This window comes from Mangifera indica, chromosome 17, assembly GCF_011075055.1.
Source record: "Mangifera indica cultivar Alphonso chromosome 17, CATAS_Mindica_2.1, whole genome shotgun sequence".
Classification (NCBI taxonomy): Eukaryota; Viridiplantae; Streptophyta; class Magnoliopsida; order Sapindales; family Anacardiaceae; genus Mangifera; species Mangifera indica.
Window position 1 is genome coordinate 9,526,878 of NC_058153.1, and position 72,089 is coordinate 9,598,966.

The 72,089-nt window shown below is 32.3% G+C and overlaps 6 protein-coding genes across 7 annotated transcripts; 3 read left to right on the forward strand and 3 right to left on the reverse strand.

Annotated features, from left to right (window-relative positions):
- Nucleotides 1–149: 149 nt before the first annotated feature.
- Nucleotides 150–4,202, reverse strand: LOC123200742 (26S proteasome regulatory subunit 4 homolog B-like). Its single transcript, XM_044616104.1, has 6 exons — nucleotides 3,572–4,202; nucleotides 2,713–2,958; nucleotides 1,913–2,082; nucleotides 1,599–1,815; nucleotides 1,343–1,483; nucleotides 150–487 (listed from the first exon to the last, which is right to left on the reverse strand). The coding sequence occupies exons 1-6, from the start codon at nucleotides 4,046–4,048 to the stop codon at nucleotides 404–406; spliced, it is 1,335 nt and encodes a 444-aa protein (XP_044472039.1). The 5' UTR covers nucleotides 4,049–4,202; the 3' UTR covers nucleotides 150–403.
- A 22,898-nt stretch (nucleotides 4,203–27,100) lies between these two features.
- LOC123200944 (26S proteasome regulatory subunit 4 homolog B) lies at nucleotides 27,101–31,070 on the reverse strand. Its single transcript, XM_044616349.1, has 6 exons — nucleotides 30,460–31,070; nucleotides 29,578–29,823; nucleotides 28,790–28,959; nucleotides 28,476–28,692; nucleotides 28,220–28,360; nucleotides 27,101–27,338 (listed from the first exon to the last, which is right to left on the reverse strand). Exons 1-6 carry the CDS (start codon nucleotides 30,934–30,936, stop codon nucleotides 27,255–27,257), a joined length of 1,335 nt encoding a protein of 444 aa, XP_044472284.1. The 5' UTR covers nucleotides 30,937–31,070; the 3' UTR covers nucleotides 27,101–27,254.
- A 1,368-nt stretch (nucleotides 31,071–32,438) lies between these two features.
- LOC123200658 lies at nucleotides 32,439–41,220 on the forward strand. 2 transcript variants are annotated; one of them, XM_044615973.1, is made up of 9 exons: nucleotides 32,439–35,153; nucleotides 35,233–35,334; nucleotides 35,492–35,644; nucleotides 38,258–38,421; nucleotides 38,571–38,718; nucleotides 39,081–39,203; nucleotides 39,329–39,416; nucleotides 40,495–40,931; nucleotides 41,016–41,220. In XM_044615973.1, the coding sequence occupies exons 1-8, from the start codon at nucleotides 32,811–32,813 to the stop codon at nucleotides 40,659–40,661; spliced, it is 3,288 nt and encodes a 1,095-aa protein (XP_044471908.1). In that variant the 5' UTR covers nucleotides 32,439–32,810; the 3' UTR covers nucleotides 40,662–40,931; nucleotides 41,016–41,220. The 2 variants fall into 2 exon arrangements, with proteins under 2 accessions (XP_044471908.1, XP_044471909.1); XM_044615974.1 differs by having other exon boundaries at nucleotides 40,495–40,926.
- Nucleotides 41,221–46,116: 4,896 nt separating this feature from the next.
- LOC123200659 (transcription factor MYB36-like) lies at nucleotides 46,117–47,613 on the forward strand. Its single transcript, XM_044615975.1, has 3 exons — nucleotides 46,117–46,252; nucleotides 46,538–46,667; nucleotides 46,842–47,613. Exons 1-3 carry the CDS (start codon nucleotides 46,117–46,119, stop codon nucleotides 47,557–47,559), a joined length of 984 nt encoding a protein of 327 aa, XP_044471910.1. The 3' UTR covers nucleotides 47,560–47,613.
- Nucleotides 47,614–52,780: 5,167 nt separating this feature from the next.
- On the reverse strand, nucleotides 52,781–55,157 carry LOC123200085 (anthocyanidin 3-O-glucosyltransferase UFGT-like). Its single transcript, XM_044615195.1, has 2 exons — nucleotides 54,507–55,157; nucleotides 52,781–53,721 (listed from the first exon to the last, which is right to left on the reverse strand). Exons 1-2 carry the CDS (start codon nucleotides 54,997–54,999, stop codon nucleotides 52,862–52,864), a joined length of 1,353 nt encoding a protein of 450 aa, XP_044471130.1. The 5' UTR covers nucleotides 55,000–55,157; the 3' UTR covers nucleotides 52,781–52,861.
- Nucleotides 55,158–67,532: 12,375 nt separating this feature from the next.
- Nucleotides 67,533–68,365, forward strand: LOC123201063 (pathogenesis-related protein PR-1-like). Its single transcript, XM_044616516.1, has one exon. The coding sequence runs from the start codon at nucleotides 67,566–67,568 to the stop codon at nucleotides 68,085–68,087; it is 522 nt and encodes a 173-aa protein (XP_044472451.1). The 5' UTR covers nucleotides 67,533–67,565; the 3' UTR covers nucleotides 68,088–68,365.
- Nucleotides 68,366–72,089: the final 3,724 nt, after the last annotated feature.

The window sequence follows — 72,089 nt, forward strand, 5'->3', positions numbered from 1 at the left end:
TAAATTTTTATATCATATATAATTAAAATTAATATAAATTAGAGGTACAAAAAATATTTCATAAAATTTTAGACACAATGTGTTCTTTAAGTTTCGGTTTTTCTTTTTTGTCTTTTTAATAACTTTATAAAAAATTTAACAAATTCAAATGGATGAAAAAACAGTTTTTTTAAACTTAAAGGATACAAAACTGTCGTTTGAAACGTGGGGTGAGAAAGAGTCATTTGGCCAAGCATAAATGATTCAGAAGATAAAAAACGAAAAATTACACCAAACCCTTTTAATGTCACAGAACTGCAAACATTGCACTGTTCCGGGATGCAAATTTCCCTAAGATAGCTTCTTGGTAATAAAAAACAGTCATGAAAACATAGAGTAGTTGGCAGCCGCAGAAATAGGTTGATTACATATAAAGTCCTTCTGGTACCCCTTCTTTCTTCTTAAACATCACCTTCTCCTTGGCTTTCTTGAAGTCTGCATGTGTCACCTGAAAGCACAATGCAAACATCAAGCTGGTATTCATGTGCAGGCCCACCCACCAAACATGAGAAAAGATTGGCCCGATCTTGGCTCCAAAAATTACATTTTAACCCTTAATTAAAAAAGATACACTAATACCTCATAACTTAAATATTTATTGTCAACCCCCTACATTCAAAGTTTAAGAAATAAGATTTTAAGTGTAAACGTAAGATTTCAAACTCTTAAGGGCTTATTGATATTTTACTCAAGCAAAACTGTGAGCTTGCAAGCTTACTGAGTCAGCCAACATCAAGCTTGAGCTCACATGCAGCCCTATCCATAGGTTCTTATAACATGCCATGCATGTTGCAGGTCTGACCCAAACAAGCATGCAAACTCAGCAATATATGCATCTGTCATAAGGGAAACTTGTGCCTCTCAAAGATTCAAGCTTTTTACGTGCAGACCCACCCACCCAAACAAGAAAAGGTTGTTGTCAATGGATGCTTATGAGCCCAATCACATGCCACAGATGTTACCCACCCAAACAAGAAAAGGTTATTGTCAATGGATGCTCATAAGCCCAATCACATGCCACAGATGCAGTAATTTGGAACCAAACAGGCATGCAAACTGGGCAACAAATAAATCTGCTAAACGAGACACTTATGCCCTTAAATGCAAACACTCAAACATCCAAGGTGGTGTTCATGTGCAGGCCAACAGATCATGGAAGTTAGTGAATGGGGAAAAAATGGATCAGGTCATGCACCTAGTGCCTGTTATTAACAATTGCAGTAACAACGTATTGAAAAGCATCAGGTCAGGGGGAACGAGATAAAGGTACATAGTTCAACTTGTTTTTCAATCACAATCTCACCTTCATGCGGCGCTCTCTTAAAGCAAGCAAACCAGCTTCAGTACAGATTGCTTTGATATCGGCCCCAGAAAACTCATCCTTAGTCATCACAAACTCTTCCAAATTGACATCATCTGCTAATGTCATCCTAGAAGTATGTATCTGCAATTTAATCAGAAATGTGAGAAAACTTTTCTTCACAAAAAAATTTAAATAAAAAACTCCGATATGAAAATTTGATTAATTAAACATCTTTGCAGATAATTTACCAAAGTACCTGAAAAATCCGCCTCCTAGTTTTAATGTCAGGAAGAGGAAATTCAATCTTCCTATCTATTCGTCCGGGACGCAGCAACGCAGGATCCAGACTCTCAATTCTATTTGTTGCAAGAATCACTTTGACATCTCCTTTTGAATCAAAACCATCTAATTGATTCAGCAACTCCAACATTGTCCTCTGAATTTCACGCTCACCACCTGAATGTGCGTCATATCTGGGAAACAAAATTACAACAGAGGAGGTCAAATCATTGCTTGACAGTAACAATTAACAGTACTTTATGTTCCAACCATTCATATTAAAGAAAAAACCTTTTTGTGCCAACTGCATCAATTTCATCAATGAAGACAATTGATGGTGAAAGATCATCTGCAACTCTAAAAAGTTCCCTGACCAATTTTGGGCCATCTCCCAGATATTTCTGAATCAATTCACTTCCAACAACACGCAAGAAAGTTGCTGATGTAGAGTTTGCCACTGCCTGAAGTAAAATATAAGACCATATTTGAGTGCGAAATGTAAGTAGTCACGCAAATATACCAGAAATTAACATTAAACAGTGATATCCAAATCCATGTTTTGGAGACAAAGGTTCTGGTTTCTTCCTTGATTAGACAAACATTACATTCCATTCAATTAAAGCCTCCAAACACAACATTTATGTACCCTGATCCCCATAGCAACTGCAAAACTGACTTGATTTTGCCAGCACTAACAAGAATATTCCTCTACAATAAGATATGCACGGTATCTTAAGGTTTATTCAAATATAGAGAAACCTAGCTTACTGAATATCATAATAGAAACACAAAAAATATGTGATCAAAGGAGTGAACGAGAACTTGAATAAATGAGGATCCCTAGCTTTTGCACCTCACAACCTAGTGCTAGACCCAAAAACAAGATAACTCAAACCAACAATCATGAAAGTTACTGAAATACTATACACTTATAACATGAAGATAGAAATAATATGTAGTACCACTACATTGTGTAGATTTTCATATTTTATTTAGTTCTAACATCCTTGTTAAACAATTGTACGTGATAGATTTTCATGCCTAAACTAATACAATAACATAAGCACATAAACAAAGAAACATATATGCACCTTAGCAAGCAAAGTTTTTCCAGTTCCAGGCTCCCCATAGAGTATGACTCCTTTAGGAGGTTTAATGCCAATATCTTCATACAATTCAGGATGAGTAAGTGGAAGCTCTACAGCTTCTTTAATTTCCTGTATTTGGGCATCCAGTCCACCAATGTCAGCATATGATTCCAGTGGAGCCTTCTCAACCTTCATTACTGACACCATGGGATCAACATCATCTTGAAGAAGCCCAACTACAGAAAGGACCTGAACAGATACAAAAACAAAACACCATGCAGATTTTCCATGAGTCAACACATAAAAAATTTGGCATTCCTTTTAATGGCATCATAGATATCTTCTAAATATCTCTGCCTGCTTCCATCGAATATCTTATCAAAGAAACTTCACTCCTCTCTGTAAATCACTTTGCACATTAATCTGATTAATCAACAGGTAAAAAACACTAAAAAAAACACACAACAAAACCTCAAAACTTGAAAAACACATTAATTCCACTTAAGCAATTAAATCAAATCTTAATCCCGTGCAAACAACACTGTCATCCTAACATACCAATAGGCATTGCCAGTAAACTAATATTGCAAATTTTATCACCTAATTCAAAAATAGCATAACTAAGAGTTTTGCCCGCTTGAAAACTATCACAAATTTTATCACCTGAATTCCATGAAAAAAATTAAAATAGAAATCTACCTTAAACCTTCAAGCCCAACAGGTCAAAGCAAACCTCATTTCACATAGATTTCAAGGTTCATATTCTATTTCAAAGTTCACATAACCAGAGCTCCAACGTACGATTTTCAATTTCCACATCACAAATCAAACCCTAATTCCCAAAATTTCAAAATAAACAAACCTTATTATGCATAAGAATAGCACATCCAGGCTCCAGCTGATCCTTATCCACGAACGACAAAATCCCCACATAATACTCGGGCCCCACCGACGACGACACAATCGCGTGATTCTCATCAATCAACTCCTCCAAATTCCCCACGCTCATAGGCGTCCCACGCAGATCATCAACCTTCGATCGATCCTCCTCATTCTTCTCCTCCTGTGGCTTCAACCGCTCCTGATTAGCCACGAACTCCTCCTCCATCAACAGATAATCTTTGATGCGCTCCAGCTTCAGTAGCCGAAGCTTGCATTTCGTCAGCGGAGTCACAGTGGGGAGGCGCGAGGCGGCTTCTGAGCCCTTCTGTTTCCGCTGTTTGCGGCCTACGCGAGATGGCGGAGCCGCCGGCTCGAATTTCTTGTCCTTCTTGTTGTTTGAGGGGTCCTTACGGTCACCGCCTGGCCGGTTTAGACCTCCTGAGGGGCCTTGTCCCATTGGTTTAAATGGATTTTGGGGCTCGGGAGTTAGATTCGAGTGCCTATAAGGTGTTTAACGAAAGCTTTGTGTAAGTTCAGAGGAAGACGAGAGACGAGAAGATTGTTTGGGCGTCAAGAAAAACCCCTATGACATCGACATTGTGATAATAAAGAATTGCATTCGATCCATCTAAAATAAAGCTTTATTAACAAAAATAAAAATTGAAATTATCCTTTTATTTTTATTATTTCATTTTTTAAAATTATTATATAATTTTAAATTATTAAAAATTTAAAATAAAATTTTTAAATATTTAAATTAATAACAACTAATTTATTTCTCTTTCATTTCACTCGTATCTCTTTTTATTCTTTTCTTAATTTCAAATTATTATCAATTTCATCTATATCCTCCTTTTTTTACTTTTTCTTCCGTATGATCAATTCATTTATTTCAATTCAATCAACAAATCAAGCATTGATTCATTGATTAAATGCTATTATTGACGATAGCTTACAATTGATTGATTTATCATTGAATTGATCAATTGAAGATTGTTGTCGATTATAGTTCTCATCACAACAAAAAGAGATGGTAGCAAGGTTGATTACGGTGAGACTATTGTCATGGTGAAGGAGCAATGCTAACAACCATCGTTTTTTAAATATTTTAAAAATTAATTTATGATTTTTTCAAATATTTTAAAAAGTTAAATTGTTATATTTAAATATTCAAGTTTAATTTTAAAAAAATTGTTTTTTTTTATTTTTTCAAAATTAATTGATGATAAACTCATTATTTTATCTTATATTATTAAATTTTTTTAAAACAAATATTGATTTTGGATGAAAATTTGATATTTATGTGGTATAATAGCATAAAAGTGTTTTTGGGCTAGAGAAAATGTAATTTACTGTTAAAGAAAATTGTGCTTAGGAATTATCAAAGAATGGTCATATCTTTCTGTGAAGGATTTTTAACCCCGGTAAGTGAGCAAAATTTTAATATAGTCATCATTTTCAAAGAGAATAATAGGGGTAAATTCAAGTTAAATCTATAATATTTAGCTTGAATTCATTCAAGTTGATGAAATGTATCACTAAAGGGATGAACAATAATATCGGAAGATGGATCATTGACAAATCCTCACATTTTAGCCACGTTGTTGAACTATAGATTTAGCTCACATTTACTCATTTGAACCAAACATGACTTTAGGTCCGAGAATGAATTCAATCCGAGGCATATATAATATGAGCTAATAATTATTATTCTCCTTGGGTAGAGTAAATTCAATTTCTCACCCAAAAAAAAAGGCCTAAAAACGTTTTTCCACCTTTAGTTGATATAAATAATACTTTCCCATTTAAAATCAAATTCTATTAATAAAAATATTAAAAATAAAATTATTATTTTATCCATACTATTTTATTTTTCAAAATTATTATATATACTCAAAATAACAAAAATAAATAAATATAACCTTTAAATATTTAAATTACATAATAATCCACTTATTTTCCTTTCATTTCACCCTCACCCACTTATTCCTCTCTTCCAGATTTTATATTGGGCATGATAATAAGTGATAATAGTAATTACCCTAGTAGAGGTATAGATTGAAGAAATATTTATAGAAATGTTATTATAGAAGAATTTATTAAAAGTAGATTAGAAAAATGTTAAATGACAAGTATTAGCATTTTGACCTATTGCATATAATTGTATTTACATGTGGTTGTGTTTACTCGGATTTTTCATAATTTTTTAAATTTATTTTATTTTTGGATAGTAAGGATGAGGTTTAGTTATAAAATTATTAATGTGGTTTGAAGGGCTTTGTTATGTAATTTTTTACTCATTTGTAATCGAAACTTCAATCAAAATGTAGTTTATAATTGGGACAAATTAGTTCAACCATATTTTATTGATTATGTCTATATAACACTGGCAATGTTAACTAATTTTAAAGAGGCCAAAGGACTTATTCTCTCTAAGTTTTGATATGTTTTCAAAGTCTCACTTACGAGGTTTGAAAAATCTAAAATCTTACCTATGAGTTAACTTCTGTTAAAATTTTTTGTTATAGGTAAGGTAAAAATCATCATTTTATCAATAATATTAAAAAAAATAAAATTCCTTAATTTTCTTTCAAAGTTTTAAAAACTAACAACTTTATTCATGCATAAAGTTTTCTAACTTTAAAAAGTAATATTTCCCCCTCCAAACTTAGGGTTTATTTTCTTCTTCTCTCCAGCCATTGGTGATGATGTTTTCAACTAACAAAACACCAGCCAATGTGTCTTCATCTTTTTGATGCTTTTTCTCGTTGGCAAAGACACTTCTTCATCAATTTGTCTATAATCAATGAAAACGAACGTCTTCGTCAATGAGAAAATGTGTCAAAGAGGGTGTTTTGTCGAAGACGTGTTAGTTGATGTTTTGTTGGTTGAAAGTATCATTGCCAATGTGCGAATATGGTGGTTAGAGAGGGAAAGAAAATAAACTCTAAGTTTGAAGGAAAAAATATTACTTTTTAAAGTTAGAAAACTTTAAGCAAAAGTGAAGTTGTTAATTTTAAAAATTTTGGAAGGAAAATTTAATAAAATTTATATTTTTTTAATATTGTAGATAAAAAAACAATTTTACTTTTATCTTTAATAGAAAATTATTAATAAAAATATTTTAATATTTTACATTAACAATAATTATTTTCAACTATATTTTTCAAATAGGAACATGTTAATTAATGGAAACTATCATTTGAACTATAATTTCCGTACAAATAATCTAAATTTCACCCTAAGTTTGCACTAAAATTCAAAAACAAAAAATTACAAGTAACGATGGTCAATTTCAAATCAAAATGACTTTGGCAAAATATTTTAAATCAAAGGAATATATATATATTTTTCATCTAAGTTTTGATGCGTTCTCAAAATTCTACTTGTGAGGTTTAAAAAACCCAAAGTCTCACCAATGAGTTGTTACCATTAGGAGAGTCTGTTAGTGAGCAAGGGTATTTTAGTATTTTGTTTCAGTAAATATACATGTAATGTTTAAAAATTGTATAAGTAAATTCAAATTTTCAATTCGTTTAAAAAAATGAAAAATCGCAAATAATAAATAATAAATGCGGGAGAAGAATTTTCGCACATGCAACACATGGCCGGTATTATCCCTCCACGTTGTTTTATTATTGTGTTATGGCGACGATTTGTTTGTGATGGATTGTTTGGTAACAATCGAGTAAGACACATGTGCAGTAGAAGAAAAACGCAGTGATGAAAAAATGATTTGACGACGTATATCACTACTCTCAAGCGCAGCGCTTGCAGGCACAATAAATGTGAAAAATGATTTGAAATGGATGGTTCAAAGTTTTTTGGGCAGAGATCAACAACTAAGGAGAGTTGTGAAAGAAAACATCTAATGTAATAACGACACATGTGAGGGTGTTTTGGTAATTTAACAAGGATTAAAAAAGTCATGGAATAAATAATTATTTATTATATGGAGGACAAATGAAATTGTGACACATAGGATGAATGAAAACATGACATGTAGGTTGATATTTTCAATCGCGTTTTGAAGAAAAGAATGAAAGAAATAGTTCATTCATTTCCCTTCTTTGGCGTTTGGCTTTCCTTAGACATTCTTTCAAAATCTTTGGAAAGATTTGTGAACTTTTGAAATGTTGAACGATGAACGACGATCATAAAAGCGGCAATGACGACAACACAGACAACGATGTCAACAAGAGTGAAATAGTACTGTATCTAGTAAAGAGAAGACCACCCTAAACCAAAAGGGTTTTGTGTGATTTTGCTTTTTACCAATGACATCAATTGTTATTGGAGTTTTCTTTTGTGTCATTTGAAGCACCAACAAGGCCGAAGACTACTTTAATTAAGTGTAGTAGAAGTTATTTCGTGTTGTTAGGGTTTGCTCTATCCTCGTAGTTTACAGGCTATTTGTTCCAAATCTACTGTATTTATGTTTCTGTTGTTGTTGGTTTTTTTTAATGTTTTAGGATTATTTTATGATTCTTATACTGTTATGGTTTAGGGTTAGTGTTGGTTGATGTAGTATATGTTTTTTTAGGGTTGCTACTACTGTATATGATTTTGCATGGGAACATCATACTATTGCTACAATATGATGGTTTATGTTTTTCATCATTATATATTTTGGATTTTCATATGACAAAAAATACAAAGTCCTTCATGGGTTATACTATATGTTTGTGTGTTTGTTGTCTGTATAGATGGTTTTAGTATGGTTAAAATTTTTAAAGTCTATGTCAATTGCAATTTTAACTTATGTTTAGGGTTTGTTTGCAATGAACTTGTGGTTTAGGGTTAAGTTTTCCTAGGGTTTTATTTGTTTGATATTATTATATATTTATATCAATGTGTTAGTTTGTGATAAATGCTATGAACTTGTGATTATTGGTATACATGAACTTGTGTTGCTATTTCTATATGTTTATTATCTAGGTTTGTTTTTGACATCTATTAGTTTGTGATTACTGCTATGAACTTGTTTTCTGCTCATTTATATGTTGTTTTATGCTCATCTTTATGAACTTGTTATCACTTGTTGTTACATATATTGTGTGATAACTTGATTGATGTGTTTACTGTAATGCATAAGATATTATCCTTATAAACCATATCTTCCTGTATACTATCTGCTCACTATTTATTTTCTTAAGTTATTCACTGTAATATGCTTATTGTATTGTGATATGAGTGAATAATATGTATACTTTATGATTCCTATATACTAGTATGTTCTCTGTTTATATTCTTAAATTATTCAACTCCATGCATCTAACTTGTATTATGCAGTATCATATGTGTTTACTGTATGATTTATTCTTTCTATGTGTACTATTGTAAAATTAGGTTTCCATGTAATTGATTTAAGTTGTATGAAAAACATGTGCTTACAAAATAATGATCCTATCTTAATACATAGATGCTATGTATGATATATGTTGGCATGTATACTATTATGCTTACATGTGTTAACATGTATAGTTAGAGATTAAACAATAATCATGCATGTGATTTAAACTACATAAGTATATTATTGTGCTTACATGTGCTTAAATTGTAATGTGTTGACTTTAATGTGCTTATTATGTTGTAATATGTTGTGATATGGGTGAATAATGTGATTTAGGGCTAGATTTGAAGTGAGCTTGTTCGAGCTCGAAATGAGTTTTGCTCGAACAAGCCCGAGCCTGAGCTCGAACTTGCCTTGAACGAGCCTGAATACGAACGCGAGCCTGAATTTTAAGTAAAAAACGAACACTAGCCCGAATTCGAACACTAGTTAAGCGAGCCGAGCTTGGCTCACGAGCCATTCACTCAAATGAAAAAACATTTAACTTGGAATAAACGACACCGTTTGTTCCTTGAAATACGAGCTTGAAACTGAGCTGTCCAGCCTAAAACAAACCCGAGCCCGAACACACGAACCCGAGCTAAGTGTGAGTCGAGCCCGAACACTAAAATTATGAAACGAGCTAAACACGAACATATGTTTAGAGAGCTCGACAAGCCCAAGCCCTAGCTCGAGCCAGAGCTTAGGCTCACTGAAAACGAGTCGAAAACAAGTTGGGTCTTGTTTGGGCTCGGCTCGGTTCATATCCAGCCCTAATGTGATTGAATTAATTTATGAAATTATTCATTTTTTGGTTCTTGTAAATATGTGATTTAACATAACTTAATGCATGATTTTTTTTATAGGATGGTGTCATCTATGTGGTTTAATCTACGATTTCACGCATGCGATTATGATTGCGAAATTAACAATGTGGATTCAGTGGAGTATAACTACATTGTTTTTATAAAAGATATGAAAAAATGCATTACTATTGAGAATGAAAAAGTGCACTTATATCGGGGTGAGAAAATAATAGTTACGACAAGGAAGCTTAATAAAGAGGGAAAATTTGCAATAGACATCGAAAAAGACATGTTCAATGTCTCTGCACAATATGCTAAAGCTAGAGTAAAAAATATTGAAATATAAGTGAAATTTCTTCTAATTGACACAATCAGTAGTAAGTTGGCATTGCCACCTATAGACACTAAATTATAATCGTCCCAGCCATCCCCATAACCTACCTAACTATCCCAACCATCCACACAACCACCTTAGTCACCCCATAACCTACAAATGATTGGAGTGATGAATCTAATAAGAATGAGAGACAACTTCATGATGAGAATGACACTGAATTTCAGCCATCCCGTTCATCAGTATGATCTACATAGTTATCCCAACCATCCCCACAACTACCTCAGTTACCCCCACAGCCTACAAATGATTAGAGTAATGAATCTGATAAGAATGAGGCACCGTTTCATGATGATGTCTATCATTGGAATGATGTTTTTGAAGAAGACAAAGGGGTTAATAAAAATGATAGGGAGAATTTAAATGTGAATATGATAGTGGTAAAGGTTGAAAATATAGTTGAAAATATAGTTGAAAGTGAGAGAAATACAAATAATGATTTGTCTAACTATGAGGATGAAAATTTTGATTCTTCAAGCATAAAGAACGATGTTACAACTAGGTTATCAAAATTTATGAAGGTTAAAGCTTTCATTAATGTGTTTGATTGGAAAATTAATTTTAAGGTGGACCAAGTCTTTGAAAGTGTAGAACACTTTAGAAAGGTCTTAAAGAATTACAACATTCAGAGGGGCTTTAAGGTGAGAAAAATCTATAATGAAAGGAGACGAATAAATGTTGTTTGCAAAGTTAAGAGCTACCGATTCCATTTGTACATTACAATGATGGTGGATCAGTAATCCTATCAAATTAGAATGTATAAACACAACTACATTTGTTTGAGAGTTCAAAATAACCTAGATATGAGTATTGCTTGGGTTGTAGAAAAGTTGGGTGGTTTCATAAGGTCACAAAGAGGTTCAAGTATTAGACCTCTAGCATACCAACTGGAAAAGGAATACTTTCTTAAAGTGAATAACTAGAAGTTGTACCAACCAAGGAATATTACTATTGGGATGATCATGAAGAAGCATTCAAACTCCTTCAATTGGGTGTTCAAGAATTGTGAAATACTTAAGGAAAGTAATCCGGGGTCAATGGTAGTTCTAAAAGTAATAAGGGAAGAGATAACACACACCCTTAGGTTCCACGGGTTTTTTTGTTAATTTTTCAACAAAAAAAAAAGGTTTCTTGGAGGGATGTTATAACATCCCTAGTCCAATAACCCGACCCACTATCAAGATATTGTCCACTTTGGACACACAGTCCATCATGAGTTTGCTTCTGGGCTTTACAACCCAAAACGCGTCTTAACAGTTAAAGAGCTCACAGGCTATTTAACCACTCAAATTCTCCCACCACTAACCAATGTGAGATACATAGACAGACCCAACGTCTCTCCCGTGCTTTGTCAATGTGAGATTCGTCTAAGGGTATCACATACACCCCCCCTTACGGGACTCAGTGTCCTCACTGAGGTTTGCCCCACCATCGTTCAAGAGGACACGTAGAGCTGCTCTGATGCCATTTATAACGTCTTTGGTCCAATAACCCGGCCCACTGTCAAGATATTGTGCACTTTGGACACACAGTCCATCATGAGTTTACTTTTGGGCTTTGCAACCCAAAACGCGTCTTAACAATTAAGGAGCTCACAGACTATTTAACCACTCAAATTCTCCCACCACTAACCAATGTGGGATATATAGACAGACCCAGCATCTCTCCCGTGTTTTGTCAATGTGGGATTCGCCTAAGGGCATCACATAAAATGATCCCCAAAAAGAAAGTGATACCCTTAGGTGAATCCCACATTGACAAAGCACGGGAGAGATGCTGGGTCTGTCTATGTATCCCACATTGGTTAGTGGTGGGAGAGTTTGATTGGTTAAATAGTCTGTGAGCTCTTTAACTGTCAAGATGCATTTTGGGTTGCAAAGCCCAGAAGCAAACCCATGATGGACTGTGTATCCAAAGTGGATAATATCTTGACAGTGGGTCGGGTTATTGGACCAAAGATGTTACAAATGGTATCAGAGCAACTCTACATGTCCTCTTGAACGATGGTGGGGCAAACCTTCGCGAAGACTCTGAGTCCCGTAAGGGGGGTGTATGTGATACCCTTAGGCGAATCCCACATTGACAAAGCACGGGAGAGATGCTGGGTCTGTCTATGTATCCCATATTGGTTAGTGGTGGGAGAGTTTGATTGGTTAAATAGACTGTAAGCTCTTTAAACGGTTAAGATGCGTTTTGGGTTGCAAAGCCCAGAAGTAAACCTATGATGGACTGTGTGTCCAAAGTGGATAATATCTTAACAGTGGACCGGGTTATTAGACCAAGGTTGTTACAGATGTAGACCCTTCATTGGTATTGATGACTACCATTTGAAAGGACATTTTAGAAGGGTGTTGTGGAATTAAGTATTGTTTTGATTTATGCTAATAGTGGAATTTTCCCACTAGCTATTTGTATTTGTGAGGTGGAGAATAGTGACACATGGGGTTATTTCATGAAGCTTCTCCATGACTTTTTGGGAATGCACAGTTTATCACTTTCATGAATGACAGGCAAAAATAGCTAATTAATGCTCTGAAAACACAGTGGCCTAGTGCAAGTAGCAAATTTTGTGTTAGGCATGTGTATGTGAGCTTTATGAAGAATTTTCTAAGTATATGACTAAAAAACCTATTCTGGAATGTTTATAGAGCAATAAATAAGATTGATTTTCAAGAAGCATTATCATAAGTTAGGTTGGTGGATAAGAAGGCTCACAAATAGATGATTGAAAATATACCCAATCAATGGTCTCGATTTAGTTGTGACACCATTTCTAAATCAGGCCACATAATAAATAACATGGCTGAGACTTTTAACAACTAGTTAAAGGAAGATATAGAACTCCCGATCCTAAGCTTATTGGAACGATATAAAAGAAGAATCATGACAAGGCTGCAAAGTAGATCAAAGGTTGCATATCAGTGAGTAACTCCACTACCACTATTAGTGCATACAAGGTTGAATAAAAACATTGAGGCAATTAGAAATGTTCAGATTCTACATACGGGTTTGATGGAATTTGGGGTGATCGACATGACTATTCTATCTAACAGAATCTACACCTTAGATCTAAAGAAAAAAAATATGACTATGGCATCTAGCAGTGTTCTAGACTCCCTTGTTAGTATGTTGTTATATCAATATTGCATATGAATTTCCTTTCATTTGATGAGTTTGTTAATGAAAAGTTAAGGATTCCAGTATAAATGCAAAGTTATACTAGAATGATTCATCTAGTTCTAGATAAAAGGAACTAGCTAAAGAGTGTTGAAGAGAAGTTGCAACCTCCATTTAGACACCCCATTTCTAGCAGACCAAGGAAGGCAGGAAGAAAAGACCTGAATGAAGAATAAAAGAGAAAACATACTTTACAGTGTGTTGTAGCCTCTGCCATGAGATAGGACACAATAAAAGGTGATGCAAAAATAATCATCCTGATGAAAACATAAGGAATCAGAAGGTATATCTAATACATGTTTATTTTTAATTAATTATACATATTCACTTATATCTAATGTTACATATTTATTTGTAAACAGAGAAGAACAATTTCGATCATGATAACATAATCTGCGAGGTCACAATTTAGTGAAGCTTCATCTTCCAGACAACCTACATGAATGGTTCTAAAATATAACAGGTAATAATGTGTTGTCGTTTGTATCTTCCATTTTTATTCCTCTTCATTTTTAGTTTACATTTCTACATCTCCTAATCAAGTTTCTGCATCTTCTAGGCATATGTATAGTTAGCAGAATCCTATTTTGCTATGGAGGAGGTTGCATTGTGGATACAAAATGTTTTATTTTCATGTTCTGTTGATGAGGTTTTTTGGTTATTCATGATGGAGATGTTTTGATGAGGGGGAGATTAGATAAGTGTAGAAATGATGTTTGCACTTAGTATTTTCAAACTATGTTGATGTTTTATTGTAATTAACTATGTTGAAAACTTAGTTTTTGTATGTAAAGTGTGTCTACTGCAATTTGATGTAAAGAAAGTACTACATAATTTATGTTTGAAAGCGACGTTATGTTTGCTTCCCAGGTTTACATGTTGATTTTGAATTGTTGAATCTTCAATTTGAGTTGTGAATTGTTGAATCTTTAGTTTGAGTTGTGAATTGTTTGTTTTCCAGGTTTACATGTTAACTTGTTTACTCATCAGTTTGAGTTGAGTTTGTTATATACATTATTTGATGTTCATTTTGAGTTACTTTCCAAGTTAAAATTTGGATTTCTAGAGTCTGTCCATTTCAGATAATGCATATAACAAAACTGTTGTGATTTTGATACTGTCGTTTTACATTTTTAGATTCAATTGAGTCCTTGCTAAAACAACAAACCTGAAAATTGGTAATCTACATTAATGGCAAAATGGTAAAATTTGCATAAACTTATATATTAATTACTGAATTTATATTTTGCAATTGAGAGTATTTTTGTAATTATAACTTTAAAAGGTATAAAAGTTATTTTGCTCTCAAACTAATAGACTCTCTTAACAATAACAACTCATGGGTAGGACTTTGGGTTTTGTTACCCTAGGGATGAAACTTTGGAAACACATCAAAACTTAGGTGAGAAATAGTCCTTGTACATAAATATATATATATAGTATCCTGTATTAGAAAAACGTAAATACAAAAGAAAAACAAGATTAACTATAAATATTAATATTAATTAATTTTAAATTAAAAAAAAAAGACTTCAAAAAAAGGAAAATTAAATCAATTAGACTAAACAATAAGGGCCTAAGCCAAATTGCCTAAAAAATTACAGATTAAGCAAAAATACCCTATTTCATTGCAATGATGAAAATGCCTTTATATATAAATAAAAAAATTTTCATATCCCTCCCTATTTTCCCCCAAAATTCACTATTAGAATTTAAAGAGAATCCCAAGTCTCCTACAGGTTTAGTGTCCATTCCTCTTCTTTAGATTTTTTTTTGACATTTTTTGTGTTTTTCAGCGACAAAAGTTGCAAAGAAAGTTAATACATCATCCATACTCTTATTTGAATCATTTTATTAATAGGATTATTCCGTTTTGATGAAGATTTTGAGCATTGAATGTTTAGGGATTTGGTTTTGAACAATGCAAAAAATGTGTTGATTCTTGCTTGTTTTGATTGAATCTTTTTAGGACTATTGTGATATAGAATGTGTAGATTTGATATTTGTTGAAATTTAGGGCTGAAATAACGATTTTTTCTCGAAAAATGGCTTAGATTTGTTGGAAATCCACCATAGGGGACCTTGGGGTTCCACAAGGTTAATAAAATCTCCTCCGAATTGGAACAACATCATGTGGGAGGAGGGAGAATGCGATTTTTGAAACAGTAAGGACCTGAGGGAGATCGAGAGACACCACGGGGGAGGGGATATTTCGAACAATTAACTCAGGGGATACTCTAAGGAACTTGGGGCAATTGGGGGGTTGGGGAAAATTAAGTTTTTGAAACTATATAACCTGTGGGAGATAAGAAAATTGATAAGGGGCAAAGAAAAAATATAAAGAGTAAAAAATATATAAGAGGGCAAATTGATATTTTTCAATTCTAAGGTTTGTCGACGTATAGTTTTCAAATTTCACGTTTGTTTTTCCTGTTTTGGGGTTCTTCAATGTGTAATTTTCAAATTTCAAGTATGTTTCTTGATTTTTATGCCTTCTAGTCTCATTTTTTGATGCAATTTTTCGAATTTCAGATCAATTTTTTTGTTTTTGTCATTCTAAGCTATTTCAATATTTAGTTTTCAAAATTTATGTCTGCTTTTTCATTTTTGTTATTTTAGGATATTTCGATTTGTAATTTTTAAATTTTCAATCGATGTTTTTATTTTTATCATTCTAAGATATTACAACGTATAGTTTTCGAATTTTAAGTCTGTTTTTTTTATATTTTTCATTTTAAAGTTTTTAGACGTGTAGTTTGCAAAATAACATATTAGTGAGAACATTATCAAAAAATGGTCTTGAATAATTTTTACCACTCATAGGATTTTTAGGCTGCATACTATTTATATCACAGTTAACAAGTGGCAAATTCTTAAAGTCTACCTTATCAAGAGGAATATCAGTCATCTTGTTTCTCTCAAAGTTATCTCAGTCTGGAAGCCTCTCTTTGTCTCCATGAATCTATTCAGTAGCAATATAGAATGCATTATTATTGAAATTAATCAAGTCTTCCAACAGATTCTTTTTTTACTTCACTATCATTGTTGCCACTAATTTCTTCTTCTTCTTCTTTCTTTTGTCCTTCAATTACAGTACATGTAATAAAAACAAGAATATATTTCTTGAAGTATTGATACATGTCAATAAGATTTTGCACATTTTCATCATTTTTTATCTTTACAAGGTAGTCGAATTCAATTCTTTTGGTTTCATATACAATTAAATATAGTTTCTGATTGGATCAATACTATACTGTTTACTCAAAAGTTGGACAAATCTCTTAAGTGATATTCCAAAGAGAATTTTAACCAATTTTTTACAACCTTCAATATACTTCATTGTATTCTCATTACATTGGATCTATTCTCCTTGGAAATGAACAATAATATAACTAGTTATTTTAATTATCAATCTTACAATGAAAAATTTTAGAAAAATATTAAACATTTATAAAAAAAATCCACAATAACCATTTATTGATATATATGTCACCTCTAATTTTTCAACATTTCATTAAATACCCTCATACATTATTTGAAACAAAAATGTTAATTTCAAAAACTGGTTAATATCCAAATGACCTTTATATTTTTTTAATATTTTATTTTACTCCCTAATATATTATAAAATATCAAAATGCACCTTTTTTTAAACATTTATGAACTTGATATTCTTATAATATCGTAAATGCCCTCTCATTGTCTGTGTATTTTTTAGCACCCTTGTATTTTGTCTAATTTCATAATACCTTTATATTTATTTAAAATTTTATTTAACCCCCTCAAATATTGTATTATATTGATATCCCCCTATATTTTATCAAAATGTCTCTATATATTCATAACATTTCATTTAAAACATTCTTACACTGTTTAATATTAAAATATCCTCATAATTTTCTAATATTTCATTTAACCCCTTATATTTATCTAATATTTCATTTAACACTTTCATATGTTGGCTTATATCGAAAGACCTCTATATATTTCTAACATTTCATTTAAAACCTTCTTACACTGTTTAATATCAAAATGTCCCCTATATTTTTCTAATATTTTTTTAACCCCCTTATATTTATCAAATATTTTTTTAACATCTTCATATGTTATCTTATTAAAATGCCCTTGTATTTTTCTAACATTTCATTTAAAAACTTCATATATTGTTTAATATCAAAATGTCTCCCATATTTTTCTAACATTTTATTTAACCTCTTATATTTATCTAACATTTTATTTAAACCCTCATATGTTGTTTTGTATCGAAATACGTATATATTTTTCTAACATTTCATTTAAAACCTTAATACATTGTTTAATATCAAAATGTCTTCATATTTTTCTAATATTTTTTAACCTCCTAAAATATTATCAAATATCTAAATGTCTCTTTATATAGCATACGAATTTGATTTAATAAATAAAATTAAGTTTTCAGTTAAGATTCATATAAATACATTTTTCTCATAAATTGATTTGTTCTAACTTGAATTCAAAAATACAAATTTTTTTCCTTCCAAATAAACCCACAGTATCAAATATTGAGTAAAAATGAAAATAAGAGTGATTGTTTGAATGATATAAGAAATATATGATAGTAAAAGTTTATATAGAAGTGGTGAAGGATAATTTTGATATTTTCAAAAAATTTTGAGTCATTTTTGCTTCAGACTTTGAAAATGAGGTATTTTTTCTTAAGAGTACAAAAATAAGACATTTTTGCTTAAATGAGGGCAAAATAAACATTTATTTTAATTTTCATAGAAAATAAATTTTAATAGAATTTTCTTAAATGAAGAATCCTAAAAGTTTTTTTTCTTAAAAAAAATAGAACTCATTAATAATTATTAATTAACTTCATCACAAGAAAAAAATAGTTTTAAATAAGACTCTAAGAAACACTAAAAAACTTGAATTAAAACAATGTTATTTATACTTCCTTTTGAATACATACATGACATATAATTTTATTGTTTTTCTATTCATTCACCTTTTTCACTCAATCCATCTCTTCCCCTAGATTTTTTTTTGAAATTTTTTTCTTTCAATATCTTAACCTTATTTTCCCTCTAGGACCATTACACTAATATGATCTAACTAATGTGTCCATTACACCAATGTTGATCTAACTTATGTGGGGGAGTGATTTGTTGAGGTAAAAGAGTAGTGGTGGTTGGGGTCGAACAAAACACCTAAGAAGAAGAGAGTTAAGAGCAAAAAGAAAAAAGAAAAAAAGTATAGATGTACATTTGAAATATAAAAAGATTTTTTTAAAATTTTGTTAATTTATAGTGATATAATAATTTAGAAAAATAAAATAGATAAAAATAATAAAATAATTTAACTTTTGATGGATTTTTTTTTTTGGTTAGTGGGGTTTTGTTTTGTATTAAAAAGATGTCATTATCATTATGTTATCAAGGGTGGAAATGGTTTTTAGGCCAAACTTTGGGGGAAACAAAGTTGAAGTGCTAGTGAAAATAAGCGAGGGACACGGATAAAGGAATATTAAGGCATAATTGGAAACGAAAAGAATAAATTGGAAAAAATTTTGGGTAAAACAGTTACCCAAAAAAAAATTATAATAATAGGAAGATGTTGTGAATGATAGTTAAGGTTGATAGATGCCATCTAAAGGGTCATTTCAAGAGAGTCTTATTGTCTGTTGTGGTGATTGATGCGAATAGTGGGATAGTCCCATTGGCAATCTATGTTTGTTAAATAGAAAACAATGATAGTTGAGGTTATTTCCTAGAGATGTTGAAAGAATTTATAGATGATGTTTTGCCTATCACTTCATGAGTGATAGGCAAAAGGGAATAATAGATGTTTTGTAAACTCAGTAGCCTAATGCGAATAGTCAATTTTGTGCAAGATATGTATACGCAAATTTCAAGAAAATTTTCCCTGGGATACATCTTCAAAATCTGTTTTGGGCTATTTCTCAATCATTAAATAAAGTAGATTTTTATGAGGTACTAAATAAATTCAAGGCCGTTATGAAAAAGCTTTTAACTGAACAATTGACAATGAGTCAAATCAATGGTCTAGATTTGGCTTTGACATTGAAGCTAGATCTGACCATATCACAAATAATGTTTGAAAATTTTAATAGTTGGCTTGGAGAAGTTTAGGGGCTACCTATTTTCAACTTGTTAGAATTGTGTTGACACAGAATAACGAAAAGATTTCAAAGTAAGTTGAAGGCAAGTATTGAATCAATGACCATATTACCCCCACTGGTTGTTAAAAAGCTAAATAGAAGTATTGAGACAACACGAAATGTCTCTATCTTATATGTTGGATGGAAAAAGTTTGAGGTGATTGATATGAATGGTATTCCAAGTAGAATGTACAACTTGATTTGGACAAAAAAAATGTGTGATTATGGGATGTGACAGTTGTTTGAGATTTCTTGCTAACATATGGTCTGCTTAATATTGCATATGAATTTTCCCACTTTTGATGAGTTTATAAATGACAGGTTACAAATTTCAACATATATAATGACATATGCTGAAATTATTCAACCTATTCCAGATAAGAGAAGTTGACCAGAGGATTGTGAAGATAAGCTAAAGCCATCTGTTAGGCATGTCAAACCCGATAGATCCAAAAAGTCTAAGAGGAAAGACCCCACTAAAGAGAGAAAGAGAAAACCTGTGTCGACACTTAAGTGTAGTCAATGCCATGAATTGAGGAACAACAAAAGGTCCTACCACCACAATCTAAACAATGCAAGAAGACAAAAAAAAATGTATTGCTTCTATTTTATAATATTCTTCTTTATGCTATTTTTTATTATGCTTTATTTAACCTAATCATTTTTTTCCTTATATTAGAAAAGAACAATTCTAACCATGGCGAGTCAATTTGCTTCATCTTCTTCCTTCTCATAGCATCCACAGTCACAGATGCAATGAATACCACTTGATGGAGTTTTGTTGAATATATGAGTTTATTGAATATATGAATATGTTGATTTTGAACTATATGACAGTTGGATGATTACATTAGATAAATTTGTTGGAGTATGTTTATAGTGCATACACATTTGTAAATTTTATGGATTATTGCCCTAAGTGAAATATTTTGTGTTCTTCCCTTCAACATTTTTGAATCAAAATTGCTTGTAATTGTATGCATTCAAATACTTGCATTGAATTGCATTTTCAGGACTCCAATACTTGCATTGCATTGCATTTCTAAGTTTCTAATACTTGCATTGCATTTCCAAGTTTCCAAGCAAACCATTTTAACCGAGTTGTTAAACTAAAGTTCTAGCTTGCATTTAATCATTTGAGCTAAACCTAAATTTAAGTTCAAGCATGAATTCAACCCTAGGTATATATAATATGGGCTAATAATAATTATTCTCCTTGGATAGAGTAAATTAGAATTTATCACCCAAGGTTTGCCTCTCTGTTAATAATTTTTTTATCACAGCTCCCACATCTCTATATCCAAGTGTAGTAACTTGAGCCTTGAAGTGTTTTTTGGGAGGAAATCGCATTTCATCCCTGTCTTCGTCCCTTTTCCTCTTTTGTCCAACTCCCTGTATGAAAATTAAATTACAATTATATTAAATTTATATCAAATTTATATTATAAATTATTCAATTCTATATATAGAGGCCTTATTCGAAAAAACAAATATCAAATTCGAATTCTACACGTCAAAAAACCTTAAGATGGATAAAATTTCAATTTGCCCCTCATATGGAAACTATCAAATAAGCCCTAAAATTGTATATAATCGCATTCTACCCCCTAATTCCAACCACACGAAATCGCATGGCAGATAACTTTGAAAAATCGCATTTTGCCTCCATCACCCGAATTTGCATGTCACCCACACGAATTCATGCGTCAACCGCACGAATTCGAGGGGTTGACCATAATTTCGCGTGTCAACCAACTTTTCCAATTTATACTCTGCCCCAACACATGATGAAAAAACGTATTTTCACCCCCAACCACACAATATCATGTAGTCCAGGAAGTTTAAAAAGTGCAAAAACCACCCCGTTTTCAACAATTCTCACCACAGGAATTCGTGTGGTCACTGCGCCATTCGCGTGGTGACTGTCGAATTTGTGTGGCCACATTTCACCTCCCAAACTTTGTTTTTCAAACTCCATTTCAACAACAATCAACTCTACATCTAATCTAACACAAAAGCCCTAAGATAATTTATCAAAATCACCAAAAAATCAAGCATTTTCTTCCAAAATTTCAAATCGGAACCCTAATGCTAAACACTCAAATTTCACATCAAATCGCTCAAATCGTGAACCGAAATGCATAAAGAGATGACAAGGGTTGTTTTATTAACCTTTTTGTCCATCTTCATGGCCGGAAACGTCACAAAAATAGCCAGATGAAATCAGAGTTGCTGAGTGCGTGAAAATGCGAATTCAAAATTTTTGTTTTCGTGTGTTTGGTGGTGATGCGCGTGGTTATGGCCGATTTTGATTGGAGGGGCATTTTCGTCTCTTCACAATTTTGGGACAGTTTCGTTTAACGGTTAAATGCAGGGGTAATTTCATTTTGCCCCCTTATCTTTGGGGCAATTATTTTAATTTCCCTTATTTCAATGAGGTATTTTTAAATGTTTTTATTGATTCATAATTTAACCAATTTGATTGGTTTAATTGAAAAATTAATCGATTTAATTTATTATCAAATTATAATTAATAAATTTTGATTAAAAATTTGTAAAAAATAAAATCAATCATGATATTCATATATATAAAGATTATAATTTTTTTTTTAAGGAATAACAATTATTCATTTGATTTTAATAAAACAATTAAAATAAAAAATTTCAATCTCATGATACAAAAAAATACATAATTCTATAAATTATTGTTTATAAAAGATATTTCAATAGATATGAGATATTTTTTTCTTTTTATTTTATTTTTAAACTTATTTTTCTTTATAAACATTTATAAATTTATCTAATGTAATAAAAAATAATCGAATTACTCAAAAATAATTAAAATTTAAAAAAAATTAAAAATTGAACTCAATCAAACTTAATTTTGATCGGTTCATCCTGTCAAACCCTGTTTTTGATCGAATCAATAGTAAAACTGATTTTTTATATTAATCAGATCAGACTTAGAGCTAATTCCCAATTTAATCGATTGAACTAATTAATCTGATTCGATTTTCAAATCATTAGTATTTTCACATTGTAAAAAAATGAAAATGGAGAAAATTATCAATATAAAATAGATAATTAAGATGGTTTCCAATACAATATAATTTATTTTAGATATTTTCCTTTAGTGCAAGTTAAGCAAATTATTTAATTATTATGAATCACCTTGGAAAATATTATTTGAATTTAGTTGATAAGTATTTATATGGGAAATTATATTAAATATCCATTTTACCCTTTTATTAAGCAAAAATGTCAATTTCTCCTATTTCTAAGAAAAAATTGCCCATTTTCCCTATTTTTAAGCAAAAATGCCTTAATTTTTTTAAAGTACCAAAATTACCCTTCACCACATCTATATAAACCCTCTCATTCTCACTCTCATTATATACACTTCTTATATCATTTAAACACTCACTCTTACTTTTATTTTTATTTAATATCAATTACTACAGATTCATTCGAAATGAAGAAGTTCGTATTCTGAATTTGAATAGAAAAAATCAATTCGTGAAAAAAAAATATTTATATGAATCTTAACTTAAAACTTAATTTTATTTGTTAAATCTAGTTTGTATGTCATGTAAAGAGGGCATTTGGATATTTGATAATAATTTAGGGGTTAAATAAAATGTTAGAAAAAATATGGAGAACATTTTGATAGAAAAAATATGGAGGACATTTTGATATTACACAATATATAAATGATTTAAATAACATGTTAAGAATAAATAGATATATTAAAATACCCGAAAATATCAATAATAAAAAAATCACTTGAAAATCTAAAAAAACAGATCTGAAATTTAAAAATTGCACGTTTGAATAGCTTATAAATGAGAAAACTAAAAAATCGATCACAAACAAGCACAAAACTAAAGAGACAGATGTCAAATTTGAAAACTATATATCAAAAAAGTTCTAGCCCGGTCACAAACAAGCTTAAAATCATAAAAACCGAAAATCCTAAATTTAGTAAAACAAAAAAACTATATAATACACACTGAAACAGTTTTATTTAGGCCTACAAATTGGGCACAACCAGCAAAGTTGTTGTCGTTATAAAGCTCGAAACGAGCTTCACGTAAATATATTACAGGTCTCGTAACTCCTCCCAGATCAAAAGTCATGGTTGTTTAAAGTCTATCTCCTACAGACCATATAGTTTAAAAAAAGTCAATTTCCACCCAACCCACGGTTTTCACGGTTTAGTGTAAAATTTTCCACTGATCCCCGTGGATCTCCTCTTCTTGCCCCTCCTCCTAAAATTTTGAAAACGCTAAATTTCCCCCCTACCTGACGGGTGCCCGTGGGAGATTAACGTAGCGCCGACAGATCTAACCCATTTTCTATCCAAAAATCGTCATTTCAACCTATAATTTCAACACAAATTGAATCTACCCATCCAATAACACAAAACCCCTCAAGAAATTTAAGCAAAACAATCAAGAATCAAAATATTTTATACATTGTTCAAAATCGAAACCCTAAACATTCAAACCTCAAAATCTCCCTAAAATCTTAATAATCCTAACAATAAATTGATTCAAACAAGAAGTGCAATAATGTACTGTTCTTATTTGTCATTTTTGGTTGTAAAAAAACACGAGAAATTGACCAAAAAAATCGAAACCCATTGCATTCGTGGGAGACCCGTGGGAGATCCGAATTTTTCTCTAAATTTAAACAGTAAATCTGTGGAAAATGTGAGGTTTATATATAAGGGCAGTTTAGTCATTTCTCAAATTGAGGGTATTTTTGTTAATCCTTAGAGTTTTGAACAATTTCACTTAACACCCTTTAGTTTTAGGCATTTATTATAATTTCTCTATTTATATTAATTCCATAAATCATAGCATAAACTATAATATTGTTTTTTTATTTTTTAAACTAACGACACTATCTCTCATATGACACTTCAAAAGAAGGAAAATGTCATAAAAACATATTATTAATAAAAATATTTTAATATTTTTTATTAATAATAATTTATTTAACTGTATTTTTCAAATAGGGACATGTTAATTAATGGAAACTATCATCTGAACAAAAATTTTGGTACAAATAATCCAATTTTTAACCTAGGTTTGCACTAAAATTGGAAAACAAAAAATTACAAGTAATGGTGGTCAATTTCAAATTAAAATGACTTTGGTAAAATATTTTAAATCAAAAGAATATTTATATGGGTAGCTATATGCGCGCACACACACACACACATATATATATCACAACTTATTATATTATATTATAAGGCCTGAATTAGGTTGACTTATCTGTTGGATTCTTCAAGCATATAATCATCATTGAGTGAGTTGACTTTAGTCTCTAAACCCTTCACAAGTCCTACTAAGGTCTGTTGCACCTTCTTAGCTTTACTTCTCGCAGTTGGCCCAACAAGAATGTGTAACGAATCTCTTTGATGGCTCGATGCTCCCATGACGCCTCCATCAGTCGAATCACCAAGTCGCCACCATGATGCACCATATTCTCATTCTCTTGGACTAAGACATAGTCTGCACCTGTCTCTAATTCAACCTGGAAGTAACCATAATTACTTATCGCAACCATTTCCATTAGCACTTTCATCTTTGACAGTTGAAACCTATCTTCCATATTTTCCATAATAGTTTCCTCTACATTTAGCTCAATTTTATGTTCAAAAATTTTAGCAACTTTTTCTACCTCTGTTTTTACTAGGTTAAACTTTTGTTCAAAATTTTCAATTTGTGGCAGACTCTAACCTCTAATCAAGTTGTTGATTTCATCAAAAGGCTCCATTAACATCCAATGGGAGGTGTTAAAGGACTCCATCAACAACCTTTGAAAACGTATCTTCGATTCTTGCAATGCCTCCCACAGATACTATAACATTTCCTGCTCAAACTCTTAGTCTGTTTCTTCAACCATGGTGAAGGATCACCATTTTGATACAAAATATTATAAACCTTGGGAGAACCACACCTCAAAAGTTAACTATTGAAATGAGAGAATCCAAGACCATATAAACCTCATATTAGTTGTCAATATTTTTTAATGTGGGATATGAGTCTCATACCTTGCATTTGAGATCCTACAAGGTATGAGACTTGGATCCCACATTAGAAGTATGAATAACTAGTGTGAGGTTTATATGACTGTGAGCTATCTCATTTCAATAGCTAAATTTTAAAGTATGATTCTCTTAAAGTTCATATCAATTGATATCAGAGTTATCATCATGTCTCTCATTTGAAATCTTGTGACGCGGGTGATAACACCGACATTGTAGTGTTTATTTAGGGCTAGTAGGGAGCTAACGCACAATCAACCCACGTGGGCACCAAGGCTGTAAAACGTGATGGTATGTTAGGATCCCAAATGCAAGATATGAGATTTGGATCTCACATTGGAAGTATGGGCAACTAGTATGAGGTTTATATGGTCTTGAGTTCTCCCATCTCAATAGCTAGCTTTTGAGGTATTGTTTTCCCAAGGTTCGTATCATTTGGTATCAGAGCCATTATCATGTCTTCTAGTTACAATTGTGCGACACAGGTGGTGATGTCAGTATTGTAGTGTACGTCCAAGGCTAACAGAGAGCTAACGTATAGCCAGCCTACATAGGTGCATAAACTGCGGAACGTGGTGGTATGATAGGATCTCAAATGCAAAGTATGAAACTTGGATCTCATATTAAAAAATATGGACAACTAGTGTAGAGTTTATATGATATTAGACTCTTCTATCTCAATAACTAGTTTTTGATGTATGATTCTCTTAAAGTTCGTATCGCAATTTTAACATGGTAACCATCTCCAATCTCTTGATTTGTGACTTTGTTCCATCTAAGACTAACAACAACATTTAAAGAGTGAGAGAAGTTTGAGAATGATGAGGCATTTCCCACTCAACATTGATAACATAATAGATTCTCATATTTTAAATTTGAAAAAAATATATTTTTCTAATTATCTATCGAAGTCTTCGTTAAAATATTTATATTATTTTATCTAAATATTATAATAGATGTGTAATTAATTGTTATTTAGCTTTTAAGACTAAAAATATTATAATAATACCCCTATTGAACTAAATTTTGAATAGTATATAAGAGTGTAAATGTCATATTTTGAAAACTTATTAGAAACAAATGGATATTTTTCCACTCTTTTTAAAAAAATTATCGAATTCACCTTCATATATGTTGAAAATATATTACAACCCCAATAATTTTTAATAAAATATTCACATTCTTAATTTATTATTATTTTTAGTTATTTAGGGGTGTAGTTGTCTTTTTAAACTTTCAAAAATATCATTAACACTTTTAACATTTTAGCAAACAATAGTTTGCACCCCCAAACAATCGATCACAAGTTATTGACAATTTTATCTATATTCATATTAGTAAATTTTTATATCAAATTTAATTAGAATTAATATAAATTACAAATACAAAAAAATAATTCGTAAAATTTTGGAGACAAGGTGTTCTTTAACTCACGGGTTTTTTTTGTCTTTTTAATAATTTTATAAAAAATTTAAAAATTTTCAAATGGATTAAAAAATAGTTTTTTTAAAACTTAAAGGATACAAATCGGTCATTTCAATAGACGTATGCTGGGAAAGAGTCATTTGGCCAAGTATAAATGATTGAGAAGACAAAAACCAAACCGTTATAATGTCACAAAACTGCAAACATTGTACTGTTCCGGGGACGCATATTTCCCTAAGATAGCTTCTTGGTAACAAAAAACAGGGTCATGGAAATACAGAGCAGTTGGCAGCCTCAGAAATAGGTTGCTTACATATAAAGTCCTTCTGGTACCCCTTCTTTCTTCTTAAACATCACCTTCTCCTTGGCTTTCTTGAAGTCTGCATGTGTCACCTGAAAGCACAATGCAAACATCAAGCTGGTGTTCATGTGCAGGCCCACCCACCAAACATGAGATATGATTGGGCAGATTTTTGCTCCAAAAATTACATTTTAACCGCTTAATTTAAAACAATACACTTAAACCTCATAACTTAAATATCTATCGTCAACCCTACATTAAAAGTAAAGAAATAAAATTTTAAAAGTGTAAATGTAAGATTTGAAACTTTTAGGGGCTTATTGATATTTTACTTGAGTAGAGCTGTGAGCTTGCAAGCTCACTGAGCTAGCTAACATCAAGCTTGAGCTTGTATGCAGCCCTATCCATGGATTCTTATAAGCCCCATTGTCATGCCATGCATGTTGTAGGTCTGACCCAAACAAGCATGTAAACCGAGCAATATATACGTCTGTCAAAAGGGAAACTTGTGCCTCTCACATACAAATCCTCAAAGATTCAAGCTTTTTACGTGCAGACCCACCCACCCAAACAAGAAAAGGTTGTTGGCCATGGATGCTTATGAGCCCAATCACATGCCACAGATGTTACCCACCCAAACAAGAAAAGGTTATTGTCAATGGATGCTTATAAGCCCAATCACATGCCACAGATGCTGTAATTTGGAAACAAACAGGCATGCAAACTGGGCAACATATAAATCTGCTAAACAAGAAATTTATGCCCTCAAATGCAAACGCTCAAACATCCAAGGTGGTGTTCATGTACAGGCCAACAGATCATGGAAGTTGATGAATGGGGAAAAAAAAAGGGTCAGGTCATGCATCTAGTGCCTGTTATTAACAATTGGAGTAAGAATGTATTGAAAAGCATCAGGTCAGTTGGAACAAGATAAAGGTACATAGTTCAACTTGTTTTTCAATCATAATCTCACCTTCATGCGGCGCTCTCTTAAAGCAAGCAAACCAGCTTCAGTACAGATTGCTTTGATATCAGCCCCAGAAAACTCATCCTTAGTCATCACAAACTCTTCCAAATTGACATCATCTGCTAATGTCATCCTAGAAGTATGTATCTGCAATTTAATCACAAATGTGAGAAAACTTTTCATCGCAAAAAAATTTAAATAAAAAACTCCGATATGAAAATTTGACTAATTAAACATCTTTCCAGATAATTTACCAAAGTACCTGAAAAATCCGCCTCCTAGTTTTAATGTCAGGAAGAGGAAATTCAATCTTCCTATCTATTCGTCCGGGACGCAGCAATGCAGGATCCAGACTCTCAATTCTATTTGTTGCAAGAATCACCTTAACATCTCCTCTTGAATCAAAACCATCTAATTGATTCAGCAACTCCAACATTGTCCTCTGAATTTCACGCTCACCACCTGAATGCGCATCATATCTGGGAAATAAAATTACAACACAGAAGGTCAAATCACTGCTCGACAGTAACAATTAACAGTGCTATATGTTCCAACCATTCATATTAAAGAAAAAACCTTTTTGTGCCAACTGCATCAATTTCATCAATGAAGACAATTGATGGTGAAAGATCATCTGCAACTCTAAAAAGTTCCCTGACCAATTTTGGGCCATCTCCCAGATATTTCTGAATCAATTCACTTCCAACAACACGCAAGAAAGTTGCTGATGTTGAGTTTGCCACTGCCTGAAGTAAAATATAAAACCATATTTGAGTGCAAAATGTAAGTAGCCATGCAAATATACCAGAAATTAACATTAAACAGTGATATCCAAATCCATGTTTTGGAGGCAAAGATTCTGGTTTCTTCCTTGATTAGGCAAACATTACATTCCATTCAACTAAAGCCTTCAAACACAACATTCATGTATCCTGATCCCCATAGCAACTGCAAAACTGACTTGATTTTGCCAGCACTACCAAGAGTATTCTGCTACAATAAGATATGCACGGTATCTTAAGGTTTATTCAAATATAGAGAAACCTAGCTTGCTGAACACAAAAAACAGGTGATGAAAGAGGAGTGTAAGAGAACTTGAATAAATGAGGATCTCTAGTTTTTGCACCTCACAACCTAGTGCTAGACCCAAAAACAAGATAACTCAAACCAACAATCATAAAAGTTACTGAAATACCATACACTTATAACATAAAGATAGAAATAATATGTAGTACCGCTACATTGTGTAGATTTTCATATTTTATTTAGTTTTAACATCCTTGTTAAACAATTGCACATCATAGGCTTTTATGCCTAAACTAATACAATAACATAAGCACATAAGCAAAGAAACATATGTGCACCTTAGCAAGCAAAGTTTTTCCAGTTCCAGGCTCCCCATAGAGTATGACTCCTTTAGGAGGTTTGATGCCAATATCTTCATACAATTCAGGATGAGTAAGCGGAAGCTCTACAGCTTCTTTAATTTCCTGTATTTGGGCATCCAATCCACCAATGTCAGCATATGATTCCAGTGGAGCCTTCTCAACCTTCATTACTGACACCATGGGATCAACATCATCTTGAAGAAGCCCAACAACAGAAAGGACCTGAACAGATACGAAAACAAAACACCAGGCAGATTTTCCATGAGTCAACACATTAAAAATTTGGCATTCCAATTAATGGCATCATAGGTATCTTCTAAATATCTCTGCCTGCTTCCATTGAATATATTATCAAAGAAACTTCACTCTTCTCTGTAAATCACTTTGCACATTAATCAGATTAATTGACGGGTAAAAAACACTAAAAAAAACACACAACAAAACCTTAAAACTTGAAAAACACATTCTTACCACTTGAGCAATTAAATCAAATCTTAATCCCGTGTAAACAACACCGTCATCCTAATATAACAATAAGCATTGCCAGTAAACTAATATTACAAATTTTATCACCTAATTCAAAAATAGTATGACTAAGAGTTTTTCCCGCTCGAAAACTATCACAAATTTTATCACCTAAATTCCATGGAAAAGATTAAAATAGAAAACTTCTACCTTAAACCTTCAAGCCCTACAGGTCAAAGCCAACCTCATTTCACAAAGGGTTTCAAGGTTCATATTCTATTTCAAAGTTCACATAACCACAGCTCCAACTTACGATTTTCAATTTCCACATCACAAATCAAACCTTAATTCCCAAAATTTCCAACAAAACAAAAAATCAAAAAATAAACAAACCTTATTATGCATAAGAATAGCACATCCAGGCTCCAGCTGATCCTTATCCACGAACGACAAAATCCCCACATAATACTCGGGCCCCACTGACGACGACACAATCGCGTGATTCTCATCAATCAACTCCTCCAAATTCCCCACGCTCATGGGCGTCCCACGCAGATCATCAACCTTCGATCGATCCTCCTCATTCTTCTCCTCCTGTGGCTTCAACCGCTCCTGATTAGCCACGAACTCCTCCTCCATCAACAGATAATCTTTGATGCGCTCCAGCTTCAGGAGCCGAAGCTTGCATTTCGTCAGCGGAGTCACAGTGGGGAGGCGCGAGGCGGCTTCTGAGCCCTTCTGTTTCCGCTGTTTGCGGCCCACGCGAGACGGCGGAGCTGCCGGCTCGAATTTCTTGTCCTTCTTGTTGTTTGAGGGGTCCTTCCGGTCACCGCCTGGCCTGTTTAGACCGCCTGAGGGGCCTTGTCCCATTGGTTTAAATGGACTTTGAGGTTCAGGGAGTTAGATTCAAGTGCCTCCAAGGCGTTTAACAAAAGCTCTGTGTTACTTCAGAGGAAGACGAGACCCGAGAAGATTGTTTGAGCGTCAAGGAAAGCCACTTTAACCTGAAGCACTTTCGGTCCTTTATATATGGCATAAAAACATTTTTTAATCTAAAAAAAAAAAAAAGGAAATTGAAATTATTATTCAATTCCTATCATTTTATTTTTTAAAGTTATTGTATTATCTCATATTAATAAAAGTTAAAAATAAATATTTTAAATATTCAAATTAATAATAATTTATTTATTTCTTTCTCATTTTACTCTTATCTTTTCTTTTATTCAAATAGTTATCAATTTCACCTTTATCCTCCCATTTTTTTCCTCTTTTTCTTTTGATCAATTCGTCAACAAATCTATTATCGATTGATTGATTTATTGATTAAAAGCTATTATTGAAGATAGCTTCAATTGAATGATTCATTGTTGGATATTTATGTAATATAATAGCATAAAAGTGTTTTTGGGACTCTTAAATAAAAAAAAAAAATGTGTTTAGGAATTATCAAAGAAAGACCATATCTTTCTGTGAAGGATTTTTAACCCCAATAAGTGAGAAAAATTTTAATATAGTCATCATTTTCGAAGAGAATAATAAGGAAAATTCAAGTTAAGCCAAACAAAAATCAATTCAAACTTAATTCAAATCTATAATATTTATTTTAAATTCAATCAAGTTGATGAAATATATCATTAAAAAGATAAATAATAATATCGGAAGATAAATCATTCACAAATCCTCATATTTTAGTCAAGTTATTAAATTAGAATTTTAACTCGTATTTATCCATTTTGGCCTAAGAGTGAATTCAACCTCACGTATATATAATATGGGCTAATAATAAATTATTCTCCTTGGGTAGAGTAAATCACAATATCCCACCCAAGGTTTGGCCTAAAACATTGGATCTTTTGCCATCAGGAAGTCAAATATTGGTCAAACTTTCTCCTGGCCCACGAAAATGTTCATGAGAAAGAGACTCTCGTGTGAGAGACAAATTTGCGCGTGGGGCTCGTGTTCGACAGCTGTCTCAATATTATTAGGAAATAGTCCAATTGGCTTGGATGATTGATATGTCTCCGCCTCGTGCCATTCAACTTAATACGTATAAAATTAATTTTAATTCAAATTATTTCAATTGGGTATTTTCACATCGAAGCAAAATGAAAAAGGAGAAAATTATGAATATAAAATAGATAATTAAGTAGGTTTCCAATAAATATAATTTATTTTAGATATTTTTCTTTAATATAAGTAAAGTCAATTATTTAATTATTATGAATCACCTTAGAAAATATTATTTGAATTTAGTTGATAAGTAAAACACTTTCCAAAATAATAGGAAGGTGCTATGAAGAACGAGGAAACCAGTTAGCGCCACGTGTGTCACTCACCACCTGGCGGACACGGGACTCCTATAGCTTCTCTTCTCTCTTTCCCTTGCAATCTACTGTTCTCTCCCTCACAAAGCACTATCTCCCTTCTTTTCCTCTTCTTAATTTTATTAACCCTTTTTTCTCCTTACGTAACCAATTTTTTTAAATTTTAACCACACTCTTATTATCACCTCCATAATCTTAATTCCCCAAGAATTTATATAGAAAGAGAGTGTGTGATTTATTGAATTGGGTTTGTCTCATTCAGGTACTCTTTTCTACCGTTTTCTAAAAATCGAATCTTGATTTTAGGGCTAGTTTTGCTTGGATCTAGGGTTTTTTGTTGGTTTTTTTATTAGCTTCCTCGAAGATTTAGATAGTGACCTTTGAGTATGAGCTACATGGTGTGAGTTTTTGTGACTCCCCATGTGTAATCAAGACATTGAATGCTTGAACAATTCTTTAGTTCACTCTGATAATCAAGAAGCGGTATTTTCCATGGATTCACCTTCTGCCATCGGTTCAACTCCGGGTTCAAAAGATGAAACCCCACGTGTAAAATTCTTGTGTAGTTTCTTGGGCAGCATTTTGCCCCGGCCCCACGATGGGAAATTGAGATATGTAGGTGGGGAGACTCGGATTGTGAGCTTGCCTAGGGATGTGAGTTATGAGGAGGTGATGAATAGGATGAGAGAGCTTTATGAGGGAGCTGTGGTGTTGAAGTATCAACAACCGGATGAGGATCTTGATGCTTTAGTATCGGTTGTTAATGATGATGATGTTGCTAACATGATGGAGGAGTATGATAAGTTGGGTTCTGGTGAAGGGTTTACAAGATTGAGGATTTTTCTGTTTTCACATCCGGACCAGGATGGTTCAAGGCATTATCTTGATGGGGATGATAGGGAGACTGAGAGGATGTATGTGGATGCTTTGAATAACATGAATGATGGTAATGATTTTAGGAAGATGCAACCGGATTCTCCTGTGCTTGCTCCGGTTGATGATATTCATTTGGCGGATAGGTTTTTTAACACCATGAGTCTTGAGGGTGGTTTACATAACCAGCCACAGTTTAATATGCATCACCTTACAATTCCTCATATGGGATCAGGGCAACTCCAGCAGCCTGTTACTCAGAGGTATAATGAAGTGGAAGGTCCATGGAGTCCTGCATATTATTCTCCTAGACACAATGGGCATCATGATCCAAGACCATTACCTGAGTTCCCATCTTCGCCTTCTTCTGCATGGCACCAAATGCCATTTGGCGAGGATAGACTGCCTGATGAATATGCTTGGCAACATGTAAATCATCATCCCACGTATGAACCCCAGCTGCAAATTTCTGAGAATCTAGGAAGGATGCAGCCAGGAGGTATATCTGGAGATAAGAGTGGTTTCCCTGGTAATACACTTCATGGCCATAATGTTTGTGATGCAAATGGAGTCTTTGACCACTGCCGGCCTATTGTTCACAGAAATCATCTGCACTTGGAGCAGCCCAGCATGGGTAATGGATTTCCTCAGGGATTAAACCCATTAGCTGAATATCATTCAAACAGGGAGAATTTTCTTTTGAATGCTGAAGCAAAGTTGCCACGTGGGATGTATCCTAAAGATCAGAATGATACTCAACCCTTTTACAATGAGAGTCAGAGTCATGAGAGAGGATGGATTCTGCAGCATCAGTTGAATACTTGGGTTGACAATGCAAGAACGCATGTCCCTGGAGCTGGAAGGTTGAGTGATCCCTACATGGTGGATAGTCCGGGCATGAATTTTCCTCTTGTGCATGGGAATCTGGCAGAGGGTCATCGTACGTCTGCAAAGCACGTTCACCATCGAGCAGGACCTGAAAGAGGGAGTGAAATGTTTCATGATCAAGCTGTGGCAGCACCCCACATGCATGTTCATCCGCCTGAAGAACGTGTGCGGTATGGGAATTTTCCTTATGGTGGTGATAATCTTCAACCAGCATCTCATGGACATGTGCATACACATAGTCTCTGGCAAAATGTTCAGAACCCAATGCACGGTGCTCCCTCTTATGAAGCATCTACTCCAATCGTTAATGGTTCCATTAATCCTGCATTTATAAGGGGTACAGTGGATGGCAATCCAAGGCTTGGTGTTGGGTTGGATAATCAAAACTCTTGGGTTGAGTCCTCAACAAAAGTACAGGGTTTTGATGGGACAGGTACCCCTACAGAATATTATTATGGCCCCGCTTTAAAGTTTAATCCACAAAATAATAATCATGGAAACCAATCTTCAGACCCTGTGCAGTCATCAGATTCTTCTTCTGTTTTGATTCATGATAGATTGGGGTCTTCCATATCTTCGGTTTCCAATACGGGATTGGGAGAAAAAAATGTGGTTGAAGCAGTTCAAATGGAGGACAAAATTAACCTTGGACCAGAAAATGAAGCAAATCACATAAAAGAGGCTGAAAACATCAACGTGCTAAGGATATTTTCTCCTGAACAGGATACAGTTGCTGATAAATCTAGTGGCCCAAATAGCTTGGAGAATGGGGAAGTGAGCGGTAATGTTGTGAAGCAAGGTGAAAATGGTCCTCCAGCTCCTCCAAAAGATTCACAGCTGTCAGCTAACTGTATGAGTTTCTTACCGGATTTGATTGCTTCTGTAAAAAGAGCAGCACTAGAAGGTGCAGAGGAGGTGAAAGCTAAAGTTGATGAAGATGCTGATTCCAACAAGCCCGATTCAGTGCCAAAAGAAGTGCGCACAAATGAATCTGAATTAATGGTGAGTGTTTGGTGAATTCTTTGCCAGAAAATATACTATTTAATTGTTTCTCCTTCTAATATCTTGGTTTGCTGAGCAGAACATTCATGGGGAATTGGAGATGGACCCTGATACTGACAATGTAAATTCAAAAATTGAGCCAACTAAGGCAGAGGCTGAAGCTATTGCCAGGGGGTTACAGGTTCCCATTTGCTCTTATTCTTGTCAGTAGTATAGTTCCAGCTTATCTTTGTGAATTCTTTTGTTTGCATTGTCTTGTCTAAATCTTAATTTGTTTCGCTGAGGCTTGGGTATGTTATGCTCTTTGGTAATGACATTACGCTTATTCTTTTTTTTAGACAATAAGAAATGCTGATCTTGAGGAGGTACGCGAATTAGGTTCAGGAACCTATGGAGCTGTTTATCATGGCAAGTGGAAGGGTTCTGATGTAGCAATAAAAAGAATCAAGGCCAGCTGCTTTGCGGGGAGACCGTCTGAAAGACAACGCTTGGTAGTATCTATATCCTTATTTACATCATCTATCGTTATCATTGTCTTTATTGTACCATAAAGACTGCTTTTTTTAATGCATGTGATAGATTTTTTGTAGTATGATACAAATTTGTTAAATGTAATGGTATTGTCATCATGTTTGTACATTGTAACTTGTTATGCTTGAGTACTGCTATCATGATCTATTGTTAAAAGGGGAAAACATGGGAATTTTCATCCACCAGGTGACATTATATCTGTATTTGTTTTCAACTCAGTTCAGACAACACAGTCAAACTGTTTTATGGTAAAATAAGTACTCACTCTTTGCATGGTATTTCTATGTTATTTCAAGTGTTGTGCACTAATTGAGGACGAAATAAGTAACATTTTTCAAGACTATTTTACGTGTTGAAATATCATTATTAATTAATAGATTGAGAACAAGATAAGTCTGAATACAGAACAATTCCTAGCCCTGCCTCAGGTAAGATACCACTTTAAAGTGCTACATTTCACAGAATATCTCCATATGATTACAACCAAATGAAGAATAGGGTGAAATAAACATTCTATTAAGATAGCTACATGAGAGCCCTTTGTGTATGAAGAATTTATGACTTCCTCCTATATATCATAGACAGCGAATTCATTGTGATGGAGCATGTAAAACTAGTTGATAAAGAATGGATAAATGAAAAGGGAACTAGTTGTTAATGAATAAAATGCTTCTGTAATGAAAATATAATTTGAAAGATGGTCGCAAGATATTTAATAGATAGATCATAGTAAGGAAGGTATATGTAGCAGATTGTGCATTGATGGAAGAAATGAATATATATAATTATTTGTAACTGTTTAACCATTTTAAAGAAGAGATTGAGGTAGGATAGTAGGGGACTAGAAATCCACACAGATAAAAAAAATCTGAAATGTGGAGCAATTCTTTTCTAGATAGTGAAAAAGAATTTGTTAGGCATAATCTTCCCTTCTCTGTCCCTAAATAAGCAAACTATACAAAGTTAGTCAAAACCCTTCCCCAATTAAGAGAAATTTTGTCATCTACAATCCTTGCTTGTTTTCTTGTAAAAAGAAAAAAAGGGGGATATGGGGTTAAAGATAAATTAAAGCAGTTTGATCTTATATGCGCTCATATTTTGAACTTTTAGAATTGTATGCAATGAACCCTTCCTGTCATCTTTTCTTTATAATTTTTGTGTATCAGGAAGTGTGTACTTAACTTTTTTTGGTTAGCACGAAGCGTGTATTAGACTTTTCTTTAGTGAATGCTCGGAATGCTAGTTTAGTTCAAACATGATTTAACTGTAGTGTTTAACATCTTTGAGTCCCTGTATGTCTAAGCTTTAATTTGCTTAGTTTTACGGTTTGGTAGATGCTACGGGTATCTTGAGTTATGTTTTTATTTGACTTTTTTCTTTTGTTTCACTCTTTATTTGATCTTGGAAGATTTGTAATATTCGTTCACATACCATTTACAATTTTAAAACAAAAAATAAGTATAACAAAGAATTGAATTTGTAAGTAAAATATTGAAAACACTTGAAAAGCAAAAAATAGTTTTCTATGTTTCATTTTTGTTGTGCATAAATGATAACAGATGTGTTTTTCCTGTTTCCACTGTCAGATACTATTTTTAGAAAATGATAGGGAATGCATTTTCAATTTTTGAGATCAAGAAAACAAACTTCTTATTTTGTATGTTCAAATTTATTTTAAAGACAAAAGCATTGAATACAATATTGAATTCTGCCTTTGTCAGTTATCTTTGTCTTTGTTTGCTCTGTAATTTGCTTAGAACGAAATGTTGTATATGAATCATTGGATTTCATTTTTATGTAATTCTACATTATTTGTTTTGTCATGATTATCCTTGTTCCCAATTTCTTATATATTATCATCAACATTAATAGTGTTGGAAAAATGTGTTGACCTCCTGTGATAACATACCTGATCACTGCCAATCTCCCTTGGTTTTAGAAAAAGGGAAATTGAAGTATATTAATAGTCGTAAAGAGAGAGACAAGAGTGAATAAGAAACCCAACAGTAATTTTTACCTCAAGTGTCTATACGTGAACTCCCTTGAAAACTATGTCAATCTGTAAATCAGAACCACAAAAATTGACAAAAATAAAACAGTTTAGGCAGAAACACCTTCCAATTAAAGAATTTCCCTGTGAGGTTTAAACCTGTCATAAATGTCCATTGAATTTCATCTAATACCTCATCCGAGTTCAAAATATATGTTTTGCCTATATTCTAAACCATGAGGCAGGCTTATAATTTGGTCAAACCTTAAAAACTAGTGAATGAAAATATAATTATAACTATCTGGCCAAATTCTTAGATTGTAAGTATACAGGTTGCTTTGTTTTGCTTACATCAGGACTTTGTTTCATATTCTTGGGGAATAATAACCCGATCTAAAGCTGAAAACATGGATGATGTTTTTTTTTTAAATTAATTGAAGAATTTGTGAAGCAACAATCTACATAAGCTTGTGCTAAAATTATCATTACCATACATTATATTCATATTTTTTCATTTGTATCTGTTTCTTTTTATTCTTGGAATTTTATGCATGATTATGATCAGTTATATGTTTCTTTTCAGATTGCAGATTTCTGGAAGGAGGCTTTGTTATTAAGTTCTTTGCACCATCCAAATGTTGTGGCTTTTTATGGTATAGTACGTGATGGTCCTGATGGATCTCTAGCAACTGTGACGGAATTCATGGTTAATGGATCGTTGAAACAGTTTTTGCAGAAGAAGGACAGGTGAGTTTCCATTTATAATGTTACCGTTCTCTGTTCTAACATTGATTTCTGATTCATGAATGGAATTTCTTTATGGCTAAACATTAAATAAACAAGAAGATTATGGAGCTTTTAATTTAGAATATCTGATGTTATAATTTGTTGAGCAGAACTATTGACCGGCGTAAGAGACTCATCATAGCTATGGACGCAGCTTTTGGCATGGAGTATTTGCATGGAAAGAACATTGTACATTTTGATTTAAAATGTGAAAACCTGTTGGTGAATATGAGAGATCCTCAGCGACCAGTATGCAAGGTATTCTAATGTCAGTACAAATGACACATTTGAACTCGGTTCCAGTTTTTTCTTAATGGTATCTGATAATTCTCCATCTACGTTATTTTTGGTCCTTGGTGTTGGAGTTCTTTGAACATTGTGAATTTCATGGTCAGCTTTCTGTTATTGTTGTGTATTATTCTGTGGTTTGAGAAGGATTTATGCTCTTGTTTCTTCTCTAGATTTACCAAAAAATTAAAAAAAAAAGATTTTGTGGTGTTCAACCTTTTTGTTCTTGTTCTTCCTCCTTTTTGATTTAGATTACGTCTTAAACTCGGTAGTACTGTTCTATTACATGAGGTACAGATTTTTTAACTGAAAAATTGTGCCTTCTTTTTCAGATTGGTGATTTAGGCTTGTCAAAGGTAAAGCAACAGACTTTAGTGTCAGGAGGTGTTCGTGGAACTTTACCATGGATGGCACCTGAGCTTCTGAGTGGTAAAAGTCACATGGTAACGGAAAAGGTAAAATTATTTTGTGTAAAAACTGCTTTCCTCAACTTAAAAAAGTTACATTTCTTCTACTTTTTTGGATATCCACTGTCCTTTTTACTATTGTGTTTCATATTCTGTTGGTTTTCAAACTGTAGATTGATGTATACTCGTTTGGGATTGTTATGTGGGAACTTCTTACAGGGGATGAACCCTATACAGATATGCATGTTGCTTCTATTATTGGTAAGCATAAAAATAACAGTAGACTGTAATTTCTATCCAACTCATGGTATGATATGTTTTCCCGCATTTTAACATAATAACAATATTAGCTATATGTGTGAGGATGGAGATTCTTGTTGCTTGTGCTTCCCAGTGTGATTGACAATATGATCTATTTTGTGCTTTTTGGTTTATATTTGATATCTCTTGCAATTATCATCCAGTATGATAGCCTATCTGTATTTGGCCTTAGAACATTTCTCTTTATCTGTGACAACAGAAATTGAACTAAATATATATTATTTTTGGATTTATGATATATTTGATGTTTTATCGCATAAAAATAATTTAAATGGGCCAGTTTGATTAATGTTTTGAATGACCTGAGGTCCTCTTCTGCCTTTTCTTTCATCTCTTTTCCCTCATCAGAGGCACTGGAGAGCTCATGAGTCACTGGCTTGTTATGTATTGTGTTAGTCTGTTGGAACTTTGATTCTGATTTTATAGGGATTTTTTTAAATTAAAACATCAAAGCATTGAAGACAGCATAGATTTTTCTTGCCTATATTTGAAATCTAGGATTGTTGCAGTTATATGTTCGATTTGTAATTTTTTTTGAAAACGATCACAGAAGAATTATACAATCGTAACCTACTTATACTGTGCTGATAGTTTTGTTTGAAAGTTTTATACCCCTGACCTCAGCTTAGGGTCATTCTGTTAGATTTTGTCACCTCCAAGTCTAAATACGTCTTTCAAGTTCTTGTTTACTCCATTCATAGGATAATTTTCTTTATGCTTGGAAGAATAACCAGGAAGTGAGCTACAATGTCAATGTGTTGGTTGATTGTGGATTTCTACTTCACTGTATACGAGTTAATGAGGCTATTTATTTCTTTTGAAAATATCAAAATTCTTTACCATATGAGTAGAATATTACAGCATGCTTAGGCTTTATATTTCCAACAAGGATTTGAGAAGTACATGCACTTTCTTTTTCCTCATCCTGTTAGTGTTTACATGTTTTGGCTTTAGTGATAAAATGTTCAATATGTCAGCTATCAGTTGATTAATATGGTGATCAAATTGATGATTTCAGGAGGAATTGTGAACAACACATTACGCCCAAAACTTCCAACGTGGTGTGATCCTGAATGGAAGTCTCTGATGGAAAGTTGTTGGGCATCTGATCCTGCAGAGAGACCATCGTTTTCAGAAATCTCTCAGAAGCTACGGAGTATGGCAGCTGCAATCAATGTGAAATAACTCTAAAATATAAAAGCTAGTATATTTCATTTTGCTGAGTTTATTGAGGAGATGGAAAAATAAAATTATTAATGTCAGTTTAAGATCACATCTCAGTTTTGAAGTATTGCAGACTAATAGTGTAATACTCTACCTTGGCGGTCTACATAAATGAACCTTTCGTTGAACTGCCATGAAAACATTCCCTTTGTATGGCTCTGGAGACTTGGTTCTGCCCTGAAGACTTCATAAAACACCGAGGAGGGGAAGGGGGCACAATCCAAATGTGAGGTATTTGCCTCTCATCATCGTAAAATTTCATATCATCTCTTTCACCCTTCATATTTACCAAGTGATCTGAACTTCTCTTAACAGGATTTTGTTACATTGGATATATATGAACGTGGTGGCAGTGTGGAAGGTGAATCTCTACTATTATTCGATGACACTGGACCAAGTTCTTAATATATTTTTGGAGGATTTGTACATAGGTTAAATATGAATATTGTGTTCTTAAGTTTTTATCATGAAAGAACACATTCATATTATGCATCAAAATATAAGATGAACTTGGAACCCAGTTATGAATCTTTTTGCTGTGCTTTATTTTTATTAAAGAATTTGCATCATAGTCTCTCTCATACAATGGTAAGTTTCCTCATTAATATGATTTTTCTTGGAGGACCTGAAATACTATCAAGTTTCTGGAATAAAATTTTGCTGCTTTGAAGCTCTTGCAGAAGTGGTTTAAATATTTGATTTCCTTTGTTGAAGTGTTATTATCCAATTGATTTGAGCATGTATAAAATAAAATAAAAATTTAAAATTAGTAGTCATTATGCAAGGTATTTCCAGGCAGAATAAGAAAGGAAAGAATAAATAATTGTCAACAATAATAGCTCAGTCCAAAAAGACAGTGGCGAGGTTATGCCATTAACAGACTCCTTAATTTCACCTTCTTCACTTGCTCTCTTGACCCTACTACCTAATTTTTATGTATGTATGAAGCCTATAAGAGGGTTCCATATTAACCAACTCTAAGTTGATTAATATTAAAGCTAATTAATTAAAATTTAATCACACTGATAATACTGAGGGAGGGAGTAGCTGGGAAATAACTAACAAAGAGTAGCACTGATAATATTCATACATCTGTTTGACGTTACATTGTTCTTCAATGAAACATGCCATTGAGATGGGGCTTGAGGTGTGTTTAATTAATTGGTCTTCCAATGATGGGAGAATGTGAAGCAAGAGGCTTGGCATCATCACCAACTCTATTAAGGCAACCAAAATCCACAAGGTCAAATTTTATGACACAATTATCATCATCCACTCTCTTTTAATATCTTTGCTCTTGAAATAATTATAATAATTAAACTATACATTGCCTTTGAATAATCAATCACATTATAATTTTTTTTTTCTTTTTTTGTAATGTTTACATTTTTTTCTCTCTAGATTCTTATATGTTACCGTGGAAGGCAAGAGATGTATTAATTTTTATATTCTTAGATAATTAATTATATGTTAATACATTCTATATCATCAATTACTTATTATTTGCAAGTCATTATCTCATGAGACTTCAAACTAGGAAATCAGAGATATTTCTTGGGATATATAACATTATTTGTTTAATATATTTTGTATCTATAATTTAACAATACAATGATGATCTAAACGTTGAAATGATATATTAACAAGAACAATAAATCTATGTGTATTTATTTTAACTATATAAATGAGTATACATTTATGTGTGTCATCACGTGATTGAGTAATTTTGAATTATAGATAAAATAACACTTAATTATATAATGACTAATATAAGTATGTACATATTTACATACCTATAGTAAGTACGCATAATATTACTCTAACAAAAAATATTAAAATATGAATTAAATTATATATAAAAATAAATTTATTAATTTGTTTATATAAACTAATATAATAATAATATACAAAAGTTTGACAGACGACGAAGGGTAGACAACTGAGAACAAAGTGGAGAGGGTTGAAGGGAGGATCAACGATGAAGCATTCACCTCCCCTCTTCGCTCCATCCTCAGTTGTCTGCTCTTCATCATTTGTTGGCCCTTTATCATCCATGGCAGAGAAAGAATAGTGGCTACTGACTAGAAAAGACATTAGAGAAAAGAAAGAAAAATATAAACCCTAAGAAAAAAAATGAATTTCCAAACTTTAGATTAGAGAACATTGTTAGTTTTTAAAATAAAAAAGAAAAAAATGATAAAATTTTAATTTTTTCTTATATTTTTATAAATAACAATTTTATCTTTAATCATAATAGAGAATTTTAATAGAAAGATAGGTATTTGAGTTTTCGAAATCTAATGAGTATTGGGGGATTTAGACCAAAACTTGGGTGGGAATAAATCTCTTTAGCCCTGAAAAAGAAGGATTTGGGTTGACACCTGTAGAAAACTTGAGATGGGACAGGAGAGAGTAGAGACCCAGTTGAGCTCAGCAACAGCTTATTAAATTTGTAGCATTTTTACACTATATTTTACTTAAAAAAGTGCAGGGTGATAATAACGACAATTGATTTATTAATTTCATCAGTTGAGCAAGTTTTAGTCATCACCGTCTTAATTATTCTGGAACCAGAAATTTATTAATTAATATAAATTTATAGATGTAAGCCAACTATTAATTGCTTAATAGTTATCAAACTTTATTTAGTTGTTGATAATTAGTCGCTTATAGATCAAACGTTAAGTGTTATCAGTGGTCATGGTCCATTTGTTAGATTTATTTTTAAGTCTTTGATGCGAAAATAAGTAACTTGAAAATAACAAGGTATTAATTAGTATTGTATAAATAATTATTGTGTTTGATTAACAATAATAAAATAATATTGAGAAATTATTGTATCAAAATGCCTTAAATATATTAAACTAAATCTAAGGTGTGAAGACATAAGGAAATTGCAGTTAATCTAAGGTGAGGGACTAGCTAGAGGGGAAATGATAGGAGAAAAATTATAGTAAATCAAAAGGTGGGGGCTAAATTGAGGCCTTCTCGCTCACCTTTATTGGTTCCATGAGCGCAACACCATGGTATTATTAGGTGAAGGAGGGTGAGATCAGGGCAATGATAGTGATTTGGTTAAAAAAATAGGGCAACAACGATGAAAAAGGGACAGTTGCAAGAAGCTAAGGTGCGAAGTTCTAATGATATGGTGTGAGGGCAAGGTGACCCAGGAACCAAAATCTTTGCGATATCATTGTGGAGGAGGAAAGACTGTGCGTCAGAGGTGGTGATGGAGATGAGTGGGAGGAGTTCTCGAGTTGTGTCTTAGTAGAGTTTTTGATTATTTTTTTTCAGCAGTAATAATGGTTGTTTTGAGTTCTTTTTTTTCTGTTGTTGACTATCGTGGCTATTGGTGGGTGGTGGCAGGCAACGGCGATAGTGTGGGTGGTGCAATTTTTTGGTGGTGGCATCAGCCGGTCATGGTGTGGGTGATATATTATCAAATCAATAATAAAAGATTACTAAACTTTTTTATTATTTAACCAATTAAACAAGTTAATATCAATGATAAAAAAATATATTGCCCCAACCATACATATTCAAATGTATATAAACTCTCTTTCAACAAAAATTCTTATGTGTTATATTTAAATCAAATAGATTTGATGAAATAATACATTATACACGAGTGCAGAGTTTTTATAAGTAATTAAGCTATAAGACTCTAAAATATATAAAATTACTATAAGAAAATTACAGTTTCTTGATGCGATCAGTCAGTTAATTTAATAAAAAAAGAAAGGGAAAAAAAAGAAAAAGAAAAGAAGAGAAGATAAATTCCTGCTATTGGATAAAGCATGAGATAGAGGTTCTTCAGTATAATACGCCTAAAATTTGGTTTTTAGGTGTAACAAAATGCAACTTGTCCTGTTGATTGTTGGTTGCAGTGGCATTCCAAACATGACTTTAAGGAAGCATTTGGTTTGGAAATGTTTTATTATTAAAATTAAAAAATTACTTTAAAGGGCCGTTTGATTCCAGAGATTTAAAAATTATTTTGATAATATATCTTTTATTACTTATATTATTTTATTTGGTTCATCAATAATAAAAGATTACAGTAATATTCTATTACCAATGTTGACATAATAGATAATATAAGTGATAATTTGATTACCACATTCACCTTAGATATTAAAAGATTACCAAGGTAATTTTGATTTTATTATAATTATATTATTATTTATTAATTTTTTGAGGCAAAAATAAAATTATTTTTAATTAATATAATAAATAATATAAAAATATTTAAAAATAATTATATTCAAAGACATTTAAGTAAAATAATTTAGTAGTATTCTTTTATTATCTTTAACCAAACACAATAATTATTTATACCTTAGTTAGGGGTAATAAAAAAATACCAGTATATTATTTTACTTAAATATTCTTAGGTATAATTATTTTAAAATATTTTAATGTTATTTATTATATTAATTGAAAATGAGATTATTTTACCTTAAAAAATTAATAAATAAAAATATAATTATAATAAAATGAAGATTACCTTGATAATTTTTTAATATCTAAGGTAAAAGTGGTAATCATATTATCCTTTATATTACCTGTTACATCACCATTGGTAATAAAATATTACCAGAATTTTTTATTACTTATAAATCAAACAAAGTAACGTAAGTAATAAAAAATAGATTACCAGAGTAATTTTTATTGCCCCTAACCAAATGCTCCCTAATGGACATAATGTCATAGACTATTTTATGATTTCTGAATAATAATAATTTTTGTATTTTATCACTAATACTTCTTTTCTCTTGTTCCTATATATTGCCTTTGGGTTTTAAAAACACTTTAATTTTTTACAAGGCTAATATAATATTACCCAATTAATAATGATATTATTTGGATATCCAATTAAATTTAAATATACATAATTTGATTGATAATATATTGAAAACTTCAAAAATAGTTTTGAAGATAGTTTTATAATTTATAGTTTTACAACCCTACTCGATTGATAATGGAGGATTTCAACCATGTTGGCGGCAAATGAAAAGAATGGAGGCTTCTTTATATCGAATATACATACCTGCAGCGATTGTTTCAAATCATAAAAAAATGAACCCTAAAAAAGCAGTGGAATTTAATATTCTAAAGTTGAGGAAATTTGCGTTACAGTTTGTCGTTGCATGTATAATATAATATGAATGAGCAAACTAATCCAAAAAAGAAAGAAAGAAAAATAAAGACTTTGTAAAATGAATAGAGAAGAGAATGATATTGAATTGTTGAAGGTATTAGACTTTTTGTCCTCCAAAGCATCACATCACCCACTCTTCTTACCTATAAAATTTGGTCTTCCCTTCTCCATTTTTTCTCAACAATCTCAGACAGATCACTTCAGTTATCTTGCTTTTGCTGGCCTCCAAAGCAAGCTGAAAGAAATTAGAGATCAATGGGTCGAGCTCCTTGCTGCGACAAGGCTAATGTCAAGAAGGGACCTTGGTCACCTGAAGAGGACGCTAAACTCAAGGCTTATATTGAAGAATATGGAACTGGTGGAAACTGGATTGCTCTTCCTCAGAAAATTGGTATTAAGTTGTTGAATTTTATGAATCTTTTTGTGTATTTATGTACATATTATGTGTATGGCTCCCTCATGATTTAGGGTTTGAGCCCTCTCATGGGCACCTGCAAGAGCAAAAACTATTTTTCGCTTTCTGTGTATTGTTGTGATAGACGGAAATTCCAGTTTCGAAGGAGGGATCTTTGGATTCTATAGGAAAAGAAAATATGTGTGTGAACTTGTACATGGAGTTCTTTTTTTCTCGGAAGAATTAACTTCACCTCTTGGGTTTGTGTAATTTTATCAACAGGGCTCAAGAGATGTGGAAAAAGTTGCAGACTCAGATGGTTAAATTACCTGAGGCCTGACATAAAACATGGTGGATTCTCTGAAGAAGAAGACAATATCATTTGCAACCTTTACATCAGTATTGGCAGCAGGTTTATCTCTAATCTCTTTCTTTTCCAACATCAACTGCTTGTCCTTTTGTTCTTTGTCCTCCAGTAGTTAATGGCAAAAATTCAGATCTCTTATTTTCTTGAAAACTTGAGTTCTTTTGCTTAATTTTTCAAGAATTGGGGCTACAAATCTGAAACTTTTCTTCACAATTTTAGGTGGTCCATAATTGCCGCCCAATTGCCTGGAAGAACCGATAATGACATCAAGAACTACTGGAACACCAGACTAAAGAAGAAACTCCTTGGACGGCGCAAACAATCCGCCGCCAACTGGGTAGCTTCCTCTGGTCAGGACCCGAATGAAAACGGTGGTGACGACAGTCATGCTCAGGGATTAAGCAGCTCCGCCCTGGAGAGGTTGCAGCTCCATATGCAACTCCAGAGCGTCCAAAATCCTTCATCTTTCTACAATAATCCCGCTCTGTGGCCTAAACTTCATCCTTTCCAGGAAAAAATGATCCAAAGACTTCAATCTTTGAACTCAACGCATAATATTAACATTCCTGTTCCGCAAAATGTTCTTCCTGGTCAATCAACTGCTCCTCCTTTAACAATTCCTCAAGATTATAATCCTCGGATCACCGACTCGATTCCAGTTGACACAAACAACAATTTCATCGATCAATCGGATGCAACGAAACAGCCGGTTTCAACATTCCAAGCTGAGCTGGAAAGTTTTTTATATAAAGAGGAAGTTGAAGACGAGCTTCCACAATTTGAGTATGTGAAAGCTAACAATGGTTCTAAGGACAATTTGTTACGGTGGGCTAATGAGTTCGAAACAAATTCAGCTTCCTCAAACTCGTGGGATTCGACGCCTGTTCTTCCATCTGAGGGGATGTTTCAAGATTTTGAATTAGGTTACAATCTGTAGCGTGTTTGAAAAAAAATTAACCAGTTTGTGTAGCTTATTTTGCCATGGTCATAAGAGAGGTAGAAATGATATCACATGTTTTGTAAATTATGTGAATAATAATGTTAATGTGATCATTTATGTAAAGAGAAAAAAATTATTTAATCATGATTAAAATCTAAAACCCACCAACTTTGATGAAACATCAAATTTGTAACACTCAATAGTACTACTGTATAAGATTGGGAAGCTTTAGAGTTTGCAACAAGAAGTATCATATTACAATACAAATAAAACCACAGTGCCAATAAAACATTACTATTACATTTAACATATTTTAAAATAAGTCAATTATATAAGAAATTCTACAATTTTCACATATAAAAAATATTGTCTAAAACTATTAAAAAAAAAAGTTTACGATTTGATTCTGTTTGCAAACCGTTCAAATTATAAAGCATTTTTAATAAAAATTTTCAGCTCAAGACAAAATAGTTTGCAAACTAAACCAAATTAAATAATAAATTTTGAACATTTTGATTTAATTTTATGATTTGAGCTATTTTTTAGCACACTGCTTAATTGATTTTTTGAGGTGGCTTCTTTATTCCATTTGAAAATTCTACAAAGCTAAGAGGAAGCTGTGAACAAGAGATTCTCAAAACCTAGAAATGTAAGCTAGCTTATACACGCATTTTAAATTAATTATAACTGGAAAATGAAACACATATATACAATTGTAAGTTTAATTTCTCATCATTTATTACGTTCTTAATTTATGGATTTTACTGTTTTAGTTTAATTTATTTTTTCATTGATTGTTTGTGGCCAAATTGGCTTATGTAGTACGTTTTAGTTTCCTGTAGGCATTGATTGATTCCCTTTTTACATTTATTGTTAATTTTCACAGGATTTTAACAATCATTATCGTCTAACTTTTGATTTATAAAGGATTCGCCAAAACACTATTTCTCACCTTAGGATTAGTGTGATGAGAATTCTCATATACTAGCTTTTAAAAATCTAAATATCCCCTATCATTCAATTTTGTTACTATATTATGTTAGTTTAAAAGTAAATTACTTGTTTACTCTTTTTATGACAAAGAGTCATTTCGCAAGATAAAAACACAAACACATAAATAATTTTAATAAACATATTCTGGTCACAGAGATATACAACTCTAACAATATAACCTCTCGTCAACAAACAACTCCCAAACACAAATGAATCTTAAAAAACAGCTTCAAACTTTTGCAAAACAACCACAAAATTAGCATTGTAAAAATTTCCTAACATTGACCCCTTTATTTCATCTTCCTTTGTCTTCTATCACGACAAATACAATTTGTATGCCTTTGCATAATTGCAATGTTTATTGTTTATTTGGTTCTTGCTAGAAAAACCCTATTGTACCAATCTAAGTGGAGAATCATATGAAATATATCATACTTTGAAGGCCTAGGTAGCAAGAGAAATTATTGTTCTACCTTCTTCACCCTCAGTTGCATCTCTCAATATCTCTTCACTGGGATTGAAATGTGACACCTCCTTTGAAAGTATTATCCTTTAAAGGAAGATGTTACTATTTTAACTAACTGAGCATGCATTCATTAAAAACTTTATCATCTAAACACACAATTTTATCAAAACCTCAAAATTACCAAAAGGCCCAGACATCATCAACAAGTGGAAACATGTCAAAGGATGCCTAAAACATAAGAAACATTAATTATAATATCAGAGTGTATAGCCAAATATATCAAAATAAACTCTGAATACATAAACTAAATAAAAAATATAACGCTAAAAATGCACTTAGTTGCTTTATGTTCGCTGATTATCACTTGCTTTACAACTATCACGATTATTTGTACTAGCACACATAGAAGTAGGGGAGTGAGTGATAATACATTTAGTAAGTATGAGACTCAACTATTAACTTTTACATAATCTCTATAATGCCCTTGCCTTAACCTATACTAACTCTTTCATCTGAAGTTTATCACTAAACTCCCATTAGGATGATAATAGGTCTTGTATCTCATATCTATAACTGATATTATGCTCAAGAATAGCTAGATTATTTGTCATAACTTTGAGTCAAATTATGTCTCGCTCGGTCACTAAGGACCATTCCCCAAATCCCTTATTGGTGTGACTATATCATTTCTAGGTGAAAACACTATTGTTTGGAAGATATGTCCCATAGTTGGATATTAGACTAATCAGACTAGATCAAATATAAAGATTTGATACATTAGCCATGTGAGTACTTTTTATGCAGTTTATTCACCTATACCACTATTAGACTATCGAACATTATCATAACTAGGTTCTATTGTGAACTAGTACTATATTATGAGTATGGTATCCTATTAGAGCATACTCTATTGATAGCAATGGAAGGAGTATGTACTTACGATGTCCCCTTATAATGACCTATGACATCTATCATGCATGCATCTTTAGTCTTAGATCACTTCGGGCTCACTTTAGCTTTGACCTTAATCATAACTCATGCCCTTACATAATCTCATTTCTTAGGCACACCATATATTATTGTGTACTCAGAATCTCTATACTGTCTCTTGGGATGATTCATAAACCTCTAGCTTGGTTTCCCTTTTCTTTCCTTAATCTAACCCTTATACATGGGCGCCTATGCTAGGTTACACATGCATGCATCTTTTCCTTGTCTAAGAGACACGACTATCCCCTCAAGGGGATGCCATTTCTGTGTCATACACACTAGTGTGTCACTTCTTCATATAGCACACAAACTCCATTCATTGTGAGCTACTCTCAGTTTTGTCAACTATATGGTTACACATAATTCAATCCCTTTGTTAATCGATATCTCTTGAGGCCGAGACACGAATGTGTACCTATTTCAGAGACTCCCCGATATAAATTGATACAAATCTATAACTAAACAACTTGGATCACACTATGACCCAATCTTACCGCAACATCAAATTCGAATGGTTATTATGTCTTTCAATATTCTTATGCAAGATATCACCTCTTGTGCTTAATAAGTGATGAATTTTGTATTGATTCACCATAGCCTCCATACAAATTTCGATATAGATGGTCACTATCTTTATGACACAATTTTTACGATGACACGTTGGATAGTATCGAACCATGCCGATTCTTGTACGAGCTGGTCTAATAACCTCAAGTGTAAAGATTATGTGTACCTGTGAGTTAAAAGATTTATTCCCATAGACACATAAGCAACCATTCGTTTGGAAATCTTCTTGTTGAGTCTGTTTGATGAATATATCTATAATGTGCATTCATATGTTGCACCAAGATATCAACTAATAATTTAACATGTGAAAATTGTCGTAACTTATTGATAGAGTCATTCAACACTATGAGAATCCTATCACTATTATTAGTGTCTTTGGTTATAGTAATATCAAAATTATGAACGTTTCTATAATATGTTATAGGATTCTCACAATCAGTCATTTGATTTTCTTGTTACGGTTTTACCATTCTAAAGACATATTATTCTTATAAACACATTATGTTTAATATTAACATACATGAATAATAAAGAACTTTTTGTTGATAAATAAATAAATTATATGGTCACAAATGTCCAAAGTGATTAGCTTTAGGGTATTACACTAACAGGGACTTTGGGCAACTTTTTCCAACGAACTCTTTTGTAATTTATACTGATACTCAACTACAATTCATAAAGAAGAAAATAAGATGACCATAGATGTAGACATTTGAGTAGCAGGACAAACTACATTAATTTTTTTTTTTTTCTCCTCATAATGTCTTATACAAAATTTTACCTTCAGTGCAATTCAACTTAGTTTTTAATCATATCTTGTATAAGATCACATCTTTGTTCTTACATCTCATTAGTATAAATTTTCATATAAAAAAACATTTGGTATGAAGAATATTATTTTACGTTAAAATATAGCCTAGTTAATCCTTTCATTACTTTTAGGATTAATAAAACTAAATTTAATTAAGATAATTAGCTAAAATTATCACTAAGATTATCATAAGTTGTATGAAATATTGAAAGTGTTTAATGAATAGTAGACAAGTTTAACAAAAGACTTAAAAAGAAAAACTTAAAGGAGACTTAAGATAATTCCAATTTAAATTATCAATCATTTTAATGTGAGTAATTAAAGTTGTAACATTAAATGCTATCAAAAGAACAGTTCTCTTCAATAATTTGATTAACTTAATTAGACGGTTAGGAGAGAATAATGTGCAAATTGATAAGGACAAAGCTGGGTTCAATGTTCAATGACAATGGTTGGGCCTTGGTGGGTAGGCAATGAAACATTAGAAATTTTCTAATAATTGTATTACAGAGGCTAATTGAGAGAGTTAGGTGTTTGTGAAATGTGTAAATGATGGTTGTTAGAATCATAGAAGCATTTATTTTTGTCACTGAAATTAGCTCCATTATTTGTTTATATTAATATTTATGAAGTTGACTAATGTACATAGTCATCAACTTACTGTTTGTCAGTTTATAGGAAAGAAATATTTGGCCAAAGCACTATTTCTCACCTAAATTATAATGCGTTTTCAAGTTATATTTGTAAAATTTAAAAAACCTAAATTTTTACCTATAGGACAATTATTATTAAAATTTTCTGTTAGAGATAAAAATAAAATTCTTATTTTACTAATAAACTCTTTAACCCTAAAAATTTATATAATTTTCTCATTTTAATTTGAAAAACTAAAATTTTTTTTAATAGTAAGTTTTGAAAAAATCACTTTTCTTTCTTAGGGTTTTAAAATCCCCTTTCATTTTCCAGTGATCGGCTCTAGTAGGGTGTTGAAGCGTCATTGTCGGTAGCCAGAGAAAAGAATAAAATAAACCCTAAGTTTTAAAGAGAAAAATATTACTTTTAAAAGTTAAAAAACTTTAGATTGAGGTAAAGTTGTTAATTTTTAAAATTCAGGAGAAAAATATATAAGTTTTATATTTTTTTAATATTATTAATAAAATGATATTTTACCTCTGTTTCTAAAAAAAAAAATTAATGACAATTGATTTATGGGTGAAATTTTTTATTTTTCAAACTCCGTTGATGTGATTTTGAAAACGCATCAAAACTTGGGTGGGAATAAGTCCTTTGGCCGCATTATTTTCACATAAACACAGTCAAGAGTTAACGGTATTTGATAACCACCAGTCAAATTCAATGAAAATTGAGCGAATAGAAAAAAAATTCGTAAGTTAATATAAATTAAAACAAATGTTATTCATTTATTTATGCTTGTTGCATAAATTAAAGTTAAAACATTTCAAATACTAATTCTAGGACGAGATAATCTGAACAAGAGCTCCGAAATTTGCAGTAGAGCTACCTTCAGGTCCTACGGCCTTGACCGCAAGTTGTTTAAGCACGCTAATTTTTCCTCTCATTATCTTCCCTTGTTCGGTAGACAAGATTGCTCTCAGGGCTTTGATCGTTCCATCTTTGGTGAATTTCCCTCCCTCAACCTCCAACCCAATTCCCCATACTGCCTCAACCATCTTCAAGTTTAGTCCTTGATCGCCAAAAAAAGGCCTGCCGATCATCGGCACGATGCCATTAACACTCTCCATCACAGAGTTCCATCCATAATGAGTCACAAAAACACCAACCGAAGAATGTGCCAGAACTTGCACCTGGGGAGCCCATGGCACTATTTTTCGGTAGTCTTTAGTTCTTTCTAAAAAGCCCTCTGGCAATTGGTATTCAGGTTTGCCTCTAAGTGACCAAAGAAAAGGAGTCCTGCTCGCCTCTAGTGCTTCAGCCAATGCTTTTATTTCATGTGGTGGCGGCTTCGCAGCATTACCGAAGCCAATGTAGGCAACGGAGAATCTTTCATGGCCGTTCAGCCATTCCAGGCAACCGTGTGGATCAGAAATTTCAGATGGTGGAGATGTTAAGATGAAGGGGCCAACGTTGAGAAAGTTGGGCAGTCTTGACTTGAGTGCGTTAACGACAATAGGGTCAAATTCTTCGAATGAGTTTGTAACCACAGCAGTTGCACGTGGCAACATTTGTGCCATTTTTTGCATCATTATCGCGAAGGGTGAATCGATTGCGCCAGAGATTATGCCATCCGGAATATCTTTAGCTCGTATTTTGGACAGCCCTGGAAGTATTTCAAGAGTTCGATCTTCAGGTCCTATAATTACATGGAGTAAATAATTAATCAGTGAATGAAGAAATTTTTTAAGGGGTTAAAATAATTATCATTATTTAAGTGAAATTACTTATACATGGAAGAGTCTCAGCGCATCACTGCGGATATGATATGATAATAATGTCCAATGAAATAAATCATGAATAATTGCGTATTTGGCATAGATAAGACACCACAAACAAGCATCCATGCCAATTAGAAGCATTGACATTAAGGAAATTGTTTGTGCAATTGCAATGAGCTTTCGCGTCAATGTTGGCATCAATAACAAACAAATTTTCCAAAAGTGCAAGTGATATGATCTAGATAAAAAGCAAGGACAGACTCAAGGAAATTGAGTTCTTATAGGGTAGACTCATTTGAGAGGAAGGTAAGACTTCGAAGATTAGTAATAATCTATATTTTTATTCTAATATTTTCTATTTTCCATTCTCTTTTCTCAAAATTGATAGACTCAATCTCTAAATTAATAGGATCAAACCAAGTTTTTATCCGATCCAATTGGATGATTCAAACGATTTAGTTTGGTCTAATTTTAAAAATAATTTTTAAACAAATCAAAACTATTTTGATTGATGAAAAACAGTTTAATCAATCAAACTGATTAATCAAATCTAATTTTTAACACTATCATAGTGGCTAGATGATAGATAACTTCTAATCACTTTAACTTATTCAACCAAATAATAAATTAAACTTAAAAATATGAAATAATTATCTAAATAAAAGTAACATCTTAACAGTAGGATACTATTAATGAAGTGTACCATTGATTCCCAACTTTTGCCTTAGATTATCCGTCTCAAAATGAACAAGTAGTGATTGAGGCCCGCATATCCAAAAGGGTATCCAGGGGACCTGCATTTCTTTGGCCATCTCGGCAGCGAACCAAAGAAAAGCTTCAGTGATTAAGCAGGAAATCTGCAACCCCGTTTCAGCAACAGCCGTCTGAATAGCCCTCTGAAAATTCCCAGGAGTTGCCTTAAGAAAAAACTCCACTTCTTCTTTCGGGGGGCCCTCACCTTTGCGCACGTAACCTTCCGGTAATCCTGAGTCGACATTGAAGGGTTTTATCTTGTCAAACACAGCTTCGTTCGAAAAATACGAGGCATTAACTTGAGCGGTGCTTAAGAAAGAGAACTTCACTTCGGGTGCGGCCAGCGATAGCTTTCGAATGAGAGAAATAAGAGGAGGGACATGGGATGTGAAGGGAAATGTCAATACAGCTATGTGTTTCTGGTTTCTTTTTGCTTCAGCCATGGTTGGAATTTTCTGAAAGCTGTATGCACCTACGGCGGGGCACTTATACAAATGTGATTATCTGAATAAGAGGAATACGGAGTCATCAAATATGGACAGCCATTTAATTTTATTTATGATCCATGAGTCCGCAAAGGAGACTAGTCGGTGCGAATGGCAGCTGAAGGTAGAGGAAGTGACCAGTTATAAAGATAATTTAGTGCAGGACTGAAATGATTTCCTTTGTGTCCTTTGGACCATGCAATATCTGGCAGTGGATACGTGGATGAAACCAGCCCTCATTCTGGCTCTCAGTAGTCCCAAGTCCGGAATTTAAGCGTAACCGAAAAAGGCCGGTCCGATACTACAACACTATAGGCCCAGTCCATAGGCCTTTTGAATCAGACCGTGAGTATTAATATTAGGTTGTAGGCTGGCCCAATTCAATCCAATACTGTTTATAAATTAATAAAAAAAAGACAAACACAAGGTCTCATTTTTTTAATTTTTTTTTACATACACCAACCTAAATTTTTTTATTTTCAATTTTATTTATAAATCTCTCAATCTCAATTCTTTCATTATATTTTCAATCTCATTTTCTCTTATTAACTCTCATTCGGAAACTGTCTGAATTTATTAATAATAATTCTTTGTATTTATAATTTCATTTTCATTTCAATTTTATTATTACAAAATATTATAAATTGATTCACTATCAAATGAATTCAAAAATTTGAATGTTGAGGATGAGTAGATAAATGGTATGGTATATATATTTTATTTATATTTATAATTATGCAGTATATAAATTAATTTATTTGTAATATGTTAAAAACTTATAATATTTTTGATCTTGTAACAACGATATTTCTCTGTCACAAGTGAGAAATTATAAACAAAATGTTTAGGTTACTGTCATCGGTTTTAATAATTGAAAATTAATTTGTGTTTAAAAGTTTTAATTAAAATTTTTAAAAAATTGTTTAAATGGCTAGCCTGATTCAGACCCGACCCTATATATATAGGTCAGGCCTTGGGCCTTCAAAAATCCATAGGTTAGCTCGTTTCGAAGCCTCGTTACTGTGTAGGCCTAGGGCCTGGCTCGGCAAATGAGCCTAATGGGTCGAGTCAAAGTTACTTCGGCCCGATTGATTAACGTGTCTAGATCTCCGTGTCCGAAAATGCATTATAAGAACTCAAAAAGTAAAATGATGAACCAACTGAAAATTCTTCTGATTTCATTAAAAACATGAGACATGACACAATAGTATTTTTAATTTTTTATACATGACAATAGCTAGTAGAATTGATCTCAACCTTATGTAACACCCTATCTCTAAATCATATCCCTAAGAATAATTTATTAAGATGGCATGTCACGTATATAGTAACAATTTTTATATAAATGCATTATAAAATAGTTTCATGAAATACTTCAATAATTTTATTAAATTAAATATGAGATTCATAGTTTATTGAAAATATACTAATAATAATAATAATAATAATAATGAGTGATAGTCATAAACCGGTTTAACACAAAAGACTAAAATTAAAAAAAAAAAGTCTCTGATGGTGCTCATGCTGTCATGGACTTGATCCGTTTGCCTCACCACATACCCCATGCTCATGTTTACTTGTAGGCCAAGGCAAAACATATAAGTGATAATTCACCCAGTAAGAATATATAATCACTGAGCATTTTTTGAATATCCTTTGACAGCTTAACTGTCTACTTATCCATATCATCTAATGTCCCAAACACTTGCCAAGTGGATGTCCCAAATGCCTCTTACCCTTAATTACCCATTGCTTCCACGCTCTTGGGTAGGACGTTCCAGACATCTCTTACACCTTACTGAGAATTGGGATGGACGTCTCAAACGCCTCTTATAACTCGTATATTAATAAGACAAACATCCCAAATGTCTCTTATAACTCATTTACTAATGAAGTGAATGTCCCAGACGTCTCTTAGTTGAAGTTTATCAGAATGGACATCCCAAAAGTCTTTTACATCCCTTAACATTGTACGAAAGACAAAACATCTTTTCATTGACCCTCGGTATGACATACCCTTTTCTTTTACTGTGAGGGATGATCGTTTTGCCATGGAGGACGATCGTCCTTTTCTTTATAAGGGACAACCGTCCTAGAATGGGTAGGGACAGTTGTTCCCTTCTGACCTCACTCCCATGTGCCAAATACTATTTATAGTTAAGTTATCAATCTACCCTTATGCATGATCACTAACATCGTCTCTTACCCTTATTCATAGTTATTAGTTGTCATAATAGACTAGATATAATTATAATTATAATAGAAGATACAATTATAAACTACAACAAGAATAGGCAAGATATAAATTTATAATAGAAGACATAATACATGAACATGAATCATTACGAAGAAAAAAGAAGTGTCGCTTGGGACGTGTTTCATTTGTACTGCCATTTAATTTAGGATTTTTCACTATAATGGTTTAAAACAATTATCTATTAGCTACCCAAGTAAAACAATGAAGCATATCTTTGGCAGCTGTCGTCTTCATCAATAGAAGTTCCAAACTAATTCAATCAGAAACAAAAATTTTGAGATCATTGATACAAACGAGGAAGATATTGTTATCAAGCAATGTATATTTTTAAACGTAGTGTAATGGGAAAGTAAAAATATAGTGGAGGTTCCCAAAATTATGAAAAATTAAAGATGAGTAGATATGCAGTTATAAGGTTTTCCTTTTTTCTCTATTATCCTTCTTTAATTCAACTCACTACCCCTACTAATTCTCTTCTCTCTTAACTCCCTCAACTCACTACTTTTCCAACTCACTGAAACTCTGTCTTAATGGCTTTGTTAAGCCAATGGTATTTGCAGAGGTTTCTCTTATCCAAGCTCAACTTCAACTCTAACTTAGGTGCTAAGATTTCCTGGAATTGTTTAAAGGGTCTTATTGTTCAAATAAGGTTGAAATTTGAGTCAGGAATTTTGTTGGGAAGAAAAGGTTTACTTAACATCTAAAATAGACATGTTCTCGACCCAAAACATGACAAAAGAACTAGACATGACAAGCCCGACCAAGCATTGTAGAGTGTCAGGCTAGGCTTATGGGCCTATCGGGCCAGACTTTAGTATTAGACCCATGGGCCGGCCTGATCTGATATTGTTTACAAAATAAAATAAAAAAAATAATTTTTTTTCTTCTTGCGATAGAAGCAAACTTCTGCCTTATGGCAAAAGCAAAAATTTGTTTCTACCACTTGACAGAAGATGATTCTACCAAATGGTAGAAGTTGATTTTGCCACTTGGTGAAAGATGCTTACGCTAAATGGCAAAAGCTGTTCTGCTTCTGCGACAGAAACAACGACTTTTGCCACAAGGCAGAAAACCTTATGGCAGAAGTTAGAACGACTTCTGCCTTTTGTGACAGATTACCTCCCTCAAACATTTCCTTCATCAAGGGATGTATTATAGTGTTAATATTGAAAAGTACTTAATGGTAGTTTTGAAGGTAGTAATATTGTCAAATAGTTGTGTGTTGACATAACTAGTTGAGTGTTGAACGTTGCGTATGTTAATAGTGTGTAGTAATGGTAGATAAAATGATGACAATGTTGAATGTGGTAAGAGTTGAAAGTACTTTGCATTGATAGAAAAAGTGGTGACAAATGCAATAATTAAGGCCTTGCTTGATAAAATTGAATGAGATTGTTGGTGTTGTAGTTTTGTCTTGGTCTAAATGCTACCAAGAAATGACCTTTGCAGATCCTTTATGGGTAATGGTGAGTCTTTGTTTAGAATGCAGTTGGGAAGAAAGAGCTTTGTATTTTTTAGAACGTTGATGTGAAGTGAGTGTTGATGTATTATGGCTATGGCTGATTATTCTTGCAAGATGCAGCTAAGCAGTGAGTGATATTAAAATGTTGTAGTCAATATCTTCTTGTTTCAATTTCTAGAGTAAATCTAAAGATACTAGACCTAAAGAGACAAGAATATCCAGAAATGAAATAGACAGATGAATTGGCGAAAAAATGTTGAGATTTTTGGCACTTGTGTTTACGAAGGGATATTGACTTAAAGAGACCAAAACGTTGAGCTTTGGTTTAAATCCAAAACGCATGGTTCCATTTTCATAATAGTAAGATCTCATAGAAGAATTGAGAGGCATTGTAGATGTTAAATAGTCTATTATCGATGTACAGAAGCTCTGCTGTATGATTTGTTCAAAATTTAGTGAGAAAACAAATTTCATAGGTTTTCCATTCAAGTTTTTCTTCGTTTCTTCTGTATCAGTTTAACATGTAGTATGAGAGTTCCATTCGAGGACGTAGATGTTTCAAATATTTTAAAATAAGAAGTAAAAGCTAACAACTAATTAATTATTTTGATTTTAAGTTATGTTTACTTAATGGAATTTTATTGAAATAGAAAATGGGAACCAAAATTGATATGTAATGCATATGGATAATATTATATATATAAATAATAATATGTCATTATATAATTGTTTTATTTTTAATTTTTAATTGTTTAATTATATAATGACATATCATTATTTATGCATAATTTTATATATAAATACTACTATATTATTATATAACGTAATGACATATTATTTTAAATTTAATAATATATTTTAAATTTGCTTTTTTTTTTCTCTTTGATTTCAATAATTCTAAATAAATAATAAAAAATTAATGGCCATGGCCAGCTCAATAAAAAAATTTACACACTTCCAAAGACCAAATTCTCCCATCTTTTCATGTGCCCACGCTTAGTCAGCATCACAGATTTTGATTAACTAGTAAGTCTGCTCCAATTTTAGTCTTCTTGGCCCAACTTACTCCGAAAATGTTAAAAGCTTCCTAATTGCAAAAAGAAAAATAATTTCATTAGCTTGAATTAAATTTTCACAAAACATAAGAGAATTAGAAATCAAAATAATGACAATTAACAACGTTATCAAAGAAGATTTCGGTGAGAAGGAAGATATAATGTCTAAAGGGAAATCTAGCTCGCCTACTTAACCAGTTGTCCCACCTAGCAAGAAAGACATCTAATCTTTGGAAGTGTTTTCCCGAAGATATGCTTGTAACAATAGGGGATACACAATTTGTTGTATGTAAGTTCTATAACAAAAAGTTAAAGCTACAAAAGACACATTCAACAGCACAACTTTCCTACCATATGAGCAATGTGTCGAGGGAAAGAAGGTAATAGGGAAAGAACGTGCAAAGAAAGGACAAACGTGGTTAAGGTTTCAACCAACAAAGGGAAATTGCCTAGACCCCCTTAGTCCACTGATTGTGAGACAAAATGCAAAATATAATCATGAAATTATACGAATTAAATGTTTAAGTAACTTGTTTGGTTATTTACTATCAATTTTATAGTAATTAGTGTTAAAATAATTAACTAATATTGTGATTTAATATGTAGATCCACGAGGTACTAGCTCACATGATCTTGATTGATGAATTGTCGTTCACTCTTGTTGAGCAGAAAACAAACCAAATTTGATTGTGATTAACTTGTATAAACCAAAGCCAAAGAATTGAAGAAACTTTTTAAAGAGTTAAGAAGAGCAAGCGTGAGAACAGATTTATGGAAGTCAGATGGATAAAACATCAAATATATGGTCTTAATTGTGCATTGAGTGGATAAAGAATGGACATTAAATAAAAACATTATTAGCTTTGTCCATGTGCCTCCCCCAAGAAATGGGGAAACTGTTGTGCAGACTTTGTACAATTGCTTCGAAGAGTGGGGTATTCAACACAAGGTAAAGTTCAATTTTATTTTGCTTACAAACTAATATATCTTGGTTAATAAGTGATAACCCTTATAATTTAAAAACGAGTTCATTCTATGTTAACAAGTGTTTACCATCATTGTGGACAATGCATTTATCATTGACAAGTGCATAAGATCATTAAAGAAAGATTTTAAGATCGACAGATCAATAGTTTTAGGGGAATGTTATTCCACATTAGGTGCACGACTCACATCGTCAATCTGCTTATTCAAGATGGTATTGCTAAGATTAAGGATACCATTAAGAAAATAAGGGATAGTGTGAAATATGTGCATGCTAGAGAGGTTAGGCAACAAGACTTTGTAAGCACTACAAACATTTGTGGGATTAAATAATGGAAATTGGTTTTGGATTACATGACTAGGTGGAACAACACCTATAATATGCTTAGTGTGGCATTGATTTTTCGGGAAGTATGACCGCAATATGAAACTAAGGATGGAAACCACTTACAATATTTGTTGAATGGGGATGAATGGAACAAAATGGCTATAGTTTGCGATTTTTTGAAAATATTTAACAATGTAAGCAAGATTGTATCCTGAACTGACTATCCAACGACCGACTTGTAGTTCATGGAGGTTTTTAGAATTAAAAAACTGTTAAAACATAGAGAATTTGACCTAGTTGTAGCCTCAATGGTTAGATCGATAATGTTAAAGTTTGACAAGTATTGGAGAGAGGTTAATATATTAATGGCAATTGTTATTGTTTTGTATCCGAGGTAATAATTTTAATTATTGGTATGATGCTTATTAATATTGATCTAGTATATATGGTAACAAACTAATTTTTCATTATCGTAGATATAAATTTGAGTTTATAAAGTTTGTTTATCCTATTTTATATGAGAAATATGATGCAAAGCTTGAGCTTAAAGTGGACTTTTTATGATCTTCTATAAATGTAGTATTTACTTTTGTATCATCTACTAAATCATGCAATCGAAGTTCATGAATTGCTATTCCCTTCCCTTTTAATGACCTTGATGAATGGGGAACCTTTTTTCCCCAGTTGTAGTTGAGATATGAGAAGAACTTTGATTAATATTTCTTTGGTACATTTAGATTACATAATGAAAAAATAAATATTAGTAAGCAAAAAGCAAACAGATTATAAATTTATAACAAAAGACATAATACATGAACAATAATAGATCATATATAATTATAATTAGGCCAAAGGACTATTTACGAAGGGATACTAGACCTAAAGAGACAAGAATATCCAGAAATGAAATAGACAGATGAATTGGCGAAAAAATGTTGAGATTTTTGGCACTTGTGTTTACGAAGGGATATTGACTTAAAGAGACCAAAACGTTGAGCTTTGGTTTAAATCCAAAACGCATGGTTCCATTTTCATAATAGTAAGATCTCATAGAAGAATCGAGAGCCATTGTAGATGTTCAATAGTCTATTATCGATGTACAAAAGCTCTGCTGTATGATTTGTTAGTGAGAAAACAAATTTCATAGGTTTTCCATTCAATTTTTCTTCATTTCTTTTGTATCAGTTTCATTCGAGGACGTAGATGTTCCAAATATTTTAAAATAAGAAGTGAAAGCAAACAACTAATTAATCATTTTGGTTTTAAGTTATGTCTACTTAAAGGAATTTTATTGAAATAGAAAATGGAAACCGAAATTGATATGTAATGCATATCGATAATACTATATATATAATATTTTATATACAAATAATAATATGTCATTATATGATTGAATATTATTTTATTTTTAATTTTTAATTGTCTAATTATATAATGACATATAGGGCTGGACTCGAGCCAAGCTAACTCGAGTCGAGCTTGAACTAGCTCGATAGATTTTTTTAAAAATTTTTTTATACAAAACGATGCCATTTTGACTAATATATATTAAAAACGATGTCGTTTTGATAACGAAAAATGAATCGAGCTGAACTTGAGCCTGAAACAAGCCAACTTTATTCGAGCTCGAGCCGCCCATATATGAACCGAGCCGAGCTCGGTTCGGTTCGAATCCAACCTTAATGACATATAGTTATGTATGTATAATTTTATATACAAATAATAATATATTATTATATAACATAATGGCATGTTATTTTAAATTTAATAATATATTTTAAATTTGCTTTTTTTTTTCTCTTTGATTTCAATAATTCTAAATAAATAATAAAAAATTAATGGCGAGCTCAACAATTGGTTAATTATGGATCAATGTCAGTAAAGTTGTTAACTGATATTGATAGACACACTGGGTAATGGTGGTTGACATGAGTCATCTATGGTGTCATAGACATCTATTTTATACAGCTCATTATTTTCCAGTCATAGACACACTGATTAATGGTTGTTGACATTAGCCGTCTATGGTCAACTACCGGTCAATTGTTCTAATAATGTTAACATCTACAAAATCCTACTTTAGTATAATAAAATAATAAATAATGAAATAAAAAAACTTAAAATGTAAAATTTAACCAACATAATGATATTTAATAATTTGATAAATAATAAGAGTAGATAAATGAGTTTTTAGATTTTTGAAAAGTAGTAGAGAAAACTGTATCAATGCACTAAACCTAGAGTGAGAATAAGTATTTTGATTATATAAATGATGTGTTTTAATAATTTTAAATTAATAATAAAATAAAAATAAAAAATAAAATAAAGATAAAAAACTATTTTCCACCTAAGGTTTGGTGAAATAACAAATTTCTACTGTTAATTTTAAAAAAACCAAATACCCGTTCATAAAAAAGTTAAAGTTAATTATTTATATTAGTTTAAAAGAAAAATGACAAATTTATCCTTTGTAAACGTAATAAAAAAAAATTTATACTATTTAATTGAAAATACAAAATTACCCTTATATAAAAATATAAATTAAATTAAAATAATTCCTTATAATTTATGAAATTTAAAAATTGTAATTTTCAATTAATGATAACCAACATAATTAATTAATTAATGATATTTAAAAATTGAAAATTTTCAATTACCATTTGTACTACAAGCATATCCATTATTATATTTGATTATTTGACTAGATCATTTATTTAAAGAAAGTTATTGCATATCTTTGAACACAAGAACAAGCTCTCCTATTCAAGACAGTTAATCTGATTTCCTTTAAACAACTATAATCAAATTTCTCAAAACCAGTTAATCTATAAATCATCTTCCTCACAGCTGAACAAAACACTTAGAAGCCCTAATTCTCCACCCCATCTAATGGCCAATCTATCAAAGAGGATTGTGAAATGGAGAAAATTTGTCATTTAACATATCAGTGATTTAGTGCTTAAGTTGGGAAGTAAGTGATGCATTTTATAAAAAAGGAGAGGAAAAGTTTCATATATATTAAAAGTTTATTTTTTATTATTAAGTAAATTGTCTATTTTACTTTTGTCTCTAATAAAATTCATTAACTTTAACCATTCATAAGTGAATATTTGATTTTTTAAAAGTTAAAGGGTGATAATTTGTCATCTCCCTAGACTTTGGGTGGGAACAAATGTTTTGGCCTAATATAAAATACAATCATAAATATACCCAATAGCAATGTTGTCTTTGAACAGGGAGAAGGACTATTTCCCACCCAACTTTTGATGCGTTCTCAAAATGTCACACACGCCAGATGAAAATCCAGTTTTTCCACCCATGAGCTGTTAATTTGGATGGTTTCTGTTTGCATAAGGGTAAAATGTCCATTTTACCCTTATTAGATGAAATGACAAAAATACCCCTCTGCAAAATTCATCCCAAAATTGATGTGAGGTTTTCCTTCACCCCCCTTAGGTTTTAGAAACTAACATTTCACCTTACCTAAAGTTTTTAAACTTTAAAAACTAACATTTTCACCCCCAAACCTAGGGTTTCCAAATTTTTCAAAAAAACGCCGCCCCCCATAACTTTCAAAACTAGCAGTTTCACCCCCATTCTTCAACTTCATCTCCCGACGTCGTCTCCGACGTAGTCACCTGCCTCCTCCTTCTCTTGGTGCGACGGCGGTGGTGGCCGAAGAAGGAAGAGACGTAGATCTCCTTCTCCTGGTGCACGGTGCGACGAAGAGACGGAGAGTCGTCGCGTTGTCCAGACGCTACGATGAAGGACGACGAAGCGTCGTCCTTCGTCTGTTCTTCCAGATCTGGACGACGCTTCGTCGTCCAGATCTAGGCGACGAAGGGTCGTCCTTCGTCGTCCTTTATAGTCGGAGATCTCCCATCGATCGATTGCAGCGGCCGTCGGTGGTGGCCGGAGAAGGAAGCAAAACCCTAGGGGGTGAAATTACAGTTTTCAAACTTTGAGGATGGGTTATTTAGTTTTTGAAACCTGAAGGGGGAAACGGTAAAATTTTAAAGTTTTAATGTTTTAAATAGTAAATGACGATTTTGCCCCTGTTCCTAACTGAAAAAATGGACGGCAGTTTGGTCATGGGTGGAAAAACTGGATTTTCATCTGGCGTGGGTGGCATCTTGAAAACGCATCAAAAGTTGGGTGGGAAATAGTCCTTCTCCCCTTTGAACATATAAATCAGAAAGAAGTCATATATGGTTGACAAATTGTCGGATCAATTTTTCTAAATACGGCTCCGCTGATTGCGATTTGAGAATCTCCATTGATTTAGGCAGTGAAATTTAATTAAGAATTTTGAGATTTCAATTCTCAGTTTGACTTATGGGACAAAATTATCAATATTATCGACAATTCATTGGTCGGTTTGCATGTTTTCAGTTATCATATGCTCTAAAATTTCAAGCACAATGAATAAAATCTAAAGTGTCTGCCTTCAATAAAATCTTACCCAAATTTTATAGGTCCACCCAAGATAAATTTCATTCATATTTTGTGTGTGTGTGTATATATATATAAAAAGGTCATCAAAATTAAACTAGTTAGTATGGTTTAAAACTTTAAACTTAAAAAAAACACAAGTAAAAAAATCTATACATATTACTTTAAAAATAAAAAAATCTAAATGTATCAAATTTTCTTTTTTTAATTGAAAAGATTAAATTTTTTTCGTATTAAAAAGACTAAACTTTTTAATTTTTCTATTAACGAGACCAAATTTGTATTTAATCACGCAAAAACGCATCTAACTTCTAATATCTTTAAAAATTAATTACATTTTTTTTTAATTTATAATGATGGTTGGGATAATTTTTTGCCAGTGTAGATAATTATAACCCATAAAAATCCCAAGTTAACCTATTTTTCAAATTTATTTTTACAAAAATCCAAACAGTCCCAAAATTAAAACTCATTTACACTTAAATCACCAAATTTACATAATTATATATTAAATAAAAAAGGTTAAACAAACTTGTCCTCTTTCTATGATCTTCATGGTAATTTATTGTCTTGATCTTGCTTTATCCCAAAATTAGGGTTTCACATCTCCATGAAACTATTATTTTAACTAGGTTTTATTTATTCTACACGTATTTTGTGATTTCCGTGAAATAAATTTGAAAAAAATAATATAAATTCGTGTCATTGCATCAAAATAACCATGTCAACTATTTTAACTGAAAAAACTGTGTAGTTATCACGCACACTTTTATTTATATATATGTATGTAGGCCAAAAGACTTATTTCCACTCAAAGTATAGTGAAAAACTTAAAATTATATTTTGTAACTTTCAAAAACTTAAATATCTATCTATAACACAATTTCTATTAAAAATTTCAGTTAAAGTTAGAGGTAAAATTGTTATTTACTAAAAAAATTAAAGTTATATCACATTTTCCTTTTCAAGTTTAAAAATCTCACAATTTTCTTTACTCAAAGTTTGAAAAGTGACAATTTCTCTTTAGGTCTTTTCCTCTTTTCTTCGACGACAATCCACCATTTCTGACCATCAATTGTCCTTCCTCTGACCAGACAAAAACGACAACACATTTAGATGATTTGTTTGGACGTTTTCTAGAAAGTCGTCGGAGAGCAAAGGGAGAGAGACTAGGAGGGGAGATAAGGTCGGAGAGAGGATGACTCAAAGAAGAGGGAAAAACCCTAAAAAAATTGTCACTTTTTAAACTTTGGGTGGGGAAAATTACAAGTTTTTTAACTTGAAGAAAAAAATATAATAAAACTTTAATTTTTAAAATTTGTAATAAAGATTTTACCCTTAATCCTAATTGATATTTTTACTAAAAATTATCTTATAAGTGAGTATTCAAATGCTTGAAAGTTGGAGGATTTGGGATTTTACTACACTTGGGGTGGAAACAAGACTTTTGGCCAAATGTTAAAAATTACAAGATTTTTAAATTTGAAAAGGAAAATATCATAAAATTTTAAATTTTAAAATTTTTAATAATAATTTTATTCTTAATCCTAACTAATATTTTTACTAAAAATTATCTTATAAGTGGGTATTTAAATATTTGAAAGTGGGAGGATTTGGAATTTCATTATACTTGGGGTGGAAACAAGACATTTGGCATATATATATAGATCCGGTGGTTTCTCCTTGGATTACGGGAGCAGTGGAATGATTTAAAAATTAATTTAATTTGATAGCTTCAATGTTTGAGCCTTTGCTTTTATTTAAGTTGCTTTCCACGTAAACAAATATGGTAATCATTATCGAACATGGTGCCACCCCATCCTTTCAAAACTTTATTCATCTCTCCAACTCAAACTTCACCAACTCCCCCTTTTAATTCGTATTATTTATATACATACATACATACATACATATAAATATATATATAAAAACACACACAAATCAGTCAATGTCACTTGTTCCACACCGAAACCTTCTTCCCAAACAATGGCTTTATTCACAGACTCAAACTCAATCTCTATTTTTGTGTTCCTTTTGATCACCTCAAGTGCCCAATGTCATGCTGCTTACAGCGGCAGAGGCGGCTATAAAAGCATGGTGAAAGAATATTTAGCTCCTCACAACGCCGCGCGCACAGCTATGAGGATGCGCCCATTGCACTGGGATTCAAGGCTGGAAAATTATGCAAAATGGTATGCGAATCAGCGGAGGTATGATTGCGCGTTGCGGCATTCGAATGGACCGTACGGGGAGAACATTTTCTGGGGAAGCGGCAAAGATTGGAAGCCGGCGCAGGCGGTGGCCGCATGGCTTTCGGAGAAGAGTTCGTATGATTACTGGTCGAATTCCTGTATGGGGGGAAATGACTGTGGTCATTATACACAGATTGTTTGGAGTAGGAGCAGGAGAATTGGGTGCGCCAGAGTGGTTTGTGAGGATGGTCGAGGCGTTTTTATTACTTGCAACTACGATCCTCCTGGTAATTTTATTGGAGAAAGGCCTTACTAAATTATTATGAGGATGACGACGAAGATGGAGATGAAGATGTTTTCCAGAAAAATTTTGGAAGTTTTTTTTTTTTTAAATAAATATTTGAGATGAAGTTCGTGATTTGGCTTCATATGAGAAGAAGAAACAAAAATTTTGCACAATTTAATATGGAATATGGCGTCAACGCAAGTATGATTTTGAAACTCATAAAATTGAGATTTTTAAGTATGATTTTGAGAGAGTAAAAGTTGTGTAGAAATATCAGTTGATTAAATTGCCAATGAATTTGTTTTCCACGAGAAAAGCTAATTACAAGGCCAATGTGAACAAAAATAAGATAACTTTTATAGGTTTAGCTGGGATGGTGATTTGTGCCTTGGCGAATCCAAAGAAATGAGTCTCGTGATTTGTGCCCCCCGTGAACTGTGTATTGTTGGTTTTTGAGGTCAATAATGGCCGCCATACATCATTCCGGAGAATGTGTGAACAAAATTAAACTGGCATCAATATCTATTTGACATCTTTCCAGCGAAAACGAATATTTGGCCTAATAATTCTCAGTTCACTGAGTGTTTTCTCAATCATTGAACCAACTTTTTTAATTAAAACACAATGAAATTGGTCCGCATATGAAATTTTGTTTCAATTTGCTATACATGAAGTTTTAGTAAAAGCTTTGAATCCGTTGAGGAATCATGTTCAAACCAAGAAATATAGGACCCATCTACAATTCACACCAAATAAGACATTGTTAAAATATTCAATTATAAATTTCATCATTCATTCTATTAAGATTATTATAAAATTTTCAACTAATTTTCATCTTCATTGTCAAGGTCACCATTATTATTAACTTCTTGTTAAAGAGATCTACCATGTTATTATTTTTACCCTTATGAAAATAATAAAGATATCATGGCTATTATTGCTGAAAATTACTATTAGGATATAAAACCTGCCGAAAAGAAAATTGAGAGGAAATACAACATCAAGAATTTTTTAACGTGGAAACCTTATAAAAGGAAAAACCACGAGATTAAATCCAGTTAAAACAATTCTCCACTATAAAATAATTGGATCACAATTATACTCTCAATTTGTGGCTTACTCCACAAATTGGCTCTCCAAATACATAATTTCTCCTACTCTTTCTTTTCCTCTACAGACTAGAGAAAAAACCCACTAATTTTCTTTCACTCATACACATACAGAGAAGTTCCCTTACCAAAAATTGCTCACACACCATTCGTGCATGAAATGGCTATTTATAACCATTTTTGGAGATGCAAGTTGGCAATTGCATGAGCAATTATAGTGCAAGTTAACTACAGATCATCTATTGTAGTTATAGCATTAGATTCGGTGCTGATCTTTTCTTTTTTTTTTTAATTATTATTATAAATCTTGTGGGTCCACTTGAGGCTGGACCTACCTATCAAAAATTTCCCCCTCACGCCTCAAGTGGGGTATGGAAACAAGCCTGCTTCCTCTCGACAGAATATTAGCTTCTCCGTAGGTAAAGCTTTAGTCATCATGTCTGACCCATTTTTGTCAGTATGGATTTTCTCCAATGAGAACATCTTCATTTCTAGTGCATCCCGAATCCAGTGGTAACACATGTGAATGTGCTTTGACCTTGAGTGAAATGTTGAGTTCTTATTGAGATGGATTGCACTTTGACTGTCACAAAACAGAACAATCTCTTCTTGCTTAATGGTACATGCTGTTGTTGACACCCAAATTAAATCCTAAATTCTTGCAACAAAAATGTAATAAAGAAAAGTAGAGATCGTTCCCTCGAAGAGCTTTGATTAGTATATCGTCACAAATAAATCAAAACAAGGAAATAAGGGGGTTTTTGAATTGAATGCAAATTAAAAATAATAAATAAAAATTTAGCAAAATAACTTAAAACAATTAATCAATTAAACAAACTTTGGTCTATGGTTACATCCACCGTTGGAACTACGATTGATCATCGAAACCAAAAATATCAAATTAATTATTCAAATATTCGTTGTGATATTAAATTAACCTGTCCTTCCTTACGATTAGTTAACCAAAAACATGTATTCTAATTAACCCTTATTGATTAATAATTTGGATACGATATCAAATTTAATTAAACAACAACATTACGAATTAGAAAGACCAACAAAGGAAGACAACACAAACGTACAACATTGCATTTAATCCAATTGATTATTTTCCTAGGATTTACAGTTTCTAACGCAGCAAACGATAAACCTAGTTGCCACTTCAATTAGATGAATTGTACAAATTATGGATTCAACACCTAAACTAGTAGTAAATTATATTAATTGATAAACTAATCGCGCGCCTTAAAAATCAACCAACACAATCATAAAAAAAAATAATTTAGAAAGATAATCAATACTCGAATAATTAAAAAGATGCATTAAAGAACAAAAATAAATCTCACAATCATTGTAGTTCCATGGTTTGAGATTCCTTCGACCAAGAGAAAATATTTAGCCACTGTAAACCATATTTTGCTCTCTAATCCTCTAATTACAATGGTGAATAATCTCTAATAAAAATAAAATTATATATATTATCTCCCTACTAAAAATCTGGAAAATAAAAATCAATCCTAATCTCCTAATCCAACCAAGCAAAAGTAATACATATCTTCCCAAAAGAAAGGAAAAAATATGTATTTTAATGTATATCCTTCCTCCAAAAATATCCTTCCTTATTTATCTCAATTAATCCTCTTTTCCAGCTAGTAATTATCCCTTTTATAGGAAGCAAATCTTGATACTTTATGGACCTTTGCAACTAATCTAGACGTCCAATTTAATTTCTAAATTCTGCTTTCGTCATTTCACGTGTCCATGCCTAGTCAGCATTACGAAATTTACAGATTAACAGGTCCACTCCAATTTTTCATCTTTTTGGCCCAACTTACTTCAAAAATGCTCAAAGCTTCCTAAATACAAAAAGATAAGTAATTCCATTAGATTAAATTAAATTTCCACACAACATAAGGGGCTTAGAAATCAAATAATAACAATTAATGGCGTTATCACTTAAGGTCCAATTCTTTTAGGAATTCCTTCATCCACAAGAGTTCTTTTGCAGCTTCTATAGCGGCAATGTACTCAGCTTCAGTGGAGGATAGAGCAACACATTTTTACAGCCTTGATTGCCAAGCCATTGCACTACCTGCAAATGTTATCATATACCCAGAGGTGGACTTTCTAGTGTTGATGTCACCAGCCATGTCTGCATCTGTATATCTATACAATACAGGTTTACAATCACCAAAGCATAGAGAAACTTTGGAAGTACCCCTGAGATATTTGAGAATCCATTTGATTGCATGCCAATGCTCTTAACCAAGGTTAGAGAGAAATTTGCTAACAACTCCAACTGTGTGGGCAATATCTAGCCTTGTGCACACCATTAAATACATTAAGCTACCAACGACTGATGCATAAGGCACTTTCTTCATTTTTTCTTTTTCTTTCTCACTTGTTGGACATTGTTGAGAACTTAGCTTGAAATGTCCTGCAAGTGGAGTGCTCACTGGTTTTGAATTGTCCATGTTAAATCTCTCCAACACCTTTTCAATGTATCTTTCTAGGGACAACCACAACCTTTTATTCCTTTGGTCACGAAGGATTCTCATGCCAAGGATTTGTTTTGCTGCTCCTAAATCTTTCATGGCAAAAGTTTTGCCCAACTCCTTTTTAAAATTCTCTATCTTTGTAATATCCTGGCCAATAATTAACATATCATCCACATACAACAAGAGAATGATAAAATTATCATTAGAAAATTTCTGGAAAAAGACACAGTGATCAGAGTTTGTCTTCTTGTAATCGTGATTCACCATAAATGACTTAAACTTTCTGTACCACTGTCTTGGAGCCTGCTTTAGTCCATAAAGACTTTTCTTCAATTTGCATACGAGATGCTCCTTGCCTTTGACTTTAAATCCTTCTAGTTGTTCCATGTAAATTTTCTCATCCAGATCTCCATGAAGGAATGTTG

What these genes read in the sequence shown, in the direction of transcription:
- LOC123200659 (XM_044615975.1), top strand. Translation starts at nt 46,117, where the DNA reads ATGGGTCGAGCTCCTTGCTGCGACAAGGCTAATGTCAAGAAGGGACCT. An exon ending in TGCTCTTCCTCAGAAAATTG is followed by an intron (nt 46,253 to 46,537) that starts GTATTAAGTTGT and finishes TTTTATCAACAG; the next exon opens with GGCTCAAGAGATGTGGAAAA. An exon ending in TACATCAGTATTGGCAGCAG is followed by an intron (nt 46,668 to 46,841) that starts GTTTATCTCTAA and finishes TCACAATTTTAG; the next exon opens with GTGGTCCATAATTGCCGCCC.
- LOC123200944 (XM_044616349.1), bottom strand. Translation starts at nt 30,936, where the DNA reads ATGGGACAAGGCCCCTCAGGCGGTCTAAACAGGCCAGGCGGTGACCGG. An exon ending in CTATTCTTATGCATAATAAG is followed by an intron (nt 29,824 to 30,459) that starts GTTTGTTTATTT and finishes GTATCTGTTCAG; the next exon opens with GTCCTTTCTGTTGTTGGGCT. An exon ending in CTAGGAGGCGGATTTTTCAG is followed by an intron (nt 28,361 to 28,475) that starts GTACTTTGGTAA and finishes ATTAAATTGCAG; the next exon opens with ATACATACTTCTAGGATGAC.
- LOC123200742 (XM_044616104.1), bottom strand. Translation starts at nt 4,048, where the DNA reads ATGGGACAAGGCCCCTCAGGAGGTCTAAACCGGCCAGGCGGTGACCGT. An exon ending in GAAAAACTTTGCTTGCTAAG is followed by an intron (nt 2,083 to 2,712) that starts GTGCATATATGT and finishes ATTTTACTTCAG; the next exon opens with GCAGTGGCAAACTCTACATC. An exon ending in CTAGGAGGCGGATTTTTCAG is followed by an intron (nt 1,484 to 1,598) that starts GTACTTTGGTAA and finishes ATTAAATTGCAG; the next exon opens with ATACATACTTCTAGGATGAC.
- LOC123200658 (XM_044615973.1), top strand. Translation starts at nt 32,811, where the DNA reads ATGTGTAATCAAGACATTGAATGCTTGAACAATTCTTTAGTTCACTCT. An exon ending in TTTTTGCAGAAGAAGGACAG is followed by an intron (nt 38,422 to 38,570) that starts GTGAGTTTCCAT and finishes TTTGTTGAGCAG; the next exon opens with AACTATTGACCGGCGTAAGA. An exon ending in GTCACATGGTAACGGAAAAG is followed by an intron (nt 39,204 to 39,328) that starts GTAAAATTATTT and finishes TTCAAACTGTAG; the next exon opens with ATTGATGTATACTCGTTTGG.
- LOC123200085 (XM_044615195.1), bottom strand. Translation starts at nt 54,999, where the DNA reads ATGGCTGAAGCAAAAAGAAACCAGAAACACATAGCTGTATTGACATTT. An exon ending in GCAAAAGTTGGGAATCAATG is followed by an intron (nt 53,722 to 54,506) that starts GTACACTTCATT and finishes ATGTAATTATAG; the next exon opens with GACCTGAAGATCGAACTCTT.
- LOC123201063 (XM_044616516.1), top strand. Translation starts at nt 67,566, where the DNA reads ATGGCTTTATTCACAGACTCAAACTCAATCTCTATTTTTGTGTTCCTT.